The sequence below is a fragment of the Colius striatus genome, chromosome 5 (genome assembly GCF_028858725.1).
Source record: "Colius striatus isolate bColStr4 chromosome 5, bColStr4.1.hap1, whole genome shotgun sequence".
NCBI lineage: Eukaryota > Metazoa > Chordata > Aves > Coliiformes > Coliidae > Colius > Colius striatus.
This window is the reverse complement of record NC_084763.1, coordinates 7,709,805-7,781,461: the sequence shown is the minus strand read 5'-3', so window position 1 is coordinate 7,781,461 and position 71,657 is coordinate 7,709,805. Positions and strand designations below refer to the sequence as shown.

General features: G+C 44.1%; 1 protein-coding gene across 2 annotated transcripts; it reads left to right on the top strand.

Annotated features, from left to right (window-relative positions):
- Nucleotides 1-31,306: 31,306 nt before the first annotated feature.
- Nucleotides 31,307-53,277, top strand: DCLK3 (doublecortin like kinase 3). 2 transcript variants are annotated; one of them, XM_061996669.1, is made up of 4 exons: nt 31,307-33,151; nt 47,762-47,894; nt 49,519-49,686; nt 50,530-53,277. In XM_061996669.1, exons 1-4 carry the CDS (start codon nt 31,589-31,591, stop codon nt 50,724-50,726), a joined length of 2,061 nt encoding a protein of 686 aa, XP_061852653.1. In that variant the 5' UTR covers nt 31,307-31,588; the 3' UTR covers nt 50,727-53,277. The 2 variants fall into 2 exon arrangements, with proteins under 2 accessions (XP_061852653.1, XP_061852652.1); XM_061996668.1 differs by having other exon boundaries at nt 31,632-33,151; nt 50,533-53,277.
- Nucleotides 53,278-71,657: the final 18,380 nt, after the last annotated feature.

Below are 71,657 nucleotides of genomic sequence, written 5' to 3'. Positions count from 1 at the left end.
GGCAGGACCTCACTCCATATCCATGTTGTCCAGATTTAGGCTAGCTGCCTGATGTTAATATGGACAATTCTGACCCAGCCCCTCCCCTGGAATACACCGTCATTTACTTTCCCTGATCAGGCTTAATTTATCTGTCACTTTCATTACAACAAATGATGGTAAAGCTCTCCTGGAAAATGAATTTTGTCATCTGAGAATGGCAGGGAGAGAATCACTAAGTGAGAGTATCTCTACTGTCTCTGCCTGCAAAATCTTACATGTTCCCCCTCAGCATTTGTTTTTAAATGGGTGGGGAGGGGGGAAGGGCACCTCTGATAATTTGGTGCAATGGGAGTTAATTAGCTCTCCACATTCCCTCAAAAAAAGGGCTGCTGTTTTAAAGCAAGGTCAAAATGGTGGTGACATGAAATAGGTATTTGGGTGAAATGTTTGAACGTGAGCTCAGAGGGAGATCTGTAAGTTCTGCTGTTGATGCCCTGGAAGTAACTGTGTGAGTACATTTGGACCCAGCACAAACGCTTCCAGGCACATTTTAATCGTATTGGTACTCTTGGGAAAGTGGAGTAAATCTGTTAAAAATCAGATAAATTGCATTGGCATAAAAGGAAAACAAGCAAAAGCCAAGGCAGGTTCTTCCAGCCTTACTGCAGGGCAGTCAGGTCTCAGTGTGCAAGCAGAGGTGCACCTTCTGAACTGCTCTGCATCCAGTCAGAAATCCAACAAAAAGAGGGATGTTCATGGTATCAAATTGCTGGTGAAGGCTCCAGGGCAATGAACCTTTTGCTTGCTTTCTCAGGTTTATTTCTGTGGCCAGGAGAGTGTGTGTCTGTGCATATGAGGATTTCTTAAGCTAAGCTTCTGAAATGTTAGACTTCTTGGCTGTTTTCCTTTGTGAGGTGATGCTGCCTGTGTTACACAAGGGTGTTCTGGCTGCTTGATTAGGTACCCAAAACATAGATTCATCTCCTGGGTTTATGCTTTTTTAACTGTGATATCTCAGACCAATCAGTCCTGTTTGTTCCTGTCTTGTTAAACTTGGGTAGCAAAACACACTCTGCAAATGTCTGACGTTCATCATCTTACTATTTTTATAATTGCAAACTATTTGTGTCTTCAGTGCTGACTCATAAAGCAAGGTATTTCACTCAAGCTGAAAGGGAAATGACCCTGCATCTTTCCCAGCTTATTTGTCATGTCATTTTTTTTGTCCCTCTTTGGGGATCTCTGTCCTACTTTCTGTCACACATATTAGTCTTGGCTGATTGATATGAAGAGATCAAGAGCCTTGAGCAAAACCAGCTTTCCAAACAAAGACAGAGAATTCTTTTGCTTCATGGATAAGAAAAATATCTTAAGCAGAATGAAAGAGCATTAACTGACCCATTTCCAGACTAACTTAGGAGCAGATTAACAAAGAAACTGAAATGTAAATGTTGTGGGGTTTTTTTCTGCCCTGGTGTGAAACAATGGTGGCTTCAAAACTGACGTGCAACTGGGGCCACTGGCATGAGTGGTTTCTACTAAACTCTCTTTCTTAGCCTATGACCTGAATATTGCCATGAAAATGCACATTGCAGAGTAGATTTAGTTATGAAATCCTTGTAAATTACACCTAGGAGGAGGTCTGTGTTTGTGGTCAGTCACAAAAGCTCAGTCAGTGAAACAGGTGAAGTCACCTGTAGTGATTCTTCTGTGTGTGTGTAGGACTTGCTGAAGTAATACATTTCATGTAGATACTGTTAATATTTGCTGCATGGAAAGCTAAATTCAATACAAGGACCATTAGAGGTTAACAGGTTGATTGGGAAATGAAACCTGGGTGAAGAAAACGTACACCCTGATGACAAAACTCTGAAGGGGAGAAGTTGATCTCCTCTGTTTCTACATATCTTGAGGGACAGGTGGCCACAAGGAATTCCTTGTTCAAATAGTTTTAACTTCAAAATGGAACTCAATACATGTTTTGTTATTATTCCTAGTGTTCTGTGGCATTATAGCTAATTGATTAGAGCATACAAAGTCTTTTGCAAAATTGAAATTTCCATCCAAATTGCCTTAAATCACGAATAAAAAGGATTCCCCTTAGAAATAAGAAGCATTATCTGCATTGTTCTAACAGAACACAGTCTAAAAAGTAAGTTACCTAATTATTCATTCTTCTAGTTACCCAAGAAGAAGCACCAGATTTAGTACAAGCAGCTCACTTGCAAAACAACATGCCTTAATAATTGCTAAAAGTGAGAATCAATCTTCAAAAAAATAACTAAGTTTAACAAATGTGAGATAAGAATAAAGCCACATTTTGAATCAGGATGTGTTCCTTGCTGAACTAAATCATGTTAAAATTAGCTTTTTCAGCCTTCCCCATATGTTACCTTTCTCTTTGAGCTCTTGTAGGCTTTGTGTGCATTTGATGGTAGTGCATTTGATTTATTTTTTGGGGAGGGTTCTTTCTGTTATCAGTATAGTAATGAACAATTAGTAGATGACCTCAGTTGATAGGATGACCTCCAACGTTCATCTTTCTCTCTTTTCTGTTTAGTGAGAGCACATTAAAGCAAATGTGTCCAATGAATGTGTTAGGCACTTAAATACTGGATTCTTGGCTCCACAATGAAATCCCAAACCCTCAGATCAGAAATAGATGCAGTTCATGTAGAGAATAGAACTCTTCAGGATGAGATCCAGAGCATCCATTACACTGATTTATGAGATCAGCTGAAATGTACAGCTGCCTCAAGCTAGGCATGTGGAAATAATGGAGAGAAGGGTGAACCCATGTCTGAGGTGCCCTGGTGTCTTCATGGGATCCATCTCTCTAAAGCATCCCCTGAAACTCCATCCTGAAATGGTGGGAGCTCTTGAACACAAAATGGGAGCATAGTCAGATTCTTCCTGACACCAAACTGGGAGCACTGGCTGATTCACCAGAGGCTGAGCTGCCATTCAGTGGGATTTCAACCAGCTTGAGAGTTGGGCAGGGAGGAACCTCATGAGGTTCAACAAGGACAAGTGCAGAGTCCTGCAGCTGAGGAGGAACAACCTCATGCACCAGCACAGGCTGGGGATTGACCTGCTGCAGAGCAGCTCTGCAGAGAGAGACTTGGGAGTGCTGGTTGATAATAAACTGACCATGAGCCAGCAATGTGCCCTCGTGGCCAAGAAGGCCAATGGCAGCCTGGGATGAATCAAGAAGAGTGTGGCCAGCAGGTCAAGGGAGGTTCTGCTCCCTCTCTACTCTGCCCTGGTGAGGCCTCATCTGGAGTCCTGTGGCCAGTTCTGGGCTCCCCAGCTCAAGAGGGACAGGGAAGTGCTGGAGAGAGGCCAGCACAGGGCCAGCAAGATGATCAGGGGACTGGAACATCTTCCTTATGAGGAAAGGCTGCGGGAACTGGGGCTGTTTAGTCTGGAGAAGAGGAGACTGAGATGGGACCCCATCAACACTTACAAGTACCTAAATGGTGGGTGTCAGGAAGATGGGGCAAAACATTTTCCTGTAGTGTGAGTGACAAGACAAGGGGTGATGGGATGAAGCTGGAACACAAAAAGGTCCATTTAAACATCAGAAAAAATTATTTCCCTGTTGAGGTGAGGGAGCCCTGGCACAGGCTGCCCAGGGAGGCTGTGGAGTTTCTCTGTAGGTTTCCAAACCCACCTGGACACGTTCCTGTGTGACCTGATGGAGGTGAACCCGATTTAGCAGAGGGTTAGACACGATGATCTCTAGAGGTCCCTTCCAATCCCTACCATTCTGTGATTCCTCACCCAGGCTATTCACACCAACAACTCCCACCTTGAGACTATGACATAAAGCCAAGCTGGGGGCAAGGTTCTGTCTTGGACATGGTCCTTTTCTGCAAACAGTAAGAGACTTAGTGGATGAGAAAGGGAGAGGAAACAGGGAGCAAGACCTTGCAGCCTAATGCTGGGATCGCTTGGTGGTGAAGGCTGCTCACCACTCAGTGGTTATGCATTTTTGACTGAGCAGCTTCTGGATAAAAGGAAGGTGTGCTGAGAGCATTGAGAGGTGGCTAAGAGAAAAAAAGTAATGTTTAAGAGTGTGATTTTGGTTTAGTGAACTGAAGTCTCACTTCTGTGACTTTTAACTCTTCTTTAAATCTTGCCCTTGGTCATTCCTCTGAGACTTGAGAACTACAAGAGCCAGGACTGCTTTGTTTCTCAGCACATGGATACTAATTGTTTCCCTTTGGATTTGTGATGTGTCATTTAAATATGCAGTGAATAAACAAAGCTGTAAGTCATGTGCAGTCATCCCCAGCCTACTGGAGTTAGTAACAGCACCCACTCATTGTCTGTATAACAGAGAGATTCAGCTGTCTTTGAAATTCCCACCTGGAAAAGTGGCCATAAAGAAAACAAACCAAACCAGACTAACATGGACTCTATTCTGAAAGAATTCATATTGAAAACTCTCAGTATTTACCACAGTGTGATTGTCTCTAAACTGTCCTATTTTGGAGCACTTGCTGAACATTCAAAACTGATCAGCTGGGTGTCTTGCCTCCAGGTATTTTCTGTGCCCTTGCAATATGGGTGCATGTATTACTGTAAGACAGAAGTTTGATGGAAGTACTTCTTTTTTTAAGTGTCAAACAGGTGAATTACCATACCTGCTTTAAAAAAGGAAGTTTAAAACATAAAGCAAGAATTTATTCACATGATACTGCTCTTTCCCTTACCAACTTGCCAGAGAGGCAATTTTTTCTTACAGTCTTAGTATCTCAAATGCAGCTCGCGCTGAGCACAGGGCATGAAGCACTGAGTAGAGAGAAATAATGGCTGTAGCCTCCTTAGGTTTCCCAGGGAAAAGAGCAAGGGAACAGTTAGGCTGGGCTCTTTTCAGAACATAATGCTAAAGGCAGTTCTGCACAGACTGATTTCATTGCCTCAGCTCTGGCTCCTGGGAGTTTGTCACACACTGTATTGACAGATGACCAAGGGGTACATTGCCATATGTATGACCTACGTATTTAATACATTCGGTGTTTTAATGCATCTGAAACTCCAGGTAGTCTCCATTCAATTACTCAAAGCAGGCAACCTTAATACAGGGATTGCCTCTTTTCTCCTTGAACAGCAGATTCTCTAGGTTTGTCCCTAAAAGAGCAAAGTTATCCATAAAAGCATCTCATCTGCTTGGTCTCAGCAAACAAACTAGGAGGTTTTACATCTCTACTGAAAGTTTTTATTCATCTTCCATGGCAAAATGTAACAGATAATTCACAGAGTCACAGAATGTTAAGGGCTGGAAGGGACCTCAGAAGCTCATCCAGTCCAATCCCCCTGCCAGAGCAGGGTCACCTAGAGTAGGTCACACAGGAACTCATCCAGGTGGGTTTGGAATGTCTCCAGAGAAGGAGACTCCACAACCCATCTGGGCAGCACCTTCCAGTGCTCCATCACCTCAACAGGGAAGAAGTTTTTCCTTATGTTTCTTTGAAGCTCTTATATTCCAGCTTGTACCCGTTGCCCCTTGTCCTATCATTGGCCATCACTGAGAACAGCCTGGCTCCATCCTCCTGCCACCCACCTTTTATGTATTTGTAACCATTAATGAGGTCTCCTCCAAGCTGAAGAGCCCCAGCTCCCTCAGCCTTTCATCATACAGGAAATGCTCCACTCCATCATCTTTGTGGCCCTGTGCTGAACTCTCTCCAGCAGCTCCCTGTCCTTGAACTGAGGGGCCCAGAGCTGGACACAATATTCCAGATGTGGTTTCACAAGGGCAGAATAGAGGGGAAGGAGAACCTCTCTCAACCTACTACCCACAGCCCTGCTAATACACCCCAGGATACCATTGGCCTTCTTGGCCACGAGGGCACATTGCTACTCTCTGATACAGAGATGATGTTTTGAATCACACTAAGGGATAAGGTTTAGTTTAGTGATGGGCTTGGCACTATGAGGTGAGTAGTTGGACTTGATGATCTTTTCCAACCGTAACGATTCTATGATTCAGTCTCACACAAAGATCTAACCTTCAGCACCAGCCTCACCTGAGGGAAATGCATCCTTGGAGTGCATTTGACAGTCTTAGAGTGATCTTCAGTACAAACACAGGAGCATAAAGCGCTTACTAACGGCTCTGATAAAGTTTTTCTTGTGATCTTCACTCTGTTTGTTACAAAACCCATCAGACAGATGCTATGTTTGTATCTCGTTAAGTAAATAAAAGATGTAGCTGGTGAGATGCAGGATTTTTCATTCAGGTTAGTTTGCAGATACTACACCCAGGGCTTTACCGATGATATAAGTTGCCTGGGTAGCAAAATATCATCCCCAGGCTCCCAGGCTGTGGGCAAATATTCCACCACAGGCCTGTTCCTAACAAGTATAAAGGGATTAGAAGCCTTTTGCTTGCTTTGATTCATTCTTGCTTCCTTTCTTGAGAGAGATTTATGGATCATTTAAGGCAGGGTGAAGTGGTGTTTGCAGGAGACATTTTTTTAAGTGAGCTTCAATTTTTGGGTGACTTTGTATGCTTTCTAGACAAACTACTGCTTGGCTAGATGCAGCGATGCAGGCAGCTGGCCCTGGCTGCCTTTGTGTGAGGTGAGGTCCCACGTGGGGCTCTGTGAAGTGATCTGCAAAGGATTTAAGATGGCTTTGAAGAGATTGTCTGAATTTTCTCAGAGGGAAGGAAATTGACACCCATTTTTCTTTTGTCACCTTTTTTTGCCATTGAAAGGTCAAGTCTAGTTTTCCTTGGGTTAGATAAAGACTCTGAGGAACACTGGCAAATGAGTACAATATAAATAAAAGGTTGTGGCCATCTGTAGCCAAAGCAATAAACAGCAATGTTTGTAAAAATTCTTCATCCATGACTTCTGCCTGAAGAGACTGACAAAAACATTCATATCAATGCACTGTTCCTCATTATTCAGCAGGTACAGAAAAGCTGCATCCCTGTCAGCATGGTGAAAATTGGTCAACTCTCAGGTCTGTTAATTCAAAGCAGTTTAAAATTGTAGTGTATTTAGGAGTGAAATTGGTGTGGAAGTGTGTTCTTGACCTCTTGCAGAATGGCAGATTGAACCCTGTCACAGATCATCTCTGCAACAGTGCACCTACATCTACTGTTCCAGTTTGAGCCTCCTGTGAAATCAAGTCCTTACAAAATAGCATTGGACAGAGCACTTGAGACTAAGCTGGGACCACAAACCTGTGCCAGGGAAGGAGGAAAACTTCTTAACAAAACTTCTTAAGCAGAACTTCTTTCCAGGGAGGAAAACTCCTTAACCAAAGTATATTATGCCAAGTTCTGTTCCAACGAGACATCTCTGAGATAGGAGCAGCTCTGATCTGACTGCCCATACCATTTGATGTGTAAGGTATATGGGTAGAAGCAGGGAAAAGGAGATTGTTTTCCTCTAAAGGAGCTTATTAGTGTGTTTGAAGGACATGTGGCACAGGAAAGGCTGCACTAGTCACAGTCCAAGGGGCTGAGTAGCTATGGTTTGGAAGCCCCTCAACTTTTTCTCCTCTTTTATTCACCACACCAAGAGGAGAAGGGCAAAAACAGGGAAAAGAAACCCCAATAAGTTGGCTTGCTGCCACGTAGCTGTGTGCTAAACCACCATCTCCATCCAAATCCTGATAAAGCACTTAATTGCCCGCTCTTGCCTTTTACCCTTTACTTGAGTATGTGTAGATTGGCAGCTATATAGAGGCACTTTCAGTACTTCAGCTTCCCCTGTGTTCTCTGAGGTTGAGCATGGTTCATTAGGGCCAGTGGAATACGATGCACTTTGTCATGATTTTTCACCTTCTCCAGAGATGTACATCTTTTGCACTCTTGTTTTGCAGGGCTCAGTCAGGAAATGAAGAGCTCAAAAGCTGGGAAACAACGTAATACTGCACATTGGCATGGGAAGCAAAGGAAAGTGCTGTCACAAAAAAAGGTGTCAAGGCCTTTAAAGTGCTCCTCTGGGGGGTGTCAAAATTAATGCTGTGTGCTCATTTTAATATGTTCTTCCAAAATTGACAGTGTCTATGCTGTGGCCCCTGTCTTAAAATCAGTGAGATTTAAGCAAGTGAGTGGTAAGGACTAAGCAATCCTGGTTTCCTATGAATCATCCTTTGCCTCTAGTCTTTTATTCCCCCCCCTTTATGCTTTCCTCCAATTTTAATAATGACAGCTCTCTGTTGATGCAGCAGCTGTGGATGATAGCCATGAAAAACAAGGCCAGGGCTAATGTGAAGCTATCCGTGGATGACACATGGTCGACTGCCAGTTGGTGGTCAGAAGCTGCACGTGTAAAGAGCAGCCTCATCCTACTTGCTTTGCCTTCACAAGGGAAAATAATTTGGCTTCTTGCCCACTAGCCAGCTTTAAGTTTTCACAAAACGTGTATCAGACAGTTCTATTTCAAATCTCTAGCCTCTTGTCAGTTTTGGTAGAGATTAGCCAGTGGTTTCAAAATCACTGGGTGAGGAAAGAGAAAGTGATAAGTAAGAAACTGGAGAGGAAATCACAGCCTCGAAAGAAAGTCTTTGTTCCTTGGGAATTCAGGCTTTTCACACTTAATGCCAGTATTGTGGTGCTTGTTTGTTCCTTCTTCAACCTGTAATGCTGATATTTTCCAGATAGTCTTTCTCAGGCATGAGAGCTGAGTGGTTTTCCTATGGCAATAAAAATTCTCATGTTAACCATACCTGAGGCTCCAAAAAGATCATCATCATCTTGTGAGATTAATCTGAGTTGTTTTTTTAAAGCAAAAAGTTGCCAGCAGGTTCTCCTTGGTTATCTTGTTGGTTTGGTGTCATGTCCAGTATAAATAGCTAATACTAACCAGGGCTCCCAAAAGTGATGGAGTGGTACCAGTCATCCTAAGCACGCAGGAAAGGAACAGCTGGTGACTCTTTTTACTCACCATCTCCCTCTAAATATTAAAAGTGTAGTGTTATTATTTATACTTCAGGAATGCCAAGAGGTCCTAGCTGAAAGTGGAGCCTTGAAGGTACTATTTTATTTGTGCCTACATGCTGTGGGAGATAATCCTGTCCCCAGTTCCCCTCTGTCCCTTTCCACCAAAATATCACAGCTAATTAGGCAAAGAGTGGAATAGGGAAGACAGGCGCCGTGAGATGAGGTGGCTCATGCCTGGCTCCAGAGAGGATCAGTGTTGTCTGTGTTGAGAGTAGAGCTCAGGCTCCCACCTCCCCATTGGAATTTCTTCCTTGCTGCATCACTGCCACATTGCAAAAGTCCCAAATCAAATGTTGTGGGTTTAATGTGGTGTTCTAGAGCTCAGAGTTTTGAGGAAGCAGTGTAAATGCTTCATAAATATAGAGAACTGTGCAAAACACTTGAAATACTCTCTGTGTCATGAGCAGTATTAATTCACTTCTATGCAAGGTTGTTAAAATCTTTATTGAGACAAGGGGGAAAAAAAGATGGGGGAAAAGCAATTTGATTTCAAGGATTCTGCTTCATCACGTGCTTTTCAGACACCAGTGAATCATCTCGTGACAATGATGTTCCCCTTAAGTCTATCTGTGTTTACATTATCCTTAGCATAAATTCATGAACACTCCATGCATTTACCATGCACAGGCTTGGCTTGTCTCTTGGCCTTGTCAAAGTGATGGGGTTTTTTTTCCCCCACCACATTCTTTAATGTGCTTTTCTCTCTTGTATAACTTTGTTTTCCTTGTTGCTGACTGGGATCACAAATGGTCTTTGTTTCCCCGTTCTTCTGAGCTAAATAGCTAAACGTGGCTTCCTGTGGATATGAGAGGACACAAACAAAAATATGTTAACTTCTCCTTGTGGGGGGTGTAATCCATTAGAAATGTTCTTATTCAGTGTGGTTTAACTGTGTCCCTCTTTCCCATTAACTGACAAGCCATGATTAATTAAGTGGAACTTTGGACCGAGCTCATCAGACTCTTAGACCTGTGTGTGTCATTCCAGGTGCAAAGATATGCCACTTCACATCATCACCTCTCAGTATTACTGGACTGTGACAATAATGGATTAAATAACTGGGATTGCAAGGCAATCTTCTGGGCATTAGGGTAGGTGAAGGTAAATTGCTTACTCTGAATTCTCCTCCCTGTTGGGTACAATACCTCTTGTTGCAGGGGCTTTATATTTCTGTATAGAGGTCTGCTTCTTTTTCAGCTCTTGTGAGGGTACAGTGAGAGCAGGCTGATCCCGCAGCCTATCTTCCCACATGGTCTGACTTGCCTGATGGGGTTGTTGAGGAGTCTCACTGAGGTCTGTGTCCATGACATTGCTGCCTGTATAGGCCTAGCCCATGAACTTCCTTGGAGAGAGGTGGTGAAATGCTGAATCTCTTTGTGCCTCAGCTCCCTCTGTGTCGTGCCTGATCCTTAAGGAGAGACTGAGAGGACCCCCAGGAACTCTGCTGTGGTTGGTACTGCAAGAGCATGGGGAAGCAAAAAGTTCTGTCCTGGGGAAGAAAGGGAAATGTGGTATGGCAAGCAAGCAGAAAGCAACAGTGATTGTGCCCTGCCTGCTGTCTGAATTTTAACTGCAGCAGAATGTATTCAAGAGTGAGGAGGAAGACATGGACTCTTTATCCATCTGTCTTAAGAATCACAAGTGTTATTAGTTAGACTGGGCCTTGCACAAAAGACAGTTTCTTATGAAACATTTTGTGCCATGAAAATGAATTTCAGACAGATCTGCAGCTATATTACACAGAAGACTGACCAAGTACCCCAGTGAGTCCCTCCCTTTTGCATGTACGAAGAGGACAGGCTCTGACCACATTTCCCAAAGATGCAGTAGAGGCTGGGCCATTTGAATCCTGTTCACCCACTCCTGGAAACAGAAACACTTTCCTTTTCCTTTCCTTTTCCTTCCATACAGATGTGAGGCACTGAATTTACTCAGAGTAAATCACCTTCATGTAAAAGATGGTGTCAGACTGGCACTGATGTTTCTGGTTTACTGCTCTGTTTTTCTCATCCATCTTTATTTTTCTGGTAGTTTTCCATTTCTACTGTGAGCATATAGACACCATTAGTAAGTACAAACCATCTGCTTCCAAACACTATGAATTGTGTCATTTAAAAATGTATCTGTACAAACACTTGTCTCCCACTGTTTGCAGCTAAATTCTCTGTTTCCTGAGCCATGGGGGCAAGGAAAATCAGTGTCTTCAATAAGCTCGAGTTCCTCTTCACTGTACATGAGGCATGAAATAGCAAGTGGAGGAATTCACAGCAGGGAGAATGTCAAAAACCTCCAAGCAAGGAAGGGAACATATCTTTAAAATGCTCTTGACCAGGGAGACTAGCTGCTTAAAAATCCATGAGGAGCTGACCTGTGTACATCAGCATGTAAATACTGTGTGTTGGAGTCAGCACTGCCAAGAAACACATCCAGCATCAAATACTGTAATAGTAATGGTAAATATTGAGGCAGACAAAGGTTCTGTTTCAATTTCTGCTTCTTGCTATGTGACCCTCATTGAGGCTCTTTGTACCTCCATCTTCTCACTCCCAATATTCCTTTAAGACAATAACATACAGTTTATGTACCTTTTCTGTTCTTCTCTAGGTTTTGATCAGGTCACCTGTTAATGAAGTTCCTATGTGCCTCACATCATTGTGTGAGATTTCAGTGAATATTGTTCAGCTTTGAGATACTGGAGTGAAGGGCATTATTAGTGTATAAAATGTCTGCTTTGAGAAGTGTCTTAATGATGAACGTGTCACTCTGTGTGTCTTCCTGGAAGGCAGGAGTCATAATCCTGTAGGAATTAGTTTAGCACAGGCAAAGCACAAATCTGGAGTGTCAGGAGATGTCAGGTGGTCACAGTTTCTGCTCATTTGATACCAAGGAGTCTCTCTCAAAATCAGACATTAACAGTTTCTAAGACAAGTCATTGAGAATTATCCCACATCATCAAATGTTGCCATTTATGATACACCTATTATCCATGCCCTTTTCCTTGCAGCTTCTAATTACCTGAGTTTGACACTGATTAAGTATATTCATGACTTAGAAGCTGAAATAAGGCAGCATGTTACAGGAAGATAACAACAACTCACTTTGGTGAAACTACAGTGCTTTTGCTTTTCTAAAAATGCCCTTTCTATAAAAAGTTAGTTCTGGAAAGAAGTACAAAATTATGGCCATTGTCATTATTCTTGGTTAGGTAAAAAGTTGCCAAAGTCTGTTTTTTGCTGATCTGCTGACTAAGGCTGAGGATGTTTTGGATCCAGATCCTTTTTCTTAGTCTAGTGAAATTGTTCCAGGCTATTATTGTTTAAATGACTGTACTGTCACTCTTCTGGCAATGTGCCCTCGTGGCCAAGAAGGCCAGTGGCATCCTGGGATGCATCAAGAAGAGTGTGGTCAGCAGGTCAAGGAAGGTTCTTCTCCCTCTCTACTCTGCCCTGGTGAGGCCTCATCTGGAGTCCTGTGTCCAGTTCTGGGCTCCCCAGCTCAAGAGGGACAGGAAACTACTGGAGAGAGTCCAGCGCAGGGTAACCAAGATGATCAGGGGACTGGAACATGAGGAAAGGCTGCAGAAACTGGGGCTGTTCAGTCTGGAGAAGAGGAGATTGAGACAGGACCCCATCAACACTTACAAATATCTCAAGGGTGGGTGTCAGGAGGCTGGGGCATCACTTTTTTCTATTGTATCTAGCAACAGGACAAGGGGTAATGGGATGAAGCTGGAACACAAAAAGTTCCATTTAAACTTAAGGAGAAACTATTTCCCTGTTGAGGTGAGGGAGCCCTGGCACAGGCTGCCCAGAGGGGTTGTGGAGGCTCCTTCCTTGGAGATCTTCAAGACCTGCCTGGACATGTTCCTATGTGACCTGATCTAGGTGACCCTGCTTCTGCAGGGGGGTTGGACTGGATGATCTCTAAAGGTCCCTTCCAACCCTACCATTCTGTGATTCTATAAAGTACATAATTATGGTCATTGTAATTATTCTGGGTTAGGTAAAAATTTGCCAAAGTCTGTTTTTTGCTGGTCTGCTGCCTGAGGCTGAGGAAGTTTTGGATCCTGATCCTTTTTCTTGATCTAGTGAATTTGTTCTGTGACTGTACTGTCACTCTTCTGGCAAAATGACACATTGTCTGGGTTACACTCAGGTGTTGGTATTTGGTTTCTGTTGGGAGCTATTTTCTTCATTGCATTTAGGGTGCATCTAAGGAGTAGCAGGGACATAAATGATTTTAATCTTTGAAAAAACAAAGTCTGTTTGAGGGTGGGAAGGGTAAAGCCTGTGTTGTTTACATGTAGTTTGACCTTTGTTTTCTGTGGCTTGAATAAAACCTGCCATTTTTGTTATTTTACTGATGGCCTTTGATTTCTTACTGGGGAGTCCTGAAAATCTTTCTTCTGGACTTCCAACAGCAGCTGATTGTTAGTTACTCTCACCTTTCCTTAGATCAATTCCTTTGTCCTTTGCCCCGTGTATTTCACGTGCTCAAGCCATAGAACATGAGATAGAAATGTGTTTTGGAGAGAACTCAGTCGTATTTTTAGTCCTCTGTAAAGGTCAAGTTTTTGCTCTTTATTTTTGTATGGAATGCATTGGGTTTCTTTTTATGTATTTATAAGGAGCCATATTAACTGCTGTCTTATTTACAAGATAGATATATTTGCAAATGTGAGCTCATCCATGTTAGTTCTGCCAGCAGCAGCATGAGGATGCCTGTCACACGTGTCTGCACTTCCAGCTCCGTGTCGGTGCCTGTTACTCTAACGCCACATGACGAGACAAAGTTCAACGTGCCTGAAGCAACCCATCAGCTCCCGGGTGTTTGGAATATCCCAGCACCATGGGGGATTTAGATTCATCTGGAAAGGATCCACGCAATTTTCTTTCTAGGCTAAGGGCAGATTGCAGTTGTGGCGCTGGCCTTCGAGGCTTCAAACCTAATTTGCTTCCTCGAGGGCTATTATCCAGCTGAAAACCCCACTGTGTAGGAAGGGCTTTCACATACAAATGGTGAGCTGACATTTCTGTTCCTGAAACCACATCATGAGACTGCTCCTTTTATACTGATTTCTTCAATATTCTAGATTAGATTTGCGGGCATTAGGAAGGCAGCTCTCATCAGACTTTGTGAATAAACTGATTAAGCTTAAAATATCTGGTCTTTTTCTTGCCAACAGGCAATCATAATGTCTTTTAACTCACTTAAAACAGAGGCAAATAAATATGTATAGTTTGGTAGTTCCTCTGCTCTTTTCCTCTCTTGGCACAGTAAGTGCGTACAGGTGATTTATCATTTTCAAAACAAAGTGTTGTGATACTGGAAGGGATGATCATATCTGGGACATAACAGATCCACAATGAAAGAATGTGGATTTCATTTTAATGATGTTTTCGTAAGGACATGCTGAGAAACACAATCTGAGAAACACCACCTCTGAGCATGGCCATCTAAAGAGAATGATTCCTCAAGAGGATCGGCAGGATCCTTTGTTTTACAGCTCTTCTTTAATTTAGGTGCCACCCTTGAAACAGAACAGGTGCCAGCAGAATCCTGAGTATCGAGGGAGAAAAGGAGAGAAAGAACAGGTGATTTCTAAGGCAGAAGGAAATCATAGAATCATAGAATGATAGGGGTTAGAAGGGACCTTTAGAGATAAATCATTGAGTTTAGGACAAGGTCAAAAGAAAGCAGGATTTCGTCCTAAAAAGGACTGAACATCCATTCCCAAGGGCATACCAGCATACCTTTTGTCAGTCATAGGCACCTGTAAATGCTATGTATGACCTGGCTGTGCAACCCGCAGAGATGTGCATTTGACAACTTTCTGCTAATTAGCCCTTAAGCCTGCGATTTCAGTCTGTGAAATGAAGCATCTTGAGAGGTCAAAAGGCTCTAATTGAGATACAAATCTTGTCATTCTTGTTTATGCTTATTAAGAAATAGCAAGGAAGTTGGAGGAGGTTTAGTAGAGGAACAGAGGTGGTTGAGATGGGTGGCTGGTTAAAAAGTGGGTTAAAGGGCAATCAGCTTCACCAACTGTTGAAAAGAGGTGACAGATTTCCAGAGGCAAGTAGGAATGAGGTTTCTTTGGAGCTCTCTATTCCCTCCTCATCTGTTTTTCATTTTACTGCCAACTGAGTATTGACTTTTGAGTCACGTTACACTCTTCCTTTGGAAACCAACTCCAGAGAGTAGTACCAGGTAATTGGGATTGATACTTAGCTCTTCTAAGGATTTAGCATCTATAGACAGCAAATCTCTTTAACTGGTGTCATTATCCACGTTGTACCGGTGGGAAAGGTCATGCACAGAAATGTAGAACAACCTGATGTAGGAGTCCCAGAGCCAGGAACTGAACAGCGGCCCTGGATTCCTAAGACAGTGTTGACTCATTGAGATGCCAAGAACTGCAGAAATCAGATGTAGCATTGTTCAGAGAACCATGGGAAAGATGGAGAATAGCAGAAGACACCTCACATGGACTTCAGCAAAGCCAAGACTTCACGTGGGCACTGAATGTGGTAGAAGAGGTTAATTATGCTGAATTCTTTGCTAGCAGCTTGCTAACCTGGTATTATAGTGTATTGCAGGCTTTGACAACCTGGGTTTTGACTCGTTTAGGTGACAGTTTTTGTCTATGCTTTCATTTTAGGTGGTTTCGTTCACCAGGTAGTCTAGCAAAACGTAAACTCCATGCATTAAAGAGCCAGAGATGATATTTGAGCTTTCTATCCATATCTTTACACTCAACCCTTAAAGAGCACAGTGAATTGCAGGATTAATATTGTTCAAGGTCTACATTTACAAAGGTGTTTGTGTCAGGTTGTGTTACCTCAAAAAATTCCGAAGCACCATGGAAGTAAAATCATGGGATTCAAGTTAGTTAAATGGGGTGGCCAAGCAAAACTCTCAGATGACAGAAATCAGGGTGTGATATGCTTAGCACGTTCTGCTTTGTCCTGTTTGTACAGTTTGAGGCCAGAATGATGGAACACTGAAGTCTTTTGGTCTGACCTACTAGATAACCCCAGCTAGTAAATTTCATACAGTTATATCTTTGGTGAGTCCAATTGCTTCTTATTATATTTTCCACAGAGGCATCTTGTTTTATTGGGAGATACCCAGAGAGGAAAACACAGCTTCTCTCTGTAATTTGTGCCAATGGTTATTTGCTTCCCTTGGTAACATTTCTAATTTGAATTTCTCCGACTTCAGCTTCCAGATGTCAACTTTCTGTTACTGTTTTTCCTCTACAAAGCCTTTTAGTTCCTGATATTTCCTCTGTGAAGGTATGTACGTGCTGTTACCAAATTGTATCTCCTTCTTAGCGTTGTAAGCAGGCTGGCTTCTTTTTATACGATCCTTGAATCATCTGTGTGGCTTGTCACATCACTCTCACAATCACAGAATGTGAAGGGTTGGAAGGGACCTTGAAAGATCATCCAATCCAACCCCCGTGCCAGAGCAGGATCACCTAGAGTAGGTCACATAGGAACTCGTCCAAGTGGGTTTGGCATGTCTCCAGAGGAGACTCCACAACCCATCTGGACAGCCCATCCCAGTGCTCCCTCACCTGAACAGTGAAGAAGTTTTGTGCCCCAACAACTATGTGTGCAGGACACGTAGCCGGTATCCTATGGGCAGCACGGGGAGATGAAGTTGCCTCCTCGCTCCTCCTCCCCTTCTCATACATCGGTTAGCACTTGTCATCTTAAACCTGAGCCAGACTGAATGATGTGCCAAGTCTACTTGGAATGGCAGGGGCTGCCACACGAGTCGTGCGTCCATGAGTGGGTTCGCAGCTCTGCCTCACGTCCTGCCACCCAAGGAAGAAGTGTGGGGATGCACGAAGCCCCGCCACACAGCAAACTCCAGGGACGGGCAGGCATCCGACTGAGGGGGAAAACGGGGACTCCTTGGGTGCTGGAGCGAGGGAGAGCCGGGCTGTAGCACCGGGGGAAGCGAGGAGCGGTGTGAGGGCCGGGGGGCCGCCGGCGGCCAGGCTGCCCCGGGGAGGGCGGGCCGCGGGGCCGGGCCGTGCGGAGGTGTGACCGCTGGTGTGACCGCTCCTCGGCGCCGCCTCAGCGACACGTCCCCTCCCTCCGGCTGCCCTGACAGCCGAGAGGCGGCGCGGAGAGGCCGCGCCTGCGGTGCGGAGCGGTGCGGGAAGCCCCCGGCTCGACCCCGGCCGAGCTCCCCGCCATGCCGGCCGCCGCGCCGCCCCCGCCGCACCCCGCCGCCGCCTCCTGCTGCCACTGTGCGGGTGAGTGCCCCTTTCCTCAAGCCTTCCCGGGAGGGCGGCCCTGCGCCGCGTCAGTGGTCCCCCTGCCCGGCAGGTCACCCGTTCGGTGTGTTGTGGGGGTGTTTTGCCAGGAGGGGGGCGCGCTGGGGGGTGCGTGGGGCGGCTGTGGGGCGGCGGCGTGTGGGCTGCAATGGGGCTGGAGAGGCACGGGGCAAGGAGCGGTTCCCGCCCGGCGGTGGGGCGAGGCGGGGGCTGTGGAGGGAGAAGGCTCTTAAAAAAGAGGGGTCCCCGAAGGTGCGAAGTCGGAGCGGTCATTCCGCTGTGCTCCTCCAGGGACTTGTGGTTTCAATTAGAGGGAAGCCCCCCTCATCCCCGCTTTGTAGCGTAGTGCAAACTAACAAAGCGGGTTCGTTGCCTTTGGGAAGGGGGACGAGAAGCTGCTGCCACACGGGGAGTAAGCTTGTGCAGCTCCCCACAGGGAGTCCTGGGGGTGTGTGTGTGTCAGGCTACCCGTGCCCCCTCTCCCGTGCTTGGAGACCACCGGCGGCAGCTGTGCGGGGTACGAGAACAAGCTCTGAAGTCTGGGTGTGAAGTCAGCGGTCGCCGTTCCGACAGGCACGCACGGTGCCATCTGTACTGCGATGAAGACTGAAGATCAGAAGTAACTTGCTCTCCTCATAATGAGCGTGTGCGCAGCTCGCTTGCAATGAACGCTCGGAGAGCACCGGTGCGCTGCGCTGTAGACATTGTAAGCTGTTGGCACAAGCGTGTGTTAAGACACGGTTAAGGGTGGTGGGTTTCCCTTCAGCTGGGAAATTCCAACAGCCTGAGCTGTCGGAGCACAGGCACGGGCTCACAGGGTGGGAAGGGCTGTGGTGTCAGATGGGGATGCTGTGACATGGGGTAGCCAAACCTCTGGGGAAGGATGCTGCTTGTGCCCTTGTATCCCCCTGACTTCTGTAGTTATACCGGTTGTGTTTGCTCCTAGTCAGTAACAGAATAGATATTTATAGGAAAACGATTCCATAACTAACTTTTTCACTGTGCAGCATTATTTTCTGCCACCCTCAGAGAACATTCAGTACACAATGTCAGCAGGAGTGGCCGGGCCACTGGTTTGAGCTAAGGGAACTGGTTTTCAGGTTATGAGGCACTGTGTTTGGAAACAACCTCATAAACGGAAACTTTTGCTTCACTGAGTACTGAAAAGTTTCCCTTTTAAAAGCAAACAAACAAACCCTTTGCAACAGTGTAACAAAATTCTACCTTCTTCCTCTGAGCATTTAGATTGCATCCTGTATCGTGGGAAGGGAAGAATTTATCACCAAACCTGCTAGTTCCTCATGAATGCTTTTGCAACCAGCTTTATATAGAAAGGAAAATACATGTATAAGCATGCTTGTGTGCAAGTTGGTCTTCCCACCTCCTTGTCTCCTTTTCCTTTAGTTCTCCTTGTCCCTCATGATGCTTTTCTTGTGGTTTGCTGGCTTTAATTGTCTAAATGTAGCTTTGGCTCTGAATGTTGAGATCCAGCAAAACCCAAAACAGTTAGCAAGTGAAAGCAAGCTACAAAACGTGTTGTAGTCACTTTATGTTGTAAAAGTACAGTTGTTATAGCGATTCTGTTAGGTGGTGGCTGCATTTTATATCTGGGAAAGCTGTCTTGCAGCTCTCTGGATAAAACTGATCCTGTAGAGTTGGAGTCTCTTTCTTAGTGTTATGGGCATGGATCTCCTGAAATGGCATGACTTTTTCCATGAAGATATTTGTAACAGGACACATCAGCTGAGAGCTAGCTTCTGCTAAATCTCCATCTGTGGTTCATTAACTTGAATTGGTTAATTGGGCTTAAACTGTCAGCAGAGATAAGACAACTGGGTTTTAATTCAAGATAGTGGCAGCTGTTCAAGCCTCTGAATTTGAGCTGTGCTAAAGTTTACCTTGTCTTTATTGTGGTGGGTTTTTTTATACTTAATTACCTTGGGCATGCCAACCTGAGTTTTGAAGGTATCTTTATCTGGTAGTGTCACTATGTGCTTTTTATCTGTCTGCACTGCTGCTTTTTCTAGTCTTGTTCTGCAGAGCTTCACAATTCTGGCATCTGCGGGACTTTCAGCATGTGGTGACTAAGGGAAGTTGTGTGGGATTCACTTCCCCATTTCTAAGATTACTTAGCTGACTTTGTTTTCTGCAGAAACATCTATAGTTCTGTAGAAAGCGGAGAAGCTTGTGCTCCTTCCCTTCCTTTCCAACAGCTCTAGTGTGAATGTCACTGCTTTTCCTCTTTTCCTTTGACTTGATGGCTACTAAACCTTTGAAAACAGTTGAAATCAGTGTGTTATAGAATTTCTTGTAACTATAAGTGGCATCAGAGCATTCGCATTAGCATCAGGTGACTTTCACAGCCTCAGATCTGATCCCCATCTCGCTGATGTTAATGTGCATCTTTTAATTAGCTTCAGTACGACTTGGATCAGAGCTGAAAATATAATAGTTGGAAGAGGTGAATGTGACACTTCTTAAGAGTATACAGACTTTTCTCCTTTTCAGGGTATGGGGTTAGTCCTTTTGGAGTGTTCACCAGCTACTGGAAACAATGAAAAAGGAGAAGGACCTACCGTCTTAGCTGGTTCTAATGTAAATTCGGTGTTTTGGTAGTGCTTGCAAACTGTTTATCTTACTTATTAGTAGTTTGCCTTCACTGCAAATGGAAATCAGACACATTCATCATCTTCCCCTCTGTTGCTGGTGTAGTTTACTCAGTCTAATTATTGTTAAGAATGCAAAATGCTTGTTTGTGTCAAATATTCTTAGGAGAAGCTCCCAGTAACCATTCTGAAAACACAGTCTCCCACTCAATCAGTATTGCTAGCCTGCACAACTACTTCTTTTTTTTTTTTCCCCTTTTACTTGTCACCCCAAATAATGTAGTTAATGGAAATGCTGAAAAGTGTCTGGTGGTGTGAAAATCCTGATCTTTCTGCTTGTCATCATGCTTTTAACTCTAATTAGCACTGGCTTAGGGTTTTCCTGGAGAAAGCCATTATTTTTTTCATAAGTTCTGCGTATCCGTTTATTTTGCAGTGTTGACTTTAACATGAGTCTCTTCTCATAGAATGAGCATCTTCTCAAATGACAAGTCTCTTCTGAAAAAGTGGTCCTGGAATAATGGGCTTGGGAGTTCTACTTTTATCTGTGAGTTAACCTCTCTTGAATGTGCTGAATTACCAAAGAAAACTTTTGGGTAATTGCCCCTCTTGCAAACCAGATGGAGAATCAAACCCTGGCTGGCTCTTTCCTTTGGTTATGCAACAAGGTTATTGGTGATAAAGGATCTGGAAGCCTAATTAAACCCTCAGTGACACCTCTGCGAGCTGGTTTATTTTCACTAGGTTTGCTCAGTTGCCACCGATTAGTCATCACGTTGAGATTTAGGAAGCAATGCAAATAAAATCTCCCACAAGAAGAAACAGAATCCTGCTCCTTTGAGGCAATGTTGGCTAATGGGACTAAAAGCAGTGAAAGCTCGCTTTGTGATGAAACATGAATAATTAATTTGAAGTTTATGGTAGTTCAGGAGTCAAGAGCATCAATGTGAAAGTGAAACTCCTGCACACTGAGCCTTGAGAAACACACGGAGGGCTTTGCCAGATGGATCCTGGCAAGTATCACAGTTGTATAAGATGTTTTTGTTTCCCCTCTGTCAGTTCTGTCCCTCACCTGAAAGATTCTTGATGGAAGGTCCTGGACTGTAGACCTCACTTCTCTGATTACTTTAGGGCAGACCCTAAAGCTGTCAAACTGCAGAAGGCAGCTGTGGCTGTTCCCAGTAAAACACTCAGCCTGTCATTTTTGTAAAAAATGAAATAAATGAGTAGTTTCATAATACTCTTCTTTTTTAGGGTTTTTTTTTTGTCTCATGCAGGGTAACAAACTGAGCCTCACACCTCCAAAGGCGCTGATTCATTTCACGTGCAGTCTTACGTTCCACTTAGCCTTCCCAGATTATGCATCTGTATACTTCTTTAGAAGGCTTTCTTTATGCTCTCTTTTAATTTACCACCCTTAAAATGTCAGAAAGATAATAATGAAAGTGGGGTTCTGCTCTAAAAAAAAAACCAAAACCCAAAACAAAGTAAAAATGATGGCGCTCGTGACTCATTACCAGACTCTGTGAAATCTTTACCTTCATCTGCTGCTCTGGGGGTGATTCAGCTCAGTTTAACACTAACACATGGCAATAGCCATCTGTGTTTGCTGTAAATATTTTATTTTTTTTTTTTAAATTACAAATGGCTTGATTTAGAAAATCTGAAACTGTACAGTGGGGTGGCTGTGGGCATGCAGAGGAGGGAGGTGAGTGCCTGGGAAGGTGATTTTTTGCTCAAACGCTATGGCCAGGTTGGAAAAAAAGAGCATAATGTTGAGAATGCAAACCAGGCTGCCTTGCAGCAGGCTGGACCCTGCTGCTCCATCCTGGGGGCAGTTGGGCAGGAGGGGGGCCAGAGCAGGCTGCAAAGGGGCTCTGAACATTTAGCAAAGGAGAAGGGAGCAAAAGTGAAACAACAAAGCAGGCAAGGAAAAACCCGAGTTTATCTTCTTTGAGGAAAAAGAGGGAGAGGTGGATGCTAAATGTCATCTATCCCTCGTGGTTCTCATAACAGTAAATGCTGTCACGTGTTGCTGCGTGCTGAGCCTCCTACACGCATTTCACTGCAGGGTGGCACCCACAGTGGGGCAGGAGGTGGCACAGGGACACCATCCATCCTCAGAGGGGAGAAATCTTGAGCTCTTCTAGCTGTAGCGAGAGATCCAACGTGGGCATCCCCCAGGCTCCGTCTCCCTCGGCCAAAGTCCAGATGGCTGCAAGGTTTTCCACCCAGGCTCTCCCTCCAGGTGATGCTTGCCATCCTTTGCTACAACATCTCCCTGCTTTTTAGCTGCTCTGGTACTCTTTGCCCTCTAGGATCTCCCATAAACTCAGGTCCATGTCCCAAAACTAGCAGTGAAAAGGGAGTGTGAGAAATGGGCAGGGAGAAGGGAGCGGAGCCTCTTCTTTTTTCCTTTCTAGAGCGAAAAATTGGGGAAGAATGAGAATGGGCACGCATGGAACCGAAACATTTGAACGTCTCTAGTTTCCAGTTTACATGACTTAATGGGTGTTGGTTTTATACTCAAAATAAAAAGCAGATGTGATGGAGATGTGGTAACTGAAGTTTTGAAGTCATCTTGCCTGCCCTTACAAGGGCAAGGAGTGGGACCAAAACTGTGTGTCTGCCGTGCCTTTGTATTCTAGGAGTAGCCACTAAGGACGTTTCTTTCCTCACAGCTGATACTTTGGCAGTCACTTAATGGGACGAGACATATTTGGCCGGGAGAAACTTTAGTTGTGTTGGTGATGTGTGGGACAGGACAGATGGCAGCCAACTTGACACACAGCTGACTTTGCAGGGTTGATAGTTAAAGGAAAAAATAGTATTGCGTGCAAGTTGAGGCATGCTTGATGTGAGATTGTGAAAGATAATGAACTTGGAATCCTGTCATACTAATTTGATAGGATCTTTTAGGGCTAGAACTGTATATTTATGAGATATTCTTTCCTCCCCCCCCTTTCTTTAATCAGCCCAAATTAGTTTTCCTTCAGTGAGCTGAGCTGCTTTTAGTTTTCTGCAAACTGCTTCAGTGCTGGGTCAGCGATTGATCTCCAATAATGGACATGGATATACTAGCATGAGGTGCCCTTTAGGGTAGCAAAAATGATGTTATAGAAATTAAACAGATTCCTTACTTCTTTTCATTTCTTTTTGCACTGTGACAATATTAAAACTGTTCTTGCAAGCTCCCAAACAGTATTCATAGTATTGAACGTGGTTTTCTTTCCCTTCTGCACCAGTAGCTGATGCAGATAAGGGTTTGTGCAAATATTATGGTGAGGTTTTTTTAATGTAATTGGATAAAATCCACTTTGGTCTTCCAAAATGACTTAGACTGTATTGCCCATTTTATTTGTTTCAGTGAAACATGGCTATAATACCATATGACTTACAGTAATATTGTGTTGCATAGTATATTTTATAACTGCCTCACCATCAAATGTACTCTGAACACATATGATTTGCCCAATATATTTGTTCAGTGTGTAACAAAAAATGTATTTCTACAAGGCCAGGTACTTATAATCTAACATTGTTCAGGTTACAAAGTCGAATCTTGATGAGCATTGATTTGCAGTGCTGTCCCCCTAACCTGTGTTCCTGTGCATTAAGATATAAACATGAATTACACTATCAGATGGTGCTTTTTTCTCCCCTCCAGGGTCTCTGGCTCCATCAGTGCATGTGATGGACAAAGCTTACCTAATGAGCATTTACTTAGTGGCTGCCCTGACTGTCTGTGCCTTTCACTGCGTGCTTTTTGAACCCTGCTGTTAATACAGGCTTATTAACTTCTGGGCTTTTCTGTCATGGTTGTTGCTGCAGCAACAAACATGGATTAGCATCTCTGTGATACCTGTAAAGCGAGGGCATGAGCTGCAATCAGTGGGAATCAAGGTACCAAAAATAAAGTCAAAAGTGCTTTAATTTGGGAAGGATGCAACTTGAGACACCTAGGTCCCAAATTTTGGGGTGATTTAGCATTATCTATGTGTTGTGTTACATTACCTTGTGCCTGAGATACTTTGTCTTGTATATTCTCTTGCAGCTGTAAACACTGAGCAGATTTGCAGATCAGGTCTCAGGATATTGTTTTGGCCAGCAGAATGTAATCAACTCTGAGAAATCTAAACTAAGTCAATTGCTTAGAAACTCTATGGAATTGATTGGGGAAAATATTCAGTTCTTCAGAACTGCACTGCTTCATGCAGAGAAACTGTTCTTCTTCCTGTACTCTTTCACTACACACTTTTCATCTCTTCTAATTACAGAGGGTTTTTTTTATAGTACCCTCCTGATTCCAGTTGATCTGTAAAAGAGGATCCACTGTGCCCTGGAGGAGACACGGGAAGAAAATTGTATGCACTCTTAAACTGTCTTGTTTGCAAGGTGGAAGCGAGTTAAAGTAATGCTGATGACTCTAATTTTGTCCTGTCTTAATGATGAGCTCGGTAATGTTCTCTCAATGAAGCCAGCTCTTTGTGTGCACGTAGTTTTTTCCTGTTCTTTGGAAAAAAAATGAATAAATCAAGGTGAAGTAATATGGGGAGTGATGACAAAAGCAGGTAGATGTCCTGTATTAGGAACCACAAAGCAGCATACCGTGTGAGAACGGTTCCTATCCCTTTGCCTAAGTTCAGCATCCTACTTCCTGACCTGCTCATGTTTTCACCCTCACATTTTACAGCTCCCCTCTGACTGTCTCCATCTGCTTCCACTGTGACATTAAAGTTCACAGGAATTGCTACCAGCCAGTATCAAAGTGCACAGAAACTGCTGTTAGTGTCTAACTGTGGCCCTGTTTGCTCCTTGCAGTCTATCCCATGCCCTCCTGTAACCTCTCTTAACCTCCCAGACCAGTTCTTCACTTGGTTTCATTTTTCAGTGTCTGGCCCTGCTACGTGCTAGCTGACCTCTAGATGGCGATGCCAAAAGAGCAATACCCCTTCCAGTCCCCTCTCCTATTTCCAGCCTTCCCCTGCCTGCAGGTTCCAGCTGTCTCCCCAGCTCGCACTGCACTGCGTCTCTCCTTGGCATTCGCTCAATGAACTTTAAATCCTTTTGCCATCACTTTTTTTGATAAGAAATTTCTAATCTTGTCTCTTTGTTTGAGACAATTGTCTTCCATAACACAAGAGAGGACAGAGTGACCCCCTTCTCCGTAGCCCAGTTTGTCTCTCTGTAGGTGTCTAAGTTTCCTTTGGTAGCCATACCCCTGTGCTCTGTGTTTTCTTCCAGTCTCCTTTTCTGACAAGCCATTTCCAGTCTCCTCAGTTTCCTTTGTTGGCTCCCAGTCTCTGTGTGAGAAGCCCAGCTACCTTTACTCAGTCCCAAACTGTTGATCCGAGTGCTCAGCTTCCACTTGTCAACATCACAGTCTCAGTGGCATAGCTGGTGGGGTTTTTGAAAGCAGACAGACACTGACCTCCCATCACAATGGCTGGCATAATACCTCTGGATGCCTCATTTTCAAATGTTCCTTTCCTTCCCTTTGTGATCTGCTCTGTCTGCTTCTCCTTGAATTAAACAGCTTCTACACAGAGGGGAGACAAACTGTCTTCTCAATTCTGGTGCTTGACTGTCCTCTAACAGTTACTAAAGTAGCTATTGAAGGGGAAAAGACAGTTTTGAAGCTTGGCTTGAAGCTTGCTGAGGTCTGAGCACCATACCTCTGAGCTGTGTGAGCCATTGGAGCTTGCTCAGGCTGGAACTAGCAGGGACTATCCTGCTGCATTTGACACTGTCTTGATCCAACCTTTGTGAAGCTGCACTTTCTTTTTCTACTCAGGACTTTATCTGGACAGATCTGACACAGTATGACTGCCTTTTGTTGTTAACAAAACCAACCCACCCAACTCCAAACCCACCAGTCCAGACTCAAAATCTGTGCCTTAAAATGCTGATAAATATGACAGGGAGGGAAGGAAAGAGAGAGTGCTACAGCTGTGGCTCTTTAGAGAGAAATTCACCAGCAGTATTTCCAGCAATAGGACTGTAAGCCATGCCCATGTAAAATTTACATGCTGAAAAAGGATGCCTGTGATCGTGTTTTGTTTCCAGGCGAGTAATTTAGTATATTGAGTGTACTACTACCTCAGTCCTGGGCACTACCAGTGTGCACTAGCCCTGAAAGTTGCAGCATTTAATAATTTACAGCAAGAAGAGGAGACCAAGATGACATGCTTCTGGAGGACTCAGATTGCACCCTGGAGCTGACTGCTGATGCACACTGGTAACCTGTGTGAACTGTGTACTTGGCTGCTCTGAGTGAAAGGCCAGAGAAGTTCTTCACCCTCAAGTATTTCAAGATACTTGTGATATTTTGACATGAATTAAATGTTTTAGGCTCCAATTTAAGGGGTTTTTTCCCCACTAATGTCTTTGTTTTGCAGGAATTTGTTAGGGCTTGAGGAAAACCCAAGCATGTTTCATGCTGTTCTGTCCCTTCCCATTTGAAACAGTGTTTTGTTTATGGTGCATTGGGACCAGTATATCAAAACATCTCTCAGATATGTCATTTCTGACCCGTGCAACTTCACTTGTGTGAAGAACAGTGCTAATGTTTTTGGGAGTATTCATGGTTGCTTTTGGAAGTGGAGGCTTTCAAATGGATCCAAAGCCTTCTAAAGGAATTGCAGGCCTTAAATAACATCTTATTCACAGAAAGCAGTGCATAACTAGTCCCTGTTTCTGTTTCAAATTGTGTCGTAATGCTCCTAACACAAAATCTGATTCCACTGCAGCCTGTGACTTGATAGCAGAATTAGCTGTTGGCTAAACCATTCAGTTAATTACTGAAACTGTGATCTCAAGCAGGAGAGCCAGGAGGGAATGCAACATGAGTGACAAGTTTTTAATTAATGAACAAAAACTCATCCCTTCCTTTGGCCAGTCTGGAAGTTTTGAAGGACAAGTGGAAGCAATACACTTTTAATTGCCAGGATAGGTGACCTCTGCAAACCCTGTTACTCTGTGCTTGTAGGGGGTGTAGCTAAGCAATTCCTTAAGGTATAGATTGGTTGAAGCTCTGTATATACACGTTGTTCTGAGCTTAAGTCATTTGAATTCACTTTATTTTGCTCCAGGTCCAGAGTAAGAACCAAAATCCAACAAGGAAAGGTCTTCCAGGGGCGTTTTTATGGGGACTGACTGTGACTGTCACAAATGATTTGTGAATCTGCTTTAAAAAACTGAACCACAGAAGCTGTGCTCTCTGCAGCCACCATTTCTCTCCAGGCAGCACCTGTGCTGTGGTGAGGAGCTGCTAAACTTCTCGTTCCTGCTGTCTATTCGAGCCCTCAAATCCCTGTTTGCCCCGTCTTCCCCGCTTCTCTAGGGACTTGGTGTGATTGTTTACCCTGCAAGATCATCACATCTTCATCATCTGGATCTCTCTATTGCTTTGCAAGTCCCAGACTTCTTTTTCTCTGTGCCCACATGGGCAGCACAGGTGGCATGTGTGGTGCCCTTGACCAGCAGTGCTGCCTTACCCCTGCCCTTCCACAGCCACAGGCATCAGCAGCCTCCTGGGCCATTCTGCCCCCACAGTTTTCTACCTTCTCAATCTCTTGCATCCTCTTATGCATTGATTCTTGGTGATACACAAGCACGTATAAATAGATGTGTATATGGATGAAAATAGACAGATGTAGGCATGCATCCATACTTACTAACAAGAAATATGTCTATTTGGTAACCATTATCTCCCAGTAAGACAGTAAAAGAAAGCCATTTTATTCTCTGATGTATAATTGGCCAGTACTCAGACTCACCGGTGTTTCTGATCCCACCTTCCCTCTTCCTCCCTCTCCCACTTGTACATAAATATGGAAACAAGAGTTTGAAGCAATCTACATTGTAGCTATAGGATTTGTGTATGTGTGTGACCTCTGAAGGCTTTCTAGAAATGCTTCTTACTGCTTTAAGTGTGAGCACTTGCTTGACAGATTGAGGCTTGCTTTACGTGTTATCAGTTAAAACAAGTACAGTCATTGTGACCACCCCTTTGAGAAAATGTGACACTTTCCCTTTCCTCAGAAAACAGTAGGAGATTCTATCATGTGTTGATTGAAGCAGTCATGTAACTTGATTTTTCGCCTTAGAAAAAGAGGCAGTGTGATTCTTATTGCTAAAATGATGATATATAAACTTGTGGCTTGTGTCAGACTGGTTTTGGCTAGGAATCAAGCCAGTACAAAAACCACTCAAACACAGTCCTGGATTGTCACTAGTAATTACATAGAACTGGTCTTATTCCATTAGTTAGAGAATGAAAAAGAAAATGAACTTGATTTCTGTTTAAAGCTTAGCCAATTTAGTGAAGAAAGGAAACCTAATTGATGTTTGGGTAATTGAAACAGTCAACGGTGCAGCCAGGCACTTCAAATGAATGGTTTGTAGTAAGGTGTGTTAATAGCAGAAACATAATCTGTGGGAAAAGCCATTATTAGTGCAGCATTGTTTTTATGTTGTAGTGAGATTATAAGCAGGAAAAACGGCACCTGCTGTTCCCAGAAGCAAGATAATGCTTTGATGAGGGCGGGCACGCAACAATCTGGAAATGTTGATTAAATTCAGCAGTTCCTGGTAACCATCGTGTTCTGGAGTTGATTTAGGTTTCAGAGAACTATAATTACACCTGCATTTATTTATTTATTTCCCTTCCCTCATTCACAGTAGGCTTTATTCTGGGTGGAGTGTAAATATTCGGTTGCTGAAGAATCACCAGCGCGCACGTAGTCATCGTTTGGTGACAAGAGATCAGCCTGCAAAAGCAGAATGAAGGCAGAAATAACTTGTGCAGCCACCAAGCATTAGTCACACGTAGCTCTTATATAATGCTTACATCTTCCATCAGCGTGCTGGCAGCTGGGCTCCTTTGTAATATTTATTTGGAGAAGGAGTGTCTTATTTGTCTGGGGAAGAAAATGAAGCCAAGAGTTAAGGGGAATGCTGGGGGGGAGTCACACAGCTCTGAGCTGGAGAGAGGATTACAACCGAGAAGCAGCCACCATCAGGGTGGTGGAATCAACAGCTCAGTGGAGGTCTGCAGCAGCATCTCCTCCTGTGCTTTCCCCAGCTCAGCCCCTGGCCTCTTGGGTGTGTTATTTTTGAGGGAGATTGAGTGAATGCTGCAGCATTTTTAGTTTTCCCTTTTGTTTGTTGTTCTGGGTGTGGAGGCGGATTTCCGCTTCACTCTGTTAGGATGAAAAGGACAAATTAAAACAAATAGCTTGAAATACTGCAAAGAGGAACACTCACATGCACAGATTCTCTCTTTTTTTTCTTTTCCTTATTTTTCAGAATGGTAGGGGTTGGAAGGGACCTTTATTGATCATCTAGTCCAACTGCCCTGCAGAAGCAGGGTCACCTAGATCAGGTTGCATAAGAGCATGTCCAGGCGGGTCTTGAAGACCTCCAAGGAAGGAGCCTCCACAACCCCTCTGGGCAGCCTGTGCCAGGGCTCCCTCACCTCAACAGGGAAAGAGTTTCTTCTGATGTTTAAATGGAACGTTTTGTGTTCCAGCTTCATCCCATCACCCCTTGTCCTATTGCTAGATACCATCGAAAAAAGGGATGTCCCAACCTTCTGACACTCATTGTTGAGATACTTGTAAATATTAATGAAATCCTCCCTCAGTCTCCTCTTCTCCAGACTAAACAGCCCCAGTTCCTGCAGCCTTTCCTCATAAGGAAGATGCTCCAGTCCCATGATCATCTTGGTGGCCCTGTGCTGGACTTTTGAGCTGAGGAGCCCAGAACTGGACACAGGACTCCAGATGAGGCCTCACCAGGGCAGAGTAGAGGGGGAGCAGAACCTCCCTTGACCTGCTGGCCACGCTCTTCTTCACGCACCCCAGGATGCCATTGGCCTTCTTGGCCACGAGGGCACATTGCTGGCTCATGGTCAGTTTATTGTCAACCAGGACTCCCAGGTCTCTCTCTGCAGAGCTGCTCTTCAGCAGTTCGACTCCCAGCCTGTCCTGTGCATGAGGTTGTTCCTCCTGAGGTGCAGGACTCTGCATTTGTCCTTGTTGAACCTCATGAGGTTCCTCCCTGCCCAACTCTCAAGCCGGTTGAGATCCCGCTGAATGGCAGCACAGCCTCTGGGGAATCAGCCTGGTGAATTTTCCTTTGTGGATTTGCCCACTGCCCTGTGACTACAGAATCACAGCAATGTATGAAAATGGGTGGGATTCTCTGGGAGATAAGCCATTTGGGTATGGGGGTTTCCTTGGAACGGTTCAGTAACTGTTCTGCCTGCTTCCTTTTGGCTTGGTCCTGTTAATTCGTACATCTTGAATGTTTGTTCCCAGCTGAACCACAAGACTATTAAATGGAGCTGGAAGCACTCTGTGATCTCATTCTGAAATTTTATCCCTTGAGGCTGAAAAGAATTGCATTGTAATCAGGTTTTAATCTTAATAAATACCAGAAATCAGAGTACTTTACAGGGCCATTTGTTTTTTACTCCTGCTTATTGTTGTGTTTTTAGACACTGAATTGTGGTGTTACTCGGTTTGTCTGTAACAAGGTGTTATGTTTTCAATTCTTCCTTTTCAGAGTTACACCTAAGGAATGGGGCTATTTTCTTTGGTTGGTGTTCTAAGATGAAATACCAGAGGGAGAATTGTTCCTGTCCCTAGGGAGGATACTCGGGGCTTTGTGTGATTTTACATCATTTTTAGAATAAAAAACTCAGTCCAAAATATTGGAAAACCAGAACTCCAATTATCAAACAAAACTAAGATGACCTTTCCTTACAGGGGAACCTCTCCCCAACACTACTATGAAAAGGACTCTAAAATTGCTGTAAGATTCCAGCAAAACTAATGCCTTTTAAAAAGAATCTCATTTACTGAATTCTTTCTGGAAGTCTAGAAACTAAATGGATGGTCCAGGGAAAGTGGAGATAATTATTTACAAGAATATAAGGTTGCACACACATAGCCATCTGGTAGCAATTTGAAACCAGAAATAATTAGCTTCTTCATGCAATGTGATTATGGAACTTGTTGCCACGGGGTTTACAGAGGCCAAAATTGTAATTGGGTTCAGAAAGAAATGGAGTGAGTTCCTGGTAGGTAGTTTCATAAGAGAATGCTAAACAGTCTGGATGCAATCCTGGCACAAGTCACTGCATTTTTTGGATGACTTTTGGAAGACGAGAGGATTTAGGAGAAGGGTCTGTTTGTTTCAAATATTACTGGTTTTTTAGTGGCGTTTCTCTGTCTCAAAGTGCATTTGTGCTTTCTCACCAACTTCACAAAGTTTGCAGTTGCATGTGTGTGGAGTTACTCCTTGTTGGCAGTTCTTTATGAGCATGGAATGTACCTACCTTTACTCTCTGAGGTCACACACACTGATGTGCAGAATGCTGTTACTCAGAACGATCTGGTGATGCCAAATGAATAATATGCCTGCTCTTTATTTGCCCTAGGACGCCAAGGCCTCTTTGACCATTCGTCACACAGTGCAAGCTCGAAAGTAAAAGAGAGAAATCTCCAAGGGACTTGCCCTCCCGTTGGTCATGGAAACTATGGGAAGCCCTGTTTGAGTGAAAGCAGTCACAGGTCCCCTTTTTTTAAAGCCTGTAATGGTTTTCACACCATCCACTCAGAGCACAGTCCCGTGAAGCCGAGGATTATTACGGTGGTGAAACCTGGAGGACGCACGCTGCGAAGGATAACCTTGCTTCTCAACAGGAGGTCGGTCCAGACTTTTGAGCAGCTGATGGCTGACATTTCAGAAGCTCTGGGATTTCCACGCTGGAAGAATGACCGAGTGAGAAAGCTTTACAACTTGAGAGGGAGAGAAATCCGAAGCGTTTCTGACTTCTTCAGGGAAGGTGATGCGTTCATAGCTATGGGGAAGGAGCCTCTCACTTTGAAGAACCTGGAAGTGGTATTACAAGAACTTTTTCCTGAAAACCCCTATGCTGCCAGTGCTGCCATTCAGCAGAATGAGGAGCAAACAGTGAAGGGCAGGCTGTATGACAAGGCTTTGAAAGTGGACAGTGGCTTTGATGAGACGTGCAGCGATGGCACGTCTCCCAAGCTGGTGGCTGGATGTGAAGGAAAAAGCCAAGCCAAGCCAAAGCAAGAGGAAAAGACGAGAACCAAAAAAAAGTGGACTAGAGAGAGCTGGGGTAGTGAGCAAGGAGTGAAAGCTTCTAGGAAAACCCGAGAAAGCCAGAGGTACCTTACCCACGCGAGGAGCGCTGAGGAGGGATTAGAAGAGGGTTCTGAGGACGTGGTGAGGTGTGAGAAGTGTGAGCAGGAAAGGCAGGCCAGGCAAAAGCTCCAAAGGGAACGGCGGGCCGAGGCCTCCTTTGAGAACACGGGCCTGTGTCAGAGGTACCACCTAGAAAGGAATGCAAAAATTAGGACTTGCCAAAAACCCTCAGAAACTTGCCTGGAAGGTGAGGCAGTTGGTTGGAAAGGCAGTGGCTGTAGGAGGACGTGGAAGCCTTTACATAGGAATGTTGATGAAGGGCTGGAGAAACAAAAAAGGGGAGTTGAGAAGGAAAGGGATGTGGAGAAACACGAAAACCATGGGAAGGAAGTGGTGAAAATCAAGAAGAGTGCTGTAGAAGGGCTGCAGCTAACTCGTGAAGCGAAGGGAGAGAGTGGAAGTGGCTGTGTGATGAACCAAAGTGGCTGGCTAAAGAAAGACACTCCGAGAGACGCCGAGAAACCACCTAAAACACACAGGGAGGGCAGAGAGGGACAAAGGGCTAAAGAGGAGGGTGCCAGAAGAGAGGGCCATATCGTGCACAGAGAGAGCGACATGACACGAAGAGAAAGAACAGGAGAGCGCAGAGGGAACAAAGAAGAAAACAAGGGTCAGGGCCTGGAAAGCACAGGGAGGAGGCATGCCATCAAAACCAGAACTGATGTGGAGAAACACTACGAGATTGGCAGAACTATTGGGGATGGGAACTTTGCAGTGGTGAAGGAGTGTCGCCACTGTGACTCCAATCAGATCTACGCCATGAAAATTGTTGATAAGTCCAAGCTGAAAGGGAAAGAGGACATGATGGAAAGCGAGATTCTGATCATTAGGAGTCTCTCTCATCCCAACATAGTAAGCTTAATTGAAGTGTATGAGACAGAAGCTGAGATCTACCTAATCCTAGAGTATGTCCCAGGTGGGGACTTATTTGATGCAATCATCGAAAGCGTGAAGTTCACAGAGCACGATGCTGCTGTCATGATCACTGACCTGTGTGAGGCGCTGGTTTATATCCACAGCAAGAACATTGTCCACAGGGACCTCAAACCAGAGAACCTCTTGGTAAGCATTTTCAAACACATTGCATACATGCAGGAGTCGATTTTCTCTTTAGTTATGGATCTTTTGTGATTTTTAAGCAAATGCCCTGCAGAGATAATGTGCTGTGGCAGGACTGTGTGGAAAAATGGGTACATTTTTGAAGTGAACTTACCATTACAGTTCACTTCATGTAGACCTGCCATGCATTGCCCATAGCAGTGCTTGCAGATAACAAATTCAAATAGAAATGACCTGGCTTTCAAGGGTAATGAGCATTTCTGTGTTTCTGGAGATCAGGCCTGTTACTTAGCATCTGACTTTTAGGTATGCAGGGATGCATTCTTTCTTCCTTGCTTTGCATGAAGTATGCACTGGATCAGGAGGAATCTTCCTTGCAGACCTAAATGTATTAGAATTGCTAATTTAGCTTATTTATTTGGTGGACTTTTTGTCTGCTGCAGTCACACATCCTTCAGACTGCAGTGCTAGTGTTTGACTTCAGTGATTTCTACCCTGTGACAAGTTATTTTCTTAGGAGCTGAAGTATGATGCAGCTGACTGAAATAATCTGACAGTAAAAGCTGAGTGTTTTGATGATGTACAGCACTAAAGTCAGCTCAAACGCTAACTTCACACCAGAGAAAAGAGATTCTTTTTTCCATCACATTTCTGAGGCCACATTCTTTGCATCCAGCACTGAAGTTCATAGAGTTGCTCAGATGTGTGAATATGCATAGAAATATTGGTAGTATTGACACTTGACCAGACAGCCATTGTAGAACAATAACAGCAAGCAACTCTCCCTTGCTGATTGTGTGTTACACCCTTGTTCTAGGGTTCCAAATCTCCTAATAGATAGATACCAGTCTCTAACAAGTCAGATTTGATCTTCTGGTGGAAAATAATAGCCAAAAAAACCCCAAGATAATGGATGTTTTAGTCATTTGTGCCATTCTGTTCTTCAAGAGAATGAATTTTGGGTCGAAATCAGTGTGAATTTCTGGAGAAAAGCAGAAGTAGTGTAGTGTCCTACAGAGCCTGTAGGACATGCAGGAGCTGAACAAGGTTGGACCTCAACAGTTTACTCCCAAACCTTTTGACTAACCAACAGCATGTACACTAGGTCTTGCTACTCATCCTGCTTAGTGTGATGAAAGTCCTTGGTATGTGGGCTACATGTAAATAAAAGGTGGTGGGTGCAAGTGGCTGGTTTGCAGGAAGAAGTAGGCCTGTGGGCCTTGCCTTCATGCCTCCTTTTGCCATGAGAAAAAGGACTTCACTTAGAACAGCAGGGATTTTTCCAGAAGCTGATTTTTCCATGGTGAACCAGGCTCTGCTCCTTCCTATTTACTGAAAATAAGCTAGTGCATGTGGAACAGCTGAGACCAGATGCTTCATTTCCCTTTCTAATATGTAATCATTGCAGCCATGCAGGTATGCAGAGAGAGGCAAGACAGAGGTGTGTTCTGATTGTTTTCACATTTAGTTCACATCACTCCAAAGTGGAGATTGCTGGGCAGTGGCAAAGTTGTGTGGCACTGAAATAATCATGTTGCCTGTTCTGACAGTCTGAAATGATTTTCCAAGGGCAGACTGGCCCCCAGCCTGTAGGTATTTTGTCATATGTGTCACTCAAACACCATGGGAAAGAAATCTGTACCTATCCCAGTTTCACCTTGCTGCTAATTTGCTGTGGACACCTGTGTTAGATATCACTTACAGAGAACATCCTTTTGAAAAGTTAGTCTGTTCGACTACCCAAATGAGTTTGTAAACTCTTGATAGTGTTGGATAGCTCATGTGCTATCTAGTCATGTCACCCAGTGACAGGGCAAGGGGTAGTGGGCACAAGCTGGAGTGCAGGAAGTTCCACTGGAATGTGGATCATAGAATCATTGAATGGAAGGGTTGGAAGGGACCTTTAGAGATCATCCAGTCCAACCCCCTTGCAGAGGCAGGTCAACGTGAGGAGAAACCTGTTTGGTGTTAGGTGAGGGAGCCCTGGCCCAGGCTGCCCAGGGAGGGTGTGGAGGCTCCTTCTCTGGAGGTTTCCAAACCCACCTGGATGTGTTCCTGTGGGACCTGATAGAGGGGAACCCGCTTTGGCAGGGGTATTGGACTAGATGATCTCTGGAGGTCCCTTCCAACCCTACCATTCTGTGTCAGCATGTAATAAGCATCCCTATAAATATAGGCCATTTGAGGAAGATTCTGACTTTTCTGACTGGTTAATGTGCTGCCTCTGACTCCTCAGAGTGACCAGAGCACTCTCCTCAGAGAGACTGGGGTAGGAAAGAGAGCTGGCACAAATCTTAACATCAGCCAGTGCTGAACAACAACAAACAGTACTGAAGGAGATTTCATGGGTTCTTCTGCTCTTGGTGGGTCAGGGGCTGGGGCCAACCTTCTGGAGAGGAATCATGGTACTCAGTCCTTCAGGAACATCCTTGGTTGTGGGATACCTTTTGATCCACTTCAGATTCCTACAATGTGGGTGTTTAAGTCTGGATTTGTCCCCCTAGATTCTCTTTGTATAAAGGGAGCAGAAATAGGTGTGTACTTTTAGGCTGTTGACTTGTTTGTCCTACTTTGAGGTCCTTTGATTAGGTTAATTCTGTCCTTTCTTTTTCTTGTCAACAGTTGTGGGTTTTTTTTTTTCCTCCTAATGCTTTCTAGCAAATGGGAGATGGCAAAGGAAAGATCTGTTTTCCTAAGGAAGTCTTCTGTAAAACTGCTTTGTGGGAATCTAACCCTGTTCCTAATGACTTTCAAATGTGCTGGCAAATTTCCATCAGAGTTGACAGAGAAGCAGCAAACTGGGGAAAAAACCATAAACAACTGGGGAGAGAAGGAAAACCCTGCCTGTCCCTACAGAGGAAGAGGTAGAAACATGCTTTGATGTCTAGTGGATTGTAAAATTATTGACACAGGAGAGAGCTGGAAACCTGGTTAAATTATTAGTCCATGGCACTACTGTTCCTCTAACAGAACTGTCCTCTAGTTACAAACTTCCCTAACAGTCCACCATCGTCCTTTTGTTTTTCCCCCTCCCTCTTTCAGTACTGAGATCAGACTCCTTGCAGCATAGCTGTGAGGCAGAAGGGTGGTGACTTGTGCTAGAGAAACAAAATCTGTTTGACAGCTGGTGTGAAGACAGCTGCTCTGACTCCCTCCCATCTGCTCACAGAGTCACCTCCTTTAGGTGTTCAGGAAGAAAACCTTTGCTACCAAGGATGAGCCAAGTGGTGTGTCTGGTCCCACGAAAGGAATCAGATGCTTCTTTAATGCTACCTGAAGGAGCAGAATTTGCTGGCAAGGTTTTTAGCTAAGGCACTCTTTAATTCTGCAGCTGCTGGCACTTCGTGACTTGTGAGTGAGAGATTAATTTCCAAATGTAGTGGTGTTTTTCCAGGTTATAGCTGTGAAAGACACAAAGTCAAACAGGAACACAAAGTACTGGGAGTCCTCAACAGACAGGAGGAAAGGAAAAGATCAATTTATCTTCTTTGAAGATGAACTTTGCTTTGCATTAGTGTATTATAATCTTCTGCATGTCTGGCTTGGACGGCTAGAAATCCTCACACAATATTCTAATATCCTGCTATGGTGTACCTTCAAAACCACCTGGATGAGTTCCTGTGTGACCTGATCTAGGTGGTCCTGCTCTGGCAGGGGGTTGAACTAGATGATCTCTAGAGTTCCTTCCCAACCTTTAAGATTCTGTGATTCTATGATTCTATAACCAGCAATTCTGTCTGCTTTTAGTCCAAGACTAGCAGATACTGGCTTTCCTTGCTGTTGAAAGATATAAGGAGTTGTATGGCCTAAATTGTCTGTCTATACAAAGTGCACTGAACACGGGTCTTCCTTACACCAAGTTGATGGAGTGGAGCATCTCCCTTACAATGAAAGGCTGAGGGAGCTGGGGCTCTTCAGCTTGGAGGAGACTGAGAGGTAACCTCATTCATGTTTACAAATACATAAAGGGTGGGTGTCAGGAGGATGGAGCCAGGCTGTGCTCAGTGATGGCCAATGATAGGACAAGGGGCAATGGGTACAAGCTGGAACACAAGAGGTTCCAAAGAAATATAAGAAAGAATTTCTTTCCTGTTGAGGTGAGGGAGCACTGGAAGGGGCTGCCCAGATGGGTTGTGGAGTCTCCTTCTCTGGGGATGTTCCAAACCCACCTGGATGAGTTCCTGTGTGACCTACTCTAGGTGGTCCTGCTCTGGCAGGGGTGTTGCACTGGTCTCTCGAGGCCCCTTCCAGCCCTTGAGATTCTGTGACTCTGTGAGCTAGTTTAACTCTATCAGCAGGTAAGACAAGGCAGCGATTTTAAATGGCCTTTTGGAACTATCCTTTGTAGTCTTGAATACAAAACCGCTAATAGCTGTCTTTTAGGTGTCACAGTAAGGCTAGTATGTTCTTTTAATGTTGCTAGAGCACACGCAGTAGATGTCAGAGGACAGATTTCTCTTGAGCCAGTTGTACACGAGTATGAGTAAATGATGTGGCCTGAGGAAAGGTTCAAAGCAAGCCAAGACGCTTTTGTTTCTACAGTGAAGCATATTGGCATGCTCAAGGTGACTCCAGGTGACAGAAAGGTGGACTGGAGAGTGCCAAGTTGGGGATGAAGGGAATGCTCTCTCTGCCTGAGCTGACTTTGAATTGTTCTGAGCATATTGTTAGTGAAGGTGCTGAAGAGTTCTGGGCTGATGTTTTCAGGTGTGCTGACAGGTTACATGCTCTCTTTGAAACGACTGTCACCAAGCTGTGACAATAGCCCCCTGGTGCGTGCTGTTCCTACCTGTTCAGTTGTCAGGTGAGGTGAAAAAGCTCAGTGGTGTCATCCTGGGAGAACAGATGGTGCAGTGTTGCCACCTTGTGCTGTGATGAGAGATCAGGAGTCTAACATCCCGAGAAAAGATAAAGTGCAGCAGTGTGTTTCATAAAGGCAGACCTTTTGCTGCTGGCTTCAGGGCTGGGATTAAGACTGGTGTGTCCCCTACTCTCCTGACCCCCCAGACGCTTCAATATTATTTGTCTTAGTACAGTAGCATGCAGGAAATTCCACCTGATGTAGCTTTATTATGTCATTTTAAAAGCTTCATTGATAGGACAGGGAAATTTATTCATGCACATATTTTCATAGCATATGTGAAATTGAGCTTGTTGTGAGCTTTTGTAGCTGTAGTGGGTTGACTGGCTGGACATCAGGTGTCCACTAAAGCTGTTCTATCACTCACCTCTTCAACTGCACAGGGGACAGAAACTAGAACAAAAAACTCATGGGTTGAGATAAGGACAGGGAAAGATCCCTCATCCACCACTGTCTTGGGCAAAATGGACTCCACTTGGGGAAATCAGCTTATTACAAGTCAAATCCAAATAGATGTGCTGGGTTTGGCTGGGAGAGGGTTAATTTTCACCAGAAAGCAGAAAGGCTCATGGCCAGGCTATTCCATAGCATGCTGATGTCATGCTCAGTATATAGGGAGAGGGGAGCAAAGGCACTGTGGCTGTTTCATTGGGACTGAGCATGAGGTTCTGGGGGGTGAGCAGTGACACTGGGCATCTCTCACTTGGCACCCTTCTTTATCAGGCTGTGTGTTCTTGTGGTGTTCTACTAAATTGTCCTTATATGCCAATCCATGAGGTTTTTACCTTTTTCTCCCGATTCTCCTCCCCATCCCACCAGCTGTGGGACCCACAAGTGGCTGTGTGGGGCTTTGTTGCCAGCTGGGCTTAATCTATGCCAGTCCTGTAATATTTATTTCATTAAAAAAGGGGGGAAAAGCCCCCCCAAACACGTTTTGCTTAATCAAAATTGGGTGAGTGCTTACAGTTTCTGTAAGGATGATAGGTGGGGATAAATCTGATCTAATGATATGGTTGTCTTCTGATAGAGACCATCTGGAATTTTTGGCTTTCTCAAACACTGTCTGATGGCAAAATATGAGATGTTAAGGCATGGAGTGTATCTGTTGCATCATACCCCAGTTTGTCCATTCAAAACCAGAGCACTGATTTCCCTGGCGTTCTTGCAGACATTTTAGCTTCTGATCTGTTCTCCGTGGTTCCAGAGACAGGCCATTTTTCATTTAAAGCAAACTCATGATATTTTTTGCCTCTTAAAGAATATTTGAATGCCAGTAGACAGCATTAAGACTGTGTTCAGTTACACTGCTACATTCTTCATGGCATGGCCTTTGAATCATAGAATAGTTTGGGTTGGAAGGGACCTTTAAAGGTCATCTAGCCCAACTCCTGTTGCAATGAGCAGGGACATCTTTCAGTAGATCAAATTGCTTAGAGCCCCATTCAGCCTGACCTTGAATATTTCCAGGGATGGGGTGTGTCTGTTTTACATGTGCCAGTGTTTCACTACCCTCAGAATGTCTTCCTTATACCTAGTCTCTACCCTCCTTGAGTTTAAAAACATTACCCCTTGTCCTATTGCTGCAGTCCCTGCCAAAAAGCCTGTCTCCATCTTTCTTACAAGCTGCCTTTAAGTACTGAAAGGCCACAACAAGGTCCCCCTGGAGCCTTCTCCAGGCTGAACAACCCCAGCTCTCTCAGACTGTGTGGTAGTTTGAGCCTGGCTGGATGCCAGGTGCCCACCACACCGCTTTACCCCCCACCTCCCGAGAAGCAAGCCAGGGAAGGGGAGAAAATAAGATGGGAATCTCGTGGGTTGAGATAAAAGCAGTTTAATAAAGAAGCACCAAAGCCGCGCGCGCGGGAAGCAAAGCAGAAGCAGATAAGCTGTTACTCTCTACTTCCCATCAGCAGCGATGTCCGGCCACCTCCCGAGAAGCAGGGCTTCAGTACGCGTAGCGGTTGCTTTGGGAAGGCCAGAAATGAATCTCGCCTCTCCTTCCTGCTCCTTTCCCCCAGTTTATATTCCTGAGCTGACGTCATATGGTATGGAATATCTCCTTGGTCAGCCTGGGTCAGCTGTCCTGGCCATAGTCCCTCCCAAGATCATGCCCACTCACAGCTATTGGTGAAGGTGGGGGAAGGAATGCTGGAGGGACAGCCCCAATGTTGTGCAAGCGGTAGTCATAATATTGATATCAACAGTAAGCACAGCACTGCAGGAGCTGCTGTGGAAAATCACTACCGTCCCAGACCCACTACAGTCTCCACCCCTTATTCCATACCATTTATGTCATGCTCAGACAAACCATCTTAACAATCCATATACATTCTTATATACTCTCATTAACCAGTACCCCCACTCTTCAACAGACAAACATCATTCTTGTATTCCCTCTTGCATCTTGCATCAAACAAACAAACAACATTCTTATATCTTTCATCCTCTGTAGATGTTCACTGGAGCAGGTCATAACTTCTGTCTCATCCATCAAGATGAATATCCAGGCCAGGGGAAACAGTATGTTCAGTGTTGGGCACCAGCACCGGCTTGGTTTGTCCACTTGTTCGGTTTTTCTTTCAAAGTTCATCTACAACAGATAACTCACATAACAGGTTATTTTTCCCCCAAGGTTAAGTCTCCTTGAGGTACACATCGAGTTTCCCCATCCTTTCTCATCACCCACCAAGTACAGCCAGGCCCTTGAGCAAAGACAATCCCACGAATGGGTTTGCCTTTTCCCATGGGAGGTGCAACCCATACTGCCTTCCCCAGCCATTTCCCTGGGTGCACTACGGGGACCTTATCTCCTCCCACAGTATGTAGTGGTTTTGTTTGGGCAGGACCAGGACGGTTAGTTGAACCTCTGCTATTGACCAGCCAAGTGGCTTCTGCTAAATTTTTATCCCACTGCTTCCATGCCCCATTGCCCAGTGCTCTCAACATGGTCTTTAGTAACCCATTATATCTCTCAATCTTTCCAGAGGCTTGTGGGTGATAGGGGATGTGGTATATCCACTCAATGCCATGTTTCTTTGCCCAGGAGTTTATGAGATTATTTCGAAAATGAGTTCCATTATCTGATTCAATTCTTTCTGGAGTGCCGTGTCGCCACAAAACTTGCCTTTCAAGACCCAAGACAGTATTTCGGGCAGTGGCGTGGTTGACAGAGTATGTTTCCAACCAACCAGTAGTTGCTTCCACCATGGTGAGTATATACCGCTTGCCTTGATGTGTTCGTGGTAGTGGTCCAACATAGTCAATTTGCCAGGCCTCACCATACTGAAAACCCAGCCATCGGCCTCTGTTCCAGGGAGACTTGATTCGTGTGGCTCGCTTGATTGCGGCACACGTTTCACATTCATGGGTGACCTGTGTGATGGCTTCCATGGTCAAGTCCACCCCTCGATCACGAGCCCATCTATATGTTGCATCTCTTCCCAGATGTCCTGATGTTTCATGGGCCCATCGAGCTATAAATAGCTCACCTTTACGCTCCCAGTCTAGATCTACCTGAGCTAGTTCAATTTTAGCAGCTTTATCTACCTGTTGGTTATTCCATTGTTCTTCATTGGCACGGCTTTTTGGCACATGAGCATCTACATGACGTACTTTCAGAGTCATATTTTCCACCCGAGCAGCAATGTCTTGCCATAATGCAGCAGCCCAGATGGGTTTACCCTTGCGCTGCCAGTTGGTCTTCTTCCATTGCTGTAGCCATCCCCATAGAGCATTAGCCACCATCCAGGAGTCAGTGTAAAGATAGAGTACTGGCCACTTCTCTCGTTCTGCAATCTTTAGAGCTAGTTGGATAGCCTTCACTTCAGCAAACTGACTTGACTCACCTTCTCCTTCAGTGGCCTCAACAACTCGTCGTGTGGGACTCCACACAGCAGCTTTCCACTTACGATGATTTCCTACCACGCGGCAGGATCCATCAGTAAACAAAGCATAATGCCTCTCATCTTCTGACAATTCATTATATGGTGGTGCCTCTTGGGCGCGAGCTACTTCCTCAGGCAATGCTCCAAAATCTCTGCCTTCTGGCCAGTCCATGATTTCTTCCAGGATTCCTGGGCGATTAGATTTCCCCAGCCGAGATCGTTGTGTAATCAACGCCATCCACTTACTCCATGTAGCGCTGGTTGCATGATGTATAGAAGGGGTTTTCCCTTTGAACATCCAGTGTAACACAGGCAGACGTGGTGCCAAGAGGAGATGAGCTTCTGTGCCAATGACTTCTGAAGCAGCTCGAAGTCCCTCATATGCTGCTAGTATTTCTTTTTCAGTTGGGGTGTAGTGGGCTTCCGATCCTCGATATCCTCGGCTCCAAAACCCTAATGGTCGACCTCGGGTTTCTCCAGATGTTTTCTGCCAGAGGCTCCAGGTGAGACCATGCTCTCCAGCGGCAGTGTAGAGGATATTCTGCACATCTGGTCCTGTACGGATGGGCCCAAGGGCGACTGCACGAGCTATTTCCTGTTTAATTTGTTGAAAAGCTTGTTGTTGCTCAAGGCCCCACTCAAAACAGTTCTTCTTTCTGGTGACTCTAAAGAGAGGGCTCACAAGCTGACTATAACCTGGGATATGCATCCTCCAGAATCCCACAAGGCCCAGGAAAGCTTGTGTTTCTTTCTTATTAGTCTGTTGAGACATAGTAGCTATTTTATTCACAACATCCATAGGCACATGCCGACGCCCATCTTGCCATTTTATGCCCAAAAACTGTATCTCTTGTGCAGGTCCCTTTACTTTGTTTCTTTTTATAGCAAAACCAGCTTTCAGGAGAATCTGTATTATTCTTTTCCCTTTCTCAAACACTTCTTCTGCCTTGTTGCCCCATACAATTATGTCATCAATGTACTGTAAATGTTCAGGGGCATCACCCGTTTCCAGCACAGTTTGGATTAGACCATGGCAAATAGTAGGACTATGTTTCCACCCCTGGGGCAATCGATTCCAGGTATATTGGACACCTCTCCATGTGAAGGCAAATTGTGGCCTGCACTCTGCTGCCAATGGAATTGAGAAGAATGCATTAGCGATGTCAATCGTAGCATACCACTTGGCTGCTTTTGACTCCAGTTCATACTGGAGCTCTAACATGTCTGGTACAGCAGCACTCAGTGGTGGTGTCACTTCGTTCAGGCCACGATAGTCTACTGTTAACCTCCACCCTCCATCAGATTTTTTCACAGGCCATATGGGACTATTAAATGGAGAATGAGTTTTGCTAATTACTCCTTGAGCCTCCAGTTGATGAATCAACTCACGGATGGGAGCCAGGGAATCTCGGTTCGTGCGATATTGCCTCCGGTGCACTGTCCTGGTAGCAATTGGTACCTGTTGCTCTTGAACTTGCAGCAATCCCACAACAAAAGGGTCTTCTGAGAGGCCAGGTAAATTAGAGAGTTGTTTGATTTTCTCTGTATCTACAGTGGCTATACCAAAAGCCCATCGATACCCCTTGGGGTCTTTGAAGTACCCTCTCCTGAGGTAATCTATGCCAAGAATACAAGGGGCCTCTGGACCAGTCACAATGGGGTGTTTTTTCCATTTGTCCCCTGTTAAGCTCACTTCAGCCTCTAATACAGATAATTCTTCACATCCCCCTGTCACTCCAGAGATCCAGACAGAATCTGTGCCTCTATACCTTGATGGCATCAATGTACACTGTGCCCCTGTGTCTACTAAGGCTTTATACCTTTGTGGGTTTGATGTGCCAGGCCATCGAACCCACACAGTCCAGTAGATTCGGTCATCCCTTTCCTCCTCCTGGCTGGAGGCAGGGACCCTCTATTTCTGTTCTTCATCAGAGTATTCGCTATCTGATCCTTGCAATTGCAGACCTGAAGTCTCCTCATTGGCTTCGAAGGAAGTAGTTGCAGTTCTTCTATGTCTTGGAGATTGTTGATTGTCCTCTTTTGTTTTGGCAGCCACTCTGCTGACAGCCCTCTTGGGCAGTCCTTTTCTAACAGCTGCCTTCCCCCTTAGTTCACGTACACGCGCTTCTAGCTTAAAAGTGGGTTCACCATCCCACTTCCTCATATCCTCTCCTTGGCCACGCAAAAAGAGCCAGAGTTCATTTCGCGGTGTACTCCTGCGTCTGGGACTTCCCTTTCCCCTGGTCGGGACAGTGGATGACTGAATTCTTGAGGCAGATCTAACAATCAGGCCATCATCCCACACTGATGAGGAGGTGCAGAGGCTCTCTTCATAGTTCTGTAACCAAGAAGATACCCTCTCCACTGTTGGTATGTCCATGTCTGGATGATACACCATTGCCAGGATATTAGAATATGTAGCTGGGGCACTCTGGATCACTTTTCTCAACATGGCCCGTGTACACTGGACATCGTCTGGATCTGTGGAGGCCTCGACATTATCCAGATCACCATAGATGACTTCCAACACAGCTAATTCCCTTAGATATTGGATCCCTTCATCAGCTCTAGTCCACTTTCCTCGGGCATTTACAAGGTCTTCCTTGAATGGGTATCTTGCCCGTACACTTGAGAGGAGTCGTTTCCAGAGACTACAAACTGAGGTTTTCTTTCCAATGCCTTTATCAATTCCCCGGTCCCTAGCAAGAGATCCTAGCTGTTGGGCTTCTCTGCCTTCCAATTGTTGACTGTCAGCCCCGTTATCCCAGCATCGGAGCAGCCAGGCACCAATCCGCTCACCTGGCTGGCGACTGTAATCTTTTCGCATATCTCTAAGTTCTGTTGAGGTGAGGGACCGAGTAGTTTCCATTTCCTTTTCGATTTCTCTCACTTCTCCTGATCTCCTTACCGAAGGACCAGTTTCTTCTTCTAGCCTTTCCTCTTCCTCCTCGTCTGCCCTTACTAATCGATGATATGGACTTGACCTCCTTATCCACTGCTTCTTTTTCACTACTGGGGCAACCACTGTGGTTGTTGTTTGGTTCCCTGACTCAACCATGGTAGTCTCAGGTATAGTTTGAATTTCCACCTCGGCCATAGTTCTCTGAGAGGGCTGGACTGCGACTGACTCAACTATGTTGGTCTCAGGTACCGTTTGAGTTTCCATTTCAATCACAGTTCTCTGAGAGGGCTGGACTGCGACTGACTCAACTATGTTGGTCTCAGGTACCGTTTGAGTTTCCATTTCAATTACAGTTCTCTGAGAGGACTGGAATGCAGCTCGGTAGGCAGAGGCTAGGCCCCAGTATAGTGCCTGAACCTGATGGGCCTCATTAGGGTAGGTAAGACACCCTTCTATCAGGTAGCGTGTCAGTAAAGCAGGGTTTTTTATCTGTTCAGATGTAAAATCCCAGATTACAGGAGGTGATAACCGTCCTAGGAATTTGCCTAAATTCATCCACATACCCTGCCACCCAGGGACTGGCCGCTTCAGGGGGCATTTTAACATGTTTCCATCGCAAATTTGTACTCTCTGATACCCAGATGACTCCAGATTCCACAAGATATATAATATACCAACCATGTTAATTAGTAATATTAAAACTCTCGTATAAGGGTGACTAAGGACCTGGGAAGTCTGTGTAACAGAATTGTCTAGATCAGTCCGAGCTGAGGAGAAAGAGGTGCTTTGCCCCATGGCCTCCACAAGATAGCTCCCACAGCACACTAAATTCATCAGTAACAGAATGAGACTTGCTATTATTATTTGGGCCATCATGTTCCCAGGCCCTTTCATCCTCTTCAAAAAATTATATAGCCAGCTTAGCAAAGCTATTAAGGTTAAAGCACAGCCGAGAGTCAATGTTAGGAGCATCATGTTCCCAAACATTAGAAAGTGTAAGATAAGCTGCATAACAGCAAGGCTCCGTGACCAGCACAGGAACTTTGCTCTCATTGGTTTACTGTAATTGCAATGCAGTTAATGTAAATCTGCTATTATCTCGCCCCACGTTGGGCGCCAAAAGGGCTGTGGTAGTTTGAGCCTGGCTGGATGCCAGGTGCCCACCACACCGCTTTACCCCCCACCTCCCGAGAAGCAAGCCAGGGAAGGGGAGAAAATAAGATGGGAATCTCGTGGGTTGAGATAAAAGCAGTTTAATAAAGAAGCACCAAAGCCGCGCGCGCGGGAAGCAAAGCAGAAGCAGATAAGCTGTTACTCTCTACTTCCCATCAGCAGCGATGTCCGGCCACCTCCCGAGAAGCAGGGCTTCAGTACGCGTAGCGGTTGCTTTGGGAAGGCCAGAAATGAATCTCGCCTCTCCTTCCTGCTCCTTTCCCCCAGTTTATATTCCTGAGCTGACGTCATATGGTATGGAATATCTCCTTGGTCAGCCTGGGTCAGCTGTCCTGGCCATAGTCCCTCCCAAGATCATGCCCACTCACAGCTATTGGTGAAGGTGGGGGAAGGAATGCTGGAGGGACAGCCCCAATGTTGTGCAAGCGGTAGTCATAATATTGATATCAACAGTAAGCACAGCACTGCAGGAGCTGCTGTGGAAAATCACTACCGTCCCAGACCCACTACAGACTGTCTTCACAGGAGAGGTGTTGAAACCCTCTGATCACTTTTGTGTCCACCCTCTGGAGCCATGTCAAGAGGTCCATGTCTTTCCCGTGCTGAGGACATCCAGAGATGGATGCAATACTCCAGAAGAATCCCCTCCCTCAACCTACTGGCTGTGTTCCTTTCATGCAGCCCAGGCTGTGGTTGACCTTCTGAGCTGAGAGTGCATGTTGCCAAGTGATGTGACGTTTGTCATCCACCAGTATCCCCAAGTGCTTCTCCACAGGGCTTCTCTCAATCTCATCATCCCCCAGTCTGTGTCCATACTGGGAATTGCCCTGATTCAGGTGCAGGGCGTTGCACTTAGCCTTGTTGAGCCTCATGAGATTCACGTGAGCCCACTTCTTGAGCTTGCCCACGTCCCTCTGGATGGCATCCCACACATCAGACGTGTCAACCCCATCACTCAGCTGGGTGGCATCTGCAAATTTGCTGAGACTGCACTTGATCCCACTGTCCATGTCCTTGGTATATTTTGTTTCTTGAAGTAATGTTTCATTAACTGCATTGCAAATTAATGCTAAACAGCTATGCACACAAATTTAGAATGGGAAGAAGGGTTTCGATTGCTTTCTGGATGGATGCAGGAGATGGGAAAAGACCCATTTAGGAGGACATTCTACATGGATCCGTTTCTCCAACTCTAAACATATGGTGTCTGTGACTCATTTCTTTTCAGGGCAGCAGGTAGAGTAGCAGAGTAATTTGCCAAGAAAGTAAGACTTTTGTTTGTTTGTTTGTGGGTTTTGGGTTGGTTTTTTTTGTTAGGCCAGTATGCTGCAGAAGTGCTTTTCAAGTGACACTGCAAGGTCAGTAGCTTACCTTACCTGTTGTGTTTAAGCCTAAAGACACCCATGGCATTCTTTCTTTTCCCAGAGGAAAAGAAGGCTTTACTTTCCCAAGAGGAAGTAATACCATTTAATTGACTCTTGGTTATTTTTTTGTCTTCTTCCTTTCCGTTTCTTGGAAATTCCACTGTGCCAGAGTTTGTAGAGCCAAGTTTTTTTTCTTTTTCCATTGTTGCTCCTCCTCTTAAATATATGCACTTGAGTTAGCATGGGGGGGAAAAAACCCCCACTTTCTGAATACTGTTTATCCAAATAACGTGTCCATTTGATGTTGCTTCACTTGAAGGCATTGCTATTAGAACATCTTCCTGTTTATTAGTAACTATTTCCTTTGTCTTTTGCTGTCTTAAAAAGCATCTGCTAAATGTAAATATATGTATTTTTCATTGAGTACAGGTTCAACATAATGCTGATAAATCTACCACACTGAAACTAGCAGATTTTGGCCTTGCAAAGCAGGTTACGAAGCCCATATTTACTGTGTGTGGAACACCAACGTATGTTGCCCCTGAAATACTCGCTGAGAAAGGTGAGTGTACCTGTTTATAATTCATTGTAAATCATACAGTTACTCTGAACTTTCTAATCAGGGAAGTACTCCAGAATGCTTCTACCTACTGACATGTCTTTGCAGGGTGGGAGGTTGGTGAGCAGCGTAATCTGTGAAAGGAAGCCTTTCATCTTTTGACAAACTCAAGCATGACATCAGTTGCGGTTGCACTATTAATGTCTAGAGTGATGTAACACTGATTTCCAAGCAGACAAGCCATAAAATATCATAGGTCGCAACTGCTGAAATTGCTGGGGAAATGAGCAAAGCTTCATATTGCAACCTGAGGGTGGTCAGCCCATTTTGTGACACTGTAACCCAACTTTCCAAGGCCCCCAGTGATGCCAAACCCTTGTGAACATGTATGTTAAACTTCTGTAACAAGCCAAAGCATGTTCTGCATCAGAAGAAATTTTGGAGTCTTCATATCTAAAAAGATTCAGACCTGGAAAAGAATCAATTCTGTTGATGACTCAAGCAAAGCTATTTCTGGTTTTTGTTCTGTGGAGCTGGGCTGCACATCTCCAGTTATATCCAGTTTCAATGGAAACTTGGCACCCTCTTAGTGCTTTTTCTGAAAGGAATCTGAGGAGAACTATTTTAGAAGTATATGCTGTGCTTTCTCAATTAATCTCCAATTGACAATGGCCTTGTGAGACACTGTGGAACATGTTGAAGAAGAGAGGCACTTTGTGAGAGCTGTAGTTATAAACAGGCAGGGTAGCTCAGCTTCTAAGCGTTGTGTACCAGCCACTTATTCTTCTGCTGACCTCATCTCATCTTTCTGAGAAACTGAGCAGAGCTTCTGTGCTACTTGGAAAACAGAATGAGAACAAAACAGTTCCCTACCAGTTATGACTTTTCTTTCTAAAACAAGGGCTTTTTGACACAAAACTGGGAGAATCAGCGAGTCCAAACTGGGACACCAAACTGGGAGGACTGACTGATTCCCCAGAGGCTGTGCTGCCATTCAGCAGCATCTCGACCGGCTGGAGAGTTGGGCAGAGAGGAACCTCATGAGGTTCAACAAGGACAAGTGCAGAGTCCTGCACCTGAGAAAGAACAACCCCATGCACCAGGACAGGCTGGGGACTGACCTGCTGGAGAGCAGCTCTGCAGAGAGAGACCTGGGAGTGCTGGTTGACAATAGACTAACCATGAGCCAGCAATGTGGCCAAGAAGGCTGCGGGAACTGGGGCTGTTTAGTCTGGAGGAGACTAAAGGGGGACCTCATTAATATTTACAAATATCTAAATGGTGGATGTCAGGAGGTTGGGGCAGCACTTTTTTCTGTTGTATCCAGTAACAGGACAAGGGGTAATGGGATGAAGCTGGAACACAAAAAGTTCTATTTAAACATAAGGAAAAACTCTTTCTCTGTTTCAGTGAGGGAGCCCTGGCACAGGCTGCCCAGGGAGGGTGTGGAGGCTGCTTCCTTGGAGGTCTTCAAGACCCGCCTGGACACGTTCCTGTGTGACCTGATCTAGGTGACCCTGCTTTAGCAGGGGGGTTGGACTGGATGATCTCTAAAGGTCCCTTCCAACCCTACCATTCTGTGATTCCATAATTCTGTGATTCATTTGGTTTCTCTTTTCTTCCTTAGGCTATGGGCTGGAAGTAGATATGTGGGCAGCTGGTGTGATCCTTTACATTCTGCTCTGCGGTTTTCCCCCGTTTCGCAGTCAGGAGCGTGATCAAGAAGAGCTGTTTCAGATCATACAGCTGGGTCACTACGAGTTCCTTTCCCCATACTGGGACAATATTTCTGCAGGTAAGATTTTGCATGACCTGCAAACTGACAGACTTTTCTGGAGTGGGAAGAACTTCCTTTTGTTCAGAACAGTGAGCTTAGTGAACTTTGGGGGGTCTAAAACATCTCTCCTGTGTGATTTTGTGCTGGCTGGAATTGTGTGCTTAATCCTCTGGTAGTACCAATGGCTGTGAATCTGAATGTTAAGTCTCATTGATGTAATGGATTGCTCCTTTTCAGAGGCAAGAGCAAGGATTTTCCCTGCCTTGCTTAGATGATTTTTCTCTGTAAGAAAAAGGACTGTGCTAGATCGTAGAGATGGATGCAACAATCTCAAAAGCTGAGAATGAAATCCTTGCTCTGCAGAAGGCAGTGTAGGTTTTCTATTGAGATCAACAGGGTCTGCATGTAGTAGGTTTTTCCTCCTTGCAGCCAAGTGCAGATGTTTTGTTCATTCTTCAAAATCAGAAATCCTAAAACCCCTCTTTCCCTGTACAGCCTTTTTAAGAGCATGCTCAACAGCATTCTACAACTTCCAGGCTCCTTGAGGGATGAGATACCAAGTGCCCGTTCCTGTGAATCTGAACACCTAATGCCTTCAGAGTGCTTTGAAGTTTAAATTCACTTTCTCCTCTCTTCTGACGGGGAGAATGATATCAGCATAAAATAATGTGCTGGGGATGTAACATCTCCTGTCACCAGTTGTAAATCCAGTCGTTAGCTATCCCCTGGGGAAAGCCACGAAAGCCAGTGTGGTAAAACTCAGAAGGACAAAAAGAGAAGGGTGGTTTGTGCAGGTAGAACTGTCAGCATCATCACATCACTGCTCTTTCCCCTTCTCTCCTTGTCTTTCTTTCCTAACAGCAGCAAAAGACCTCATAACCAGGCTGTTGATAGTGGATCCCCAGAAGCGCTACACAGCACGACAAGTCCTCCAGCACCCTTGGATCAGAACGGCTGGAAAAACCAACGGCAGGAATTTGCAGAGGGAGGTGACGATCAACATCGAGCGTCATTTCCGAGCCCAGCGCAGGAAGGAAGCTGTGGATGAGGACACATGAAATCCCCTTCAGCCTCTTTAGTCTTCTTTTTATTAATTAACAAATTGTTTCTGTTTTCTAAATGAGTTGGGTCTCTCATGGATAGCTGTTACTGGCTATTGCCTTTTTTATTTGCTTCTGGGATTCTGAAGGAGGACAGCGATCAAATTCTCACCCATCTCTCCCTCTGATGCTACTCGAGAGTCTCTCTGTAGATAGCAGTGGGAACTAGATATTTCCTGGAGGCTATCTATTATTTTTTCTTTACCAATTTGGGCTTTTACATTACAAAATGTGACCTGTTTTAGATGACAGATGTTTGCTTCTGTGGCTGACAGTGGGTGATGACTCTTGTCTGTTTTTTTTGTATCCAGGAGTTATGTGTTAATAATGTTTTGTGTTGATAATGTTTTCAGAATAGCATCCTGCACTAATTCTCTGAACTGTTTTCATCAATCCCTGCTAGCAATAGAGATAGTAAAGGGATTTAAAAAACCCCCCATTCTTTAGCTGTTGGAGACATTCAATAGGCAGCAAGATACTATTTATTAAGTTGTGAGGGAAGAAAAATCCTTGTAGACTAAATCAGATCTTTTAGGATATCTCCCCCAGCATCATCTTTTGTTGGATGTTCTCAGGGACAGGGTGAGAGGTGCTGCAATGTTTCTGTTAAATGATGGTGGTGCTGTGTGGGATGGTAGTTTCCTTTCTTTACGAGAAGGGGGAAGATATCAATGCTGATATGTTTTCAAGACTGTGACAACAACTTTCAAAGGGGCCTTCTTTCTGCTCTGGGAAGTAGGAAGTTGAGCAATTCTAAGGGAACTTTGGTTCTTTTCCCAAAGGTGTATTTATGGAATGACAATTCAAGCTTTTCCCTTTTTTTTCATGCTGATTTTTCTCTTAGGAGCCATCCACATATATCTGTGAATACGGAGAAGAGCAAGTTGGGAAGCTGCTTTTGTGACTTCAGTTAACCCTTACCTTCATGGTTCCCTTTTCATCAACACACTGCACAGCTCACTTACTTTTATACACTTTTTTCAGTGTAGTTTAGCATTTGTTTGGTTTTTTCCCTGTTGCCTTCCCTGGAGACTCTTCCTCCATGATTCCATGAGAACTGGCAATGGGATGAAACTGAATTAAAACTCAACTTGGGGAAAAACCAAAGACTTGTTGGCTGAGGAAAGGTCTCCAGGGGAAGTGGCAGATGCTTCATTGCGTGTGTTTTCACGATTCAACTGGATGCAGTTTTAAAGAAATCTTGGAGGGGAAAAATCCAGCCCTGAGAAGGGTCATGACCTAGAACAGCTTTTAGATCTCAGAATTTTTGGTTGATTAGTGTGATGGTTTAGCCTTGTGTCCAACAAGTCATAAAATCACTCCCCCTCCCAAATTGGACAGGAGAGAAATATAACAAATGGCTTGTGAGTTAAGGATGGGGAGATCACTGGGCAATTAGTCATGGGCAAAACAGACTCAACTTAGGGAGAAAAAGGTTTGATTTATTAAAGGAACAATAAGAGCAGGGAGATGAGAAATAAAACCATCTTAAAAAACACTTGCTCCAGGATGAACTTCTTATGGAGTCACAGTCTCCCTCAGGCAACCACCCACTCTGGTGTGGGCTCCTCCACAGGCTGCGAGTGGGTCTCTGCTTCCCGGTGGCCTCCATGGGCTGCAGGGGGACAACCTACTTCACCGTGGTCCTCACCACATATCACAGGGGGTTCTTTCTTCCAGGGCTTAAGCACCATCTTCCCCCTCCTTCTCCACTGACCTTGGTGTCTGTGGAGGTGTTTTCACATTCTCCCTCCCTGTTGCTGCTGCAGTTTTGTAACTGTGCAACAACTTCTCCTTCTCAAATATGTTATTCACAGAGGCGTTACCTCCATCACTAAGTGGTCAGGTGCAGGCTCCAGCTTAGAACTGACTGGTCCTAACCCTATGAGCTACAGGGGAAGCTTCTGGCAACTCTTTGTTTAAAGAAGCCACCCCTGTAACCCCCCCTGCTACCAAAAAACCTGGCCCAGACAAAACCACCACAATTAGTCAAATCCCAAAAGCACTGGAGTTGTTGGTTTTATGATGCTTTGTCCATGGGTTCCATGTGCTAGCACATAATATTGATGTTAAGCCATCAGTGGTATTAGGGTACTGTCATCACTTTTTTATTCCAGCTTGTGACTGTTTTGCTGCAAGAGTGGTGTATGAAAGTAGAGACAACTTGCCTCTTAAAGGACAGCTGCACTTTCAATTGATCTGGCTCGTTTTTAATACATATTGGACTAAGAGTTGCTGTGGAGTTCAAGAATTTGGCTAACAAACCAGTCAGATCTTTATGCCCAAGTAGCATCTAGGTGGTATGTCATACCTCTGCTTTAGAGGCCCTGAGTCAGGAAGACCTTCCCTTTTCCTGAAAACAAGAATGGATTTAAGTGCTTTCCTGAGTTAAGTCTGTGTATAACCTAATATTCTAAAAGCATTACGTGGTCTTCGAGTACTAGTAATAACTTCTCCTCTGTTAATTCAAGTCTATTTTGGATAGGAAACTGTGGAAAAATAGCTTCTGACTTGCAATATTATATTTTGTAATTATCTTATTTTTAATATAGTCATTTAGGAATAAAGTTTGAAGTGACAAAACCCATATTTGATTGGCAGTGAATCTGACAGTTTGGAGATTGTGTTACCAGTTGATCTTTTTCACCTTGAAGAACCTGCCTACAGCTTTATTTGTAGTTCAGAAGATGGAGATTTTGCCTGTGGTGAATATAAAAAATGTTTTTTCAAAGGTTTTGGTTTTCTTTCAAGTTCTCTGGATCCCAGACAGACTAAACATGGACCATGCTGTGTACTGTCACCATGTTGCATCTGTAAGCACAGGCATCGCTGCGGCAGTGCTGAGGGACTGGGTTGTTGGACTTGCCAATAGATGTGTGGCATTGAATTCTCCTTCTTCATGTTAGAGGCTGAGCAAGCTTCCAGGTACTTCTTAGTGGTTTGGCTCCTTTCTCTCTCCACCTTAGATATTTGTTTTCTCCCATTTCTCAGCCAAAGTGGCCTGAAGCTGAGAGCAGTACATGTAGCCAGGGCAGCCTGCTGCCAAGCCAAGCTGACCGCCCCAGGGTCATGGTTCAAGTCAGTCTTGGGACGAGCCGAGGTGACCACCCCTGGGTCCATGGTCTGGGGAGGTTCAGGTAGGGTGGCTTGAAACTGAGACAAGCTGGCCAATCTGGGGTCTTCATCCTGACACAGGAATTAAACAGTAAAGGGTGTCATGTAGGCCTTGAGTTAAGACAAACTGAGGCAAGATGCTCAACTTGTGCGCACAGGTGTGGATGGTGGAGACCTTGTAGTCAGTAGGAACACTTAAATAACTGCTGACAAGCTAACCCTGAAGACAGAAGGAAGAGAAGGGGAGGAGATAATAACTTGGAGCAACTAAGAAGGTCTTTGTGAAAAACAACTCTTTTTAAGGTGAACCGTGTGGATTAACTACTTCAGGGTCAAACAGCAGACACTCCAAAATGACCACTAGAGACTCTCAATGGCCCCCTGAGACCCTCAATGACCCCCTGACTCAAACCATGAAGCATGTGAAAGGAGTACAGAGTATGCAAATAATCACCTGGACTTAAAATGGATATGTATGTATATTGGGAGGAATATATAAAAGTAGCTATCTTAGTGTGATAAGACAGACACACTTTGGTGGAAATATCCCATTGCTGCAGCTTTGAATGAGAGAATGCTGCTTTCTAAAACTCCAAACTGAGTCTTGGAGAGTTTACACAGACCAGCTTTGCTGCTGTCCAGTTCTAGGCCCCTCAGTTCCAGAAGGACAGGGAGCTGCCTGAGAGAGTTCAGCACAGGGTCACAAAGATGAAGGGAGTGGAGCATCTCCCGTATGATGACAGGCTGAGGGAGCTGGGGCTCTTCAGCTTGGAGGAGACTGAGGGGTGACCTCATTCATGTTACAAATACATAAAGAGTGATGTAAGGAGGATGGAGCCAGGCTGTTCTTGTGATGGCCAATGATAGGACAAGTGGCAATGGGTATAAGCTGGAGCATAAGAGATTCCAAAGAAACACAAGGAAGAGTTTCTTCAGTGTTCAGGTGATGGAGCACTGGAAGGGGCTGCCCAGATGGGTTGTGGAGTCTCCTTCTCTGGAGACATTCCAAACCCACCTGGATGAGTTCCTGTGTGACCTACTCTAGGTGGCCCTGCTCTGGCAGGGGTCTTGGACTAGATGATCTTTCGAGGTCTCTTCCAGCCCTTAAGATTCTGTGATTCTGGTGATCCAGAGGAGACACTACTTCTGAATCTCAATGGATCCAAGGGCTTGCAGGACCTCCAGCCTGCATCGAGGGATTCCCAGGGAGAAACTCCAATCCCTGGGCCCAGCAAGTCTGAAGCAAGACCTGTGGAAATGTTCAAGGCATTCTTGTTTTCACAGAAGCACAGAATGGTGATGTATGCTGAATTGTTTTTTCGCATTGTGAAAACATCCTGAATGGCAGAAAGAGAGTGGAATTAATTTAGCCCCCTCAGATCCTTTGGGTTTGGCTTTGGAGCAAGATAAAGGGATGGATTTGAAGAGGTGTTGCTCAGCATGTGGTATTGGACAGAGATGTTTAAAGTTGGTAGAGCAAGAGGAGGACAATGTTGAGTTAATGATCTCTCCCTAACAGCATCTAGGGCTCTGGGGAGGGGAAGTAGAAAGAGGAGAGGAAGAGCAGAGGAATGACCCAATTTTGGGGGCAGATGGGTTGAGTCCTATGGGTCGTGCTTTTGAAGTGATGATTAAAACTCAGGATCCAGTCTGGAAAGACACTGAAGCAGTTCTGCAAAGGTTGTTGGATAGTACTGAGAGGGAAACGATCCACAAAGCTGCTGGAACACGTGCAGCAGCTCAGGTTGCATCTGGAACTTTACAAGCCACAGTGGAGATCTGTTTTCCATCTGTGGACCCTGAGTGGGACCTGAACTCAGAGGGACTGAGTGACACAGCATCAAAGATGGCTTTTATTTGGAATTCAGAATGCTTTGCCTAAAGCAATAGATTGGCCAAAATGATATGAAATGAAACAGGATCGGAAAGAATCCCCAACCGATTTTATCAACGAACTAAAAGAAGCAGCTCATAAAGACACAACTTGAGGTCTTGATTCGGAAGAGGGGAATTTGTTTACTGGACAGTCCTCGGGTGACATCTAAAGGAAGTTACAGAAGTTGCAGGGAAATGACAGTCGAATTGAGAAAATGCTAGATGTGACTTGGACTGTGTATAGGAACAGGAAGAGCCAACAAAAGGTGATTATAAATAGCCAGCTGGTGGCTGTATCAGGAGAGACGTACATTTCTGACCAAGACAGTTTAGAGGATGGAGGTGATTGTCTGGGAGACTTAAGACAGAACCAGTGTGCTAATCGTAGGGAAGAAGGGCATTGGAGGTGTGAATGCCCCCAAAAAGGGCCAAATCCCCTCTCAAACACTGTCCTTTGAATCCAACTGGAACGACAAGAGGAGTCTTCCCCCAACAGAACCTCTGGTTATAGCTCAGCTGGGGAACGAAGAAATGGCATTTTTAGTAGACACAGGGCAACCTAATTCTGTGCTAATTACAATGGAAGGGGGATTGAGTTCAAAAAACCTTTGTAGTGTTGGTGCAAAAGGGAACAGTGAAATAACACCATTTTAAAAGCCATTTTCATTCAAAATGAAATTGGGTGAGCAGTGGGTTACTTGTCAATTTTTACGTATGCCAAATTCTCCCAAACCACTGCTTGGAAAAGTCAGAGGCAGAAATCAAATGCACCAAAGGAGGGGTGAGGATTTGTACACCTGAGTCCAAATACATGACAGCAACAGCTTTGTTACTGCAAGATCTTGTTCCAGAAAATACACCCCTACCTTCAGAGGTAGAGGATTCAGTAATTCCCATTGTGTGGGATAGAGGTGTACCTGGAAAACCCAAAGAGTGGAACCAGTGAAGGTTGGTCTTAAAGCAGGATCATCTCTGGTAAGGTTAAACCAATATCCTTTAAAATTAGAAATGAGATTTGGCTTAGTACCACTTACCAATGAACTTTTAGAGTCTGAGTTAGTGGCAGAATGTGAATACACATCCAGCTGTGGCAAACCCTTATACCTTGTTAGTGGTAATAACAGCAAAGGAGGGTTGGTTTACAGTTATAGATTTGAAAGGTGCCTTTCTCTGTATCCCTTTGGGCACTAAAACCCAGGAATTGTTTGCATTTTGAATGGGAAAAGCCTGAGGCAGGTAGAAAACCACAACGTACTTGGACAGTCTTGCCACAAGGCTTTAGAAATAGTCCAGCCATTTTCTGGAAACCAATTGGCAAAGAAACTGGAAATGTGGAAGAAGAAAAATGATATGGGGATATTGTTACAACATGTAGATGACAGAAACTCTGGTTGCAACAGAGGCAAGAGTGTATCAAACTTACTAGAAGCCTTTTGAATTTTCTGGGCTTAAAAGGGTAGAGTGTGTCAAGGGAATAGGCTCACAGAGCAGAAAAAAAAGGAGACTGTTACTTATCTAGGATTTGAGGTGCTGAAAGGACAACTACAATTAGGACCAGAAAGGAAAGAAGCAGTTTGCTGCCTCCCTCAACTAAACACCGTAGGAGAATTGCAAGCATTTCTAGGAGTGGTCGAGTGGTGTCGCCTTTGGATAGCTGATGAGGGACTGTTGGTCAAACCTTTGTGGATCCTGTTAAAGGCTCATAGAAACGGCCATCTAAACTGGGCGGAAAATAGCCAAGCGGCACTCAGACAGTTGAAACAAGCCCTAATGAAAGCCTGTTTCTCCAAACAATTAGACAATGAGCCAGGGATGGCCAGGCTGTTTGAGAGCAGTAGCAGCCACGGTGGTGTTAATACAAGAAGCCCAAAAGTTCACAATTAAGCAAAAGTGTATATACAGTGTATGTCCCTCATATGGTGATTACAGTACTGGAACAGAAAGGAATCCACTGGTTATCTCCAAGCTCTCTGTTAAAGTATCAAGTGGTTTTACTGGAACAAGATGATGCTCAGCTTAAAGCAATGACTGTAATTTACCCAGCTGTGATTGTTTCAACTAATCTGATAGAAAGAGAACCAGAGCATGGCTGATTGCAGGTACTTGAAGAAGTGTGTGCTCCAGCAAACCTGACCTCAAGGATGTTCTGTTGGAGAGCCCAGACTGGGAGATATATACAGATGACAGTAGCTGTGTATAAGAAGGAAAATATCTATCAGGGGATGGTGTAACCACATTTGGCAAGGTAATCGAATCATGGGCTTCACCTTCCAAGGTATCTGCACAAAAGGCTGAACTAACAGCACCTCACTCAGACATTGGATCTGAATGAAGAAAAACAAGTCAATATCTGGACAGATGGAAGTATGCATTTGGAGTAGTACATGCTCATGGTGCAGTCTGGAAAGAAAGAGGATTATTATCTGCTCAAGGAACAACAATTAAAGAAACAACTCAAATACAGGAACTTTTGGAAAGTACCAAAAAACCCCAGGAGGTGGCGATCGTGCATTGCGAGGGACATCAAACAGGTGAGACTGTCCCAAAACTGGCCAATCAAACGGCTGATAAAGCTGCCAAAAGGGCAGCAGAAAAAGAGGTATATTAGCTCTTGTAGCAGAAAAGGGAATGTCTTTACCAGAAAAATCACATTATGATTGTAAAGATGAAACGTTAATTAGAACCTTGCAGGCTAAAGAACAGACTAATGGACGTTCTGTCACGCTGACAGGACAAATAGTAATCCCAATGTCACTAATGAGAGAAGTAGCTGCAAAAGAACATGAAAAGGTACACTGGGGAACAGAAAATTTATTACAGCACTTACAAAAGTTGGTCATTAGTAGAGGCATGGCAGAAATTTTCCAGTCAATAACTGAAACATGTGAGACGTGTCAGAGAAGCAATCCTAAGAGTAGCAACAGCATAGCCTATGGAGTGATGGCAGGAGGAAACTCACCTGAGGACTCCAGGCAAATTGATTCTACAGAATTGCCTAGGGAAGAAGGATATAGATATCTCCCAGTACTAGTAGATACTTTTTCAGGCTGGGCATAAGCTTTCCTCTGTTTTTACCAGCAAAACTCAAGAGGCCACAAAAAGTCTGTGAAAAGAAACCATAGAGTGTGTCTTTTGGTGTCCCTTTAGGGATGTCATTGGATAATGGACCTCATTTTGCTGCTAAAGTTATAAAAGATCTGAGGAGGGTTTGGGGTATAACCACAGGATGTATAAACCACACTCCAAAGTGGAACAAATGAAATTCACCTTAAAATTATAGATTGGAAAAATCTGTCAGGAAACTTCATTCAGCTGGGTACAGGCCTTGCCTTCAGCTTTACTGAGAATCAGAAGTCAGCCTCACAGAAAAAGGCCCATCAGTCCATATGAAGCAATGTATGGATGAGCTTACAAACACCACATATTCCAAATACTGTGCATGTTTGGGTGTGGGATGGGGATAGATATTAATAACTATCTGATTTCTTTAGGAGAAGCTTGACAGGGGTTGCAAAGATCCATCACAGCAGACAAACTGGTGGGAATGGATGCTCCAGTACATCCCTTTCAATAGGGAGATTGTGTCTACCTCAGGTCCTGGAACTCTAAACCATTAACCAAGAGGTGAAAAGGACTATATCAGGTCCTTTTGGCCACCTATACTCTGATCAAGTTGAAGTTCAAGACTGTAGATTCACTGCTCCAGAATCAAGAAAGGTCTTGCTCCATGGACAGTGAAGCAAGTAACTCCATTAAAACTTGTGTTCTAATATGTGCATTAAAAGTGTGCAAAGTGTACAAACTCCATGGAGAGTTGTACTTGGAAAAAACCTGTGAACAGTTATGTGACAGTAGGGTTGATTTTTATAGTGGGAATAGTTTTTATACATCCATATGCAAAATAATATGAGGGTTTTATCCTCAAGCTTATCATGATCGTTGGACTAGGTTTAATGATTCAATTGAGACCAGGGTTGAGGAACCATTGGAACCATAATTTGCATTTGAAAGTCATGAAAGAGGTGACAAGGGGCACAAACTTAAGTGACTTTTGGATATGCACCCATATGCCAGAACACAGTGAAAAAGGAATAGAGTTTAACACTTTCTGGAATGATCTGTGGATTAACCCTCAGTATACAGACCCTTCAGACATTGATTTACAAATATGGGAAGTATCTGTTCCAAAGATTAGTGTGATATATATATCTCACAATTAACTGAATGACACCCAGATTAATGCAATAAGAAGTAGGACAGTATCCAAATTGTGACTGGAATATGCAAGTAATGTCTCAGAAGGATCAGACAGGATAGTGGACTGTGCCACAAGGAAAAGGATGGCATTGGCTGTGTGAGAAAGAAGCATGTAATGCACTTCCCCAGGTTGGAGTGGAACCTGTGCCTTGCAGGTTATGGTACCAAATATTACCAGAATTCAAGACTTTTCACTCATTTGCTCGATGGTTTCTCACTTGGTTAGGTGTTAGTGAAGAAGGAATTCTTAGTATCTCAGACTCAGCTGAAGTAACTGCAGGTGGTACTGCACATCCCTTAAAAAATACACAACAGCAAGTATTGCAGACAGGGAAAATATTAGATGGCTCTAGATCTGATGCTAGCATCCCAAGGAGGAGTCTGTACTATTGCTTTGTGCTTGTTGATGAAACTCATCTAGTGGAAACTGATGTGGAGGCTATCTGGGAACAACTGTGTATCCTACACAGAAGGTACAGAGAGATAATACCTCATGGGGTTTCCAGATTTATGGGAAGAAATGACTTCCTGCTTCCCAGACCTACCTCAGTGGATCAAAAGAATGATTAGGATTGTCTTAATGTTACTGGTAATTTTTGCATGTATCTGTGCTTTGTCACATTGTTTAATTACCTGCACAAGAACCACTGGAAAGACAGAAGGAGTTTGGAAGTGCTGCACGTTCTTTCCCAACTTCTTTGACCTTCTTTCTTTTTTTTTCCTTTAAGGGAAGTGTGTACTGATTTGCATCCTGCTTATTTCATCCCATGCTTGCCAATATTCCTTTCTGTATTTCCAGCTGCCTGTGCCCAAGTTGGGTGTGCTGTGCTCCAACTGAGGACACACCAGACTAGTGTGATACCTTCACTTCTTTCGTGTTCCTTGTCCTGTACCTTGGGCTCCATGATTGTTTAGAGGTTGGTTGGTTGGTTGGTTTTTTTAAAGACAAAATAAGGCTGGTCAGAAACAGGAAACTGAATTCAAGAACAGGTTCTTGAATTCAATAAATCATACCAGTTGCTAATGAGTACTTTCAGATGTAAAATGAAATCAAGTTCTTCCTTTCCATGGGAATGAAATAATAATATTTGACTAAACTTATGAAACTTAGAAGGGAGAAAAAGTTGTGTTTGTTCAGTTTGGTAGTGATGCTCTAGGATGGTGCATCAGAAACAGAACTGAAATTGTGTTTGGATGCAGTGAGTGTAGAAAAAGATGGAAAAGAAACAGAAGCTTTCATCGGTGAAAAGTAATACTGTGGCACTTATACCAATCAAAAGGAAGAGAACGTCAGAAGAAAACAATGTTAACATCAGGTGTGGCTTGTGCTTCTGGGGTCTGCCAAGCTTCTGAGCAGTTTGGAAGGGGCAAAATGAAGCTGTATTGTGTTCTTCTCAACAATGGCATGTCAAAAGTGTTTCATAAGAATCTTACACCTATCTTAAGAATGCTCCTTCTCACTCAAGAGGCACTATCTGCAAAAATGCCACTTGACATTAAGATGTAAAACACAATGTTAAGGCTGAGCATAAACCTTAGTATTTATGTAGATAAAGTGATGCAAGACTAAGATTAGACTGTTGGATTTGCCTTCAGTTAAGAGCAGATGTTTTACTCCCGAGTCCTGTGATAAGACTTTAAAGAAAGGGTGGGGGGAAAGAAAGTAAAACAAGTATTTCATATTTCATTCTTTTCCAAAACTATCTATAATGACACAGTTTGTGTCATCACATGTTATGTTATGTCATTATGGGAATCATAGAATCATGGAATGGTAGGGGTTGGAAAGGATCTTTAGAGATCATCTAGTCCAACCCCCCTGCAGATCAGGGTCACCTAGATCAGGTCACACAGGAACATGTCCAGGCGGGTCTTGAAGACCTCCAAGGAAGGAGCCTCCACACCCTCCCTGGGCAGCCTGTGCCAGCAAGAGTAGGCATGAAGAATGTTTTAGTAAGATACAGATATGAAATGAGTAAGTTATCAGAAAGAATTTATTCTAATCTTCCTAATGTTGTTGTAACTTATCTAAAGACCACCTGGGGGTTCACTGTTGACGAAGGCAGCTTATGATGAGTAATAGGATTAGGGAGCAAAAGAAGAGAAAGGGGCAAGGGAAATAATAGCTAACTGGTGAAGTTATTAAAACATGTTCTCATACAGTAAAAACAAACCCCAGCAGCAACATATTTGAAAGGGAAGGATGACTTCTCAGCTTCAGAGTTTCTGGTGGCACTGTCATAGCTCTCTGGCTGTGTTTCCTCTGAACTCATGGCTGACAAACTGTTGTGGCAAAGGTCTCTGGACTTGCACCTCAGCCTGGTTTATTCCATGTATATGTGTAATGTAAATTGCTGCCAACTTTAAATAGCTGACAAGGCTACAGGTATGTCAGCAGTTCTGCATGGCAGTTTCCAAGTGAATAGAGTACACTTTTACAGGGAATTGTCTAGTAGATGAGGAATGACCTCCCAAAGCTAAGTAGCCATCCTAACTGGTACACCCCTTCATCCTTAGCAAAAGGTTTGCTTCTGTTTATCAAGCCTGCACTTAGAAAACTGTTAGAATTTCCCCAGGAGGGAATTAAAAAACCCAAACCAGTTGTTCAGAAGCTGAAGCTTAGGTCCAATTTACTGTGCACTTCATCTGCAGGAATCCTCATGGGCTTCTGGAGAAGCTCAAGTAATATCAGATGCAAGTCTGGTAAATACAGTGTTGTCTGAACAGAACTGTCAGTGGGCATAAAATTGTTTTATTTAATTTCTGGTATATTTCACAACTGTCCTATGTGAGGTTTTTGTCCAGCCAAGTAAGAACAAGCTTCCTGTGCTTTAAAAGCCCATCAAACAAAGAAGAGGAGTAGTTTAGCTACTGTGTACTAAAATTTTGTCTAAAAATAGTTTCTATTTGACTCTTCTTTTTGCCTTTTAATCCAGTTTGAGTATAGTGGCTGGAAGGGATTATTACAGCTCAGGAGGAAGATCATATGTAACAATACAGAAAGAAAGAACTTAGTTTTGAATCAAATTTTATCACTTGAGAATTTGTAGCTCTTTTTTTTTCTTCAGAGATACCAGCTTTCTATCTCCCACCACAGACAAACTGCTTCTTGCTGATAATTCTGGCTACTAATTTTCTTCAGAGATTGGAGTTTCAGGGCCTAGATTTTAAATCTCTCCACATGCAGAGAGGTCAGTAAAGGGAAGTAATTTCTCTGTGGCACTACAGCTCTTGGCAATTAACTTCAAGGCTTGTGTTTGACACACTTGGGTACTGCTTCCTGGGTGAAGAATTGTAGGTGCTTAACTCTGCAGTCACCAAATAGCTGTGCAGTAGCCAGAGGGTCTGAATACAGCACGTGGACGTGTATCTGCAAAATGAGTTGCTGTGATTAGTTTGTATCTTAAATACTGAAGCATGTCTTGGTTGTTGAAGAGGTGATTACTCTGCATAATTGGTCAAACTTGGTATGTCATGTAGAAGAGCACTATGGGATACAAGCAGAGTTTTAAGCCAGATGTGCTTACATACAGTTCTTTTCACATCATTTTAGAACACCGAGGGGTGAATTACTGAGAGTAATTACTGAGAGTGAGTTTTGATTCTCTCACTGTAGTGATACATTTATCACACAAACAATAAATTCTCTTTGGGTTTATTTGGTGGTTTTTTTCTGGCATTTTAAAACCTCCTTTATGACAGGTACAAGGTGTTAGATCAAACAGCATGGGCTGATGTGAAAATAAACAGTGGTTACACCTGGAATTCTTCAGATGGACGAGTGTAATTGTGAATGCTGTTGGGTTTTTACCTTGTGCATGCAAAATGACTTATTTAATTTCTGGATTATCACTGCCTGAAAGCCTTTTGTAAGGTTTATGAACCCCACCCTTCCCCTCCTGCTTCTTAGGTCAGAGATAGCAAAGGACTGCAATAAAACCCCTCCATTCCCTACCTTTTTTTTTAACTGGTGGAGATGAAAAGCTACCAGAAGACAAGTATGAGGAGATTTTCCAGTTCCCAGATCCTTCTGTCACTTATACATAATGTTCTCCATGTTTTTGAAAACAGTTTTGATATTTCCACAAACTTTACAGTATGAAAATAAACCTCTGAATTGCAGTCTGGCCAACTGATGTGACTGCTTCAGATTTTGGCCAGGTAATAACATTTACCACTGTCGATTTCAAACCTGTATTTGGAGCAGCAGGTGAGTCTGGGGGACAGGTTGTAAAGCACACTGAACAGTCTGTCTGTAGGGATCTTCTGTCATCTCAGGCTGTGAAAACTTGCACGTCTCTGAAAAACTGTTGTTTTGAAGATGGTTCTCACTAATTTCCTGAATGCTACCAACCTCCTTTGTGGAAAATATTCTGGCCAAATCTGATCAGTCAAAAAACCCCTTCCAAATGTGCCTTGGCATCTGGGAGGAACCCACAAAGACTACTCTGAAATGAAACAAGAAAATGCATTGCTCTGTAGCAGCATGAGCTTGTTTCGTTTCCTTCTTTACACCAGAGCTCTTTCTCTCCCTTTTGCTTTAAGGTTGAGTCAAGTTTAATGTAGCAGATATCCCCAAGATTTGCTAGAGGAAGGATGATGGCAGCCACTGTCCATCTCTTCAGAGAGTTCTGGCAGTGTGTACAGTGTTTGGATGGGAAATGTTCAGTAGCAAAGCAGCACTCAGACTGTAGTGACCGTCTGTTGCCTTTGCTGACAGCTTGTTCTGAACTTCACAGAGGATCCCTTGTGTGCCCTCTGGAGAAATACCTCTGCCTCTGCAGTTGTCTCTATTGGATCCCTATACAGTTACAGGAGAGCCATTACAAAGAAACCAAGCCAAATGTGAATAATTTGTCTTTATGATTCTATGATTATGATAATGCTCATTTTTCTTCTTCAATAACAACTGGAATTGACATACTCCTTGTGTTTTTCATCTGATTTATGGTCATTTACTGGTTACAAGTCTGATCTTTTGAGCACTATAGATCCTCTCTGGTAGAGAAGCAACTGTCTGCATAACTATCTGTGCCATCTGAGCACTTGCTGACAAGCCCTGCAGTAGTTCAAGAGTTTGCATATATTGAGCTGCCATGACTACTGTGTCAGTGCCATCTGCTCATCTTTGCAGCTTCACCACAAGACATCAAATATCTAATGTGAACAGGAGATCTCTAAAGACTTTTCTCCTACTGTCTGATTTAAAGTGATGTCATTATCACAGAATCACAGAACCTTAAGGGTTGGAAGGGACCTTGAGAGATCTAGTCCAACCCTCCTGCCAGAGCAGACCACCTAGAGTAGTATCATCTCCATCAGTCACAGGAGATGGTTTGAATTTTCTTGTAACAGCTTGAAGAAATCATGTGCTATCTTAAAGAGTCTGTATATAGATCCTGGCTTGTAGTAGACTGGGAGGGATCATTAAAGACATCACACACACAGCAGATGTGATGCAAAAACCCACCCATGTAGCAAATGCACAGTGGGATATCATGTTTTGGCCATAATACTATAAAGAGTGTGACCTATCACCTGGTCCAGATAGGTGCCGTTTGCTGAAGAGATGTTTGATCTTCAGTCTCCTGATTACAAAAGGAGAAAGTTTGAAAGTTACAGCAGTTCAGGTTTGTTTGCTGTTGAACACATAAATCAGGGTGTGTCCAGAGGCACAGGCTGCTGTCCTGCTCTGGTTTATGGCATAATTCTGGCTTGCATATTTGTCTTTATTCCCATTTCTTTGGTAAGAGAAGAACTCTCCTTTTTTTTTCTTTCAGAAACAGTGATGTTCCAATGAGCTGACCATGTTGCTTTTTAGCTTCATTGTCCAGGGAATGACTGCAGTCATTCAGGGAGTTCTGTAGCTAAGATTAGCCTTCCATTTACTAAGCTTTACAATTTCTGTTGAAGCCTTTGTATTACCAGAGTAGTCTCTGCAGTTGTGCTTTTGAAGTGCATACTGGGTGTTACCCAGGTATTGCTTTTTCAGGTAAGTATTGGTTTCATTTTTCTTCAGATGTACAGGTGAAACCTTTTCCATCTTTGTTTATCAAGAGTGCTTGGACACTAAAGACAAGAGCTTTCACAGCTCAAGGTTGATGCCCTGAAGGTATTTTCTGTAGAGCAGATGAAGGGTGAGATGGGTAAGGTCTGTTGATGCTCAGAGTAGTGCAACCTGGATTGGAACATAAACATCTATTAGACCTGTTCTTCCATCAGGCACTGGAAGGTTTATGCTGTTCTGTGTTTATTTTTCCATTCATTTCCATCTCTCTGGCTTCTGCTCTCCTGATTAATAGAAAGACTTTGTGCAGGAGAAAGGCAAGCTGATTTTATCTCAAGGAGTAAAATTGTTCAGAAGTGTCCTGACACCAAATGCTTTAAACCCACCTACAATTTTGTTTGTAGAAAAGTCTAAGGCTGCTTATTGAAGTATTTTTAGATTTGATCACTGGTGCTGGAGCTGAGTATTCATTCCTTACACCCTCAACATGGCTGATGGTTGTTGTGGCTTGTCGAGCAGATGTGCTTTTAAGAGTCAGATAAAAGCAGGCAAAATTAGGCAAATAACAAGTCCTTGTGTCTCAGATGAGTCTTCTGTTGAGGGATGTGCTTGTTTTTTCTGAAAGGGCTCTGGTGCAAGTAGGTTATTAATGAACATGGATCTGAACATGTTACCAGGAATCTGAATCCCATACAACAACATCCTACCCAACGTTGCAGCCTGCTTTGCTGTCTCAGCAAGGAATTGTTTGCAAGCTCTGCTGCCACTGCTGTAACTTTTGAAGCACCTGAGATCTGCAATGAATTCCTTACCCATTTCAGCACAGGGAGAGAACAAAGCATTGATCTCCTCAGAGAGCATTATGCTTGGAAGTCATGCACTCACTCCTCGAGCCTTTCTGTGTCCTTGGGCTGGTAAAGGGCCTGCACTTTACCTAGCACGTACTGGTTTGCTTTATGATCCTTAAAAAATCATAAAATCCAGCAAAAGGCATGAGTGCTTTGAAAACTCTGAGTGCAGGGAGGTTTGTTGTGTCTTCTGGTACCATCTTAGCAGGAAATCTGTTACACAGTTCTTCTTTTCTTGTGTTTTCTGGCAAAACACTTGACATACACTGGTGCTTGTACACCCTGAGAATTTAACTGCCTGGAACTGCTCATAAACACAAGATGTGGATACAATGCAATTCCTTCATATTTAGTCCATTTTCTTCAGGCATTGTTTAATGTAAGGGCTGTGGACAAGGTGCTGAGCTGGGGTTTGCACGTTACCCACTCCTCAGGCTGTTCTGTTTGTTTGGGCTAGTGGGGTGTGTTTAGCATCACTATCATGCTGCTTTGGAGGAGGTAGGTAGGGTTAGGCTGTAGCTGTATCCAGGGCTTCATGGCATGGCTGCTTTGAAAAACAAATACTCTTGGTTAACAACCCCTCTCAGCAGTTAAGACTAATAGTACATGAATAAACAGTGCCAAGCTTACAACATGAGTTGAAGGTAAAAAGACAGCAGGAAGAAGAAATCAAAACACTCGTCTCTCACTTGACAACATAATTGCAGTCATTGATGATAAACAAGGAGAGTTTATTTCTCTTGATTCCATACTTTTAAACAGCATTGCTCTGTCATTATGTGAGACTGATAAACATTTTCCTTTCCTGTTTTCACTTGATGTGGAAAAATGTGTTTTGTTCTGTTACCATTTAAGAAGCAGCAGCCTGAGCTGAAGGGATGACGGGGGTCTTGTTTAACGTGCATCTGCCCAGCACCACACACAATATGCATTGAAGAACTTCTCAGTGGGTGATGAGAGTTTTACCACATGGTACAAACAGATAGTTCAAAATCATGGTATTTTTCTATGCAGTGAGTAAGAAAGGCATTTTTGTCTACTGGTTTGTTCTCAGATTGTACCAGCTGTTTCTAAAGGGAGATCTTCCTCAGGGGCTTCCATGTTCTTCCTTGGGCTAGCCTGAAGTTTTCCTTTATTTGGCCCAAAAGTTTCAAGTTGCATGTGGAGAAATAGCCTGATAGGAAAGAAAGCCACCTGGTTTCTCTTCCCTCAGCTTCCATTTCCCTTGATCACAGAGCAACAGAGAACTGCTTTCCCTGTGTTCTCTCCCCACTCGAAGAGAAAATCAATTGTTTTCTGAGAAACTGCCAGTTGGTTTCTAAACTGCCAGTTTTGCCCATGCAGAGAAGATGCTGTGAAGTGACCTGATCTAGGTGAACCTGCTTCTGCAGGGGGGTTGGACTAGATGATCTCTAAAGGTCCCTTCCAACCCCTACCGTCCTATGATTCTATGAAGCGTCCTTTGGCTCTTTGTTATCCTGTCTTGGATCCATAAGGCCACAGCTCTGAGCCCAAAGGCTATCAGCCTGCAGGCACAGCAAGTGCCAGAGGCAGAATATTTTAAGCTTTGTCATAGGAAGCTATTTAATGGACAATTTAATGGTGCAGCCAGTGAAGCCAAACTGCTAAGAGATGCACTGGGGCCACTAGCCCACCCTCATCATAAACAAAGCGTGGAAGGAGGCTTTGTCTTTCTCAAGCTTTTGAGAGTCCAAGCAGTGCTTTTGGAAGCTCTGTTTACTAAGCACCCTGCACAGGGTCTCTTTTGTATAGCTGTGAACTTCTACCAGCTCTTAGTAGCTGAATAACCCAAACAACATGGTGTACACTGCATGTGTGTGTGTGTCCCTGCCCTCTGGCACTTGCTGTTTGCTCATCCCTGATGGAGAGACTCGATGACAGGCTTTCAAGTACTGCTTGTTTACAGTTCAGTGCTACTGCTCTGGCTGGCAAAGCTCTCTGCTCTCCAAGCTCTTTGGAGATAAAAAAACCACAAGTGGTTCCTTAAGCTCCAGAGTAGACATGGAAGCAAAAGTGTTGTCCTTCTCCTCTATCACATATCTCCCACGACACAAGTCACAGTGGGATCTATCGTGTTTGCTGGTGTCTTTGATGTGAACACAGAACTTGCTCTTGGCTGAAACGCAGCCAGGATCCAGAAATATCATCAGAGGGTGTCATCTGTTCTCACTGAAGCCACTGTTTTACCTGGTCATCTTCTCTTAATCGTTTAATGAGCTTTATTATGGATGATTACAAGTAAATTGCTTATTTGCAAGCACAGAGAGATTTCTAACGAAACAATTTCATAGTTATTAAGCATCAAGCTCAAATAATTGCCATTTTATACACATATCAGTAGCTCATCTGTTAATTCACGTTTAGGAAACCTAATGAATTATTAGTGCCCAGTTCTTTATTTTAGAACTGTTTTTACAACCACAGACTCTTATCTTTCCAAATGCTTATTACATGTGTTCAAAGTTAAGCCAGTAAGCAGTGGCCTCAAGAAAGCCCAAGTCTGTGAGATGGCAGTAAGTTGCAAGAGTTATCTCCCATCCCTTAGCTTGTAGAATTTAAATGAAATATAACACAGGGCAAGCCCTTTGTGAGGTCCTGGAGAAACAGGGGCTGCTGAGAAAAGAGGTTTGAAGGAGAAGAGGGTAAACACCTGGCAGCTGAGTGCTGGGCACATTTGTTAGAGCTGTGCTGCACCAAGGAGAGCACACTGCAAAGCTAAAGAGAGGAGAGATGGGGGTGTGAGGAGCAAGGTGTGTAAAGAGCGTGAGGAGCCCAGCACTGGGGAAGGAGACACTGAAGGCCAGTGGAGGAATTTGCAGAGGAGCAGTTCAGCTAGCAGGTGAGAAACATGGCTTCATGCTGCAGGCTGGTGGGAGTGAGGGAAGAGACTGTGAATCCAGGATGGATGTGGGTAGTAACTCTAGAAGTGTTTGCAGCTAACGACTGTGTTGAAAGTATCCATCTGGGCATCATTTGAGACAATGACACTACAGAACCAGAGAGATAAACTCTAAGAAGGACATGGGTGAAGGAAGATGGAAGGACAAAGATGACCCACAGCCTTGGAGAGTCAGCTTTAAGCCAGCTGAATAGATGAGCAACCCTCCTGAAGGGAGAAATTCAGGCCCCTACTCTTCAGAAGAGGAATCCAGGCTTAGAATGAGTTTCTGAGGAAAGTGCCTGCCAGTTGCCTGCAGCTAGGCTGTCATTCCCTGTTTAAATTTAAGCCCTGTCCTTGGTGATTCTGATTAGCTGTCTTTAGCAGTCCCCTCCTTGCTGTGCTGGCTGCTGTGCATCCATGGTACCCAAAGCACTTTTACAAGGGGCCAGCAGGACGTACAGACCTCATCTCACCTAACTGCAACGCCAGGATGATCTGTGCTGAGGTGTCCATCAGCCTCTGCCCCTCTGTCCTCCTCTCATTTGTCTCTATTTGCCTCCTGTGGCAGGAGCTTTCAGTCTCTTGACAACAGACAATTACTCCTTGTAACTTGAGTGTGTTGGTTTGTTTTTCTTTATATTCCTTTAGAGAAATATAAGCAAAGACAATCTATATTTATTTCTAGATTTAGATATAGTTTGTTTACATCTAGAGTTTAATTTGCACTTAACTAACTATATTTAATTGGTTTTATTTGTTATGGGTGTGGCAATTTACTGCAGCAAGCCAACAAGAAACAGAGAAGTAAGATGCAACACATCAGATAGGTGGAGGAAAAGAAAGTTCTGTAGGAGGAGTTGGGTAAAGACTTCATTCTACAACTCACCTGAACCCAAAATTTGCTACAGTGAAATATTTGAATAGGGAAGGAACGCAGCATCAGGCCTAGATGTAATTATACCCTTGGAGCTTGATGGCTATGCAGTGTCAGGCTTTCTAGTCCCACTCCTGGTACTTTGACAGGTTCACTTGGAATATAACATGCACCTGACAGCACCTCTGTGACTGATCACATCTGTACCTTCCTGGCACTTCTTACACAGTGCAGCTTATGTTAACATCTCCAGAATCTGTTGACACACCGAATCCTAAGAGGTGATAATATCTTAATAACAGCTAAGCGTTTTTGTCTCTTCTTTTTCATGTTATAATGTCTTCTTTTCCTTTTCTTTTCGTTGGCTGGGTTTTTTTCTTCCCTACCTGCCTGTACCTGACAGCCAGATCTAGAAACCCTGATCATCTGTTGTGGTTTGGTGTGACAGCAATGGTGCTTGGGTTCTGCACGTGGAAGTCCAGCAACTTGTTTCTCCTGTGAGAAGCAGGGGGTGATGTTTGGCTCCTTCTTTGCAGAGAGCTGGAGGAGAGGTTTTATTTCACATTCATTTAACCTGCTTTTCCTCAGCTGCCTCTTTCCCTCTCTACTTCTTTCAGTTTTCTTTTGCCTTTAACATAGGGAATAGCAGGGTAGGATCTGCCCATTGTTGTACTTTCTGGGTTAAAGTATTCAAAAGCAAAACTTGAAATCATCCAAGGTTGATTAGTTTGCAGACTAGAGCTTGGATCCCACAAAATCTAGCTGCAGATTAACTAAAATCCACCTTGCAGATACAATTCCTCATTTCACCTCCTTTCAGTGCAAAGGCACAGGGTGTTTTTAATTCCTGAATATAGACACACACTTTTTGCATGTTCTGCTGCAAGGCCAGACCCAAGGGAACCTGCATGAAAGGAGTAAATGTGTGTGTTCCATCTCCACAGAGACAATCGCTCAACAGCAAGTGGAGGGCAGGCTTCTCCAAGGCAGCTCTTCACCTGAAGGTCTGGGT

Bases quoted from the DNA above. Each gene is read 5' to 3' on its own strand.
- DCLK3 (XM_061996669.1), top strand. From the start codon at position 31,589: ATGGCTGACATTTCAGAAGCTCTGGGATTTCCACGCTGGAAGAATGAC. The intron at 47,895-49,518 runs GTGAGTGTACCT...TTTCTTCCTTAG, and splicing joins TGAAATACTCGCTGAGAAAG to GCTATGGGCTGGAAGTAGAT. The intron at 49,687-50,529 runs GTAAGATTTTGC...CTTTCCTAACAG, and splicing joins CTGGGACAATATTTCTGCAG to CAGCAAAAGACCTCATAACC.